Source organism: Pomacea canaliculata, linkage group LG4, assembly GCF_003073045.1.
Source record: "Pomacea canaliculata isolate SZHN2017 linkage group LG4, ASM307304v1, whole genome shotgun sequence".
NCBI classification, from domain to species: Eukaryota; Metazoa; Mollusca; class Gastropoda; order Architaenioglossa; family Ampullariidae; genus Pomacea; species Pomacea canaliculata.
The window spans coordinates 25,176,828-25,240,642 of record NC_037593.1 but is presented as its reverse complement, the minus strand read 5'-3'; the positions used below and the strand labels follow the sequence as shown (position 1 = coordinate 25,240,642).

The 63,815-nt window shown below is 38.9% G+C and overlaps 3 protein-coding genes across 3 annotated transcripts; all 3 read left to right on the top strand.

Moving 5' to 3' along the window:
• The first annotated feature begins 18,639 nt into the window (after window positions 1-18,639).
• LOC112562476 lies at window positions 18,640-38,599 on the top strand. Its single transcript, XM_025235757.1, has 5 exons — window positions 18,640-19,272; window positions 19,514-19,708; window positions 28,722-28,955; window positions 37,388-37,443; window positions 38,206-38,599. Exons 1-5 carry the CDS (start codon window positions 19,138-19,140, stop codon window positions 38,597-38,599), a joined length of 1,014 nt encoding a protein of 337 aa, XP_025091542.1. The 5' UTR covers window positions 18,640-19,137.
• LOC112562753 lies at window positions 23,964-28,201 on the top strand. Its single transcript, XM_025236224.1, has 5 exons — window positions 23,964-24,117; window positions 25,951-26,122; window positions 26,341-26,855; window positions 27,198-27,917; window positions 28,160-28,201. The coding sequence occupies exons 3-5, from the start codon at window positions 26,835-26,837 to the stop codon at window positions 28,187-28,189; spliced, it is 771 nt and encodes a 256-aa protein (XP_025092009.1). The 5' UTR covers window positions 23,964-24,117; window positions 25,951-26,122; window positions 26,341-26,834; the 3' UTR covers window positions 28,190-28,201.
• A 1,355-nt stretch (window positions 38,600-39,954) lies between the features above and the next one.
• LOC112562475 lies at window positions 39,955-45,832 on the top strand. The gene is made up of 8 exons (XM_025235756.1): window positions 39,955-40,078; window positions 41,428-41,599; window positions 42,332-42,366; window positions 42,723-43,448; window positions 43,680-43,874; window positions 44,241-44,474; window positions 44,856-44,911; window positions 45,445-45,832. Exons 1-8 carry the CDS (start codon window positions 40,025-40,027, stop codon window positions 45,830-45,832), a joined length of 1,860 nt encoding a protein of 619 aa, XP_025091541.1. The 5' UTR covers window positions 39,955-40,024.
• Window positions 45,833-63,815: the final 17,983 nt, after the last annotated feature.

Genomic DNA, 63,815 nt, shown 5'->3' with positions numbered 1-63,815 from the left:
AAAACACCATCAGCCAACGAAGAGGACTCCAACCGTAAGAAGTCCGAAACGAAGTAACCATCACCACGCAGGTTCAGACGAAAGTCGTTGCGGCGATGGTGGGATCATGTGCTCCGAAAGCCAGCAGACAGTATAGACCTCTCCAGAGTCGCCCTACATGGACTCAGCGGCGAAGAAACGAGGCCGCCCAAAGAAACTTGGGAGCAAGAACAGTGGAAGGAGATTGAAGAGAAAGGGCTGGACATGGGGTCACCTAGAGCGGGTTTCAGGCGATCGACATCGGTGGCGGACTCTGCGTTGAGGCCTTCTGGCAACCTGAGCGACGACAGAGGATAGATAGATAGATTGTTACTACAACACAAAAGACACAAAGAACAAGTATTCATACGTCTCTACAAACTCACATAAACAAAAGGCAAAACATCAAGAATTGCCCTGGCAGACAGCGGAGTCGCAGTAAAACGTGAACAAAGCACACCCAGGTCGCACGCACTGGGAAGGTGAACAGGTCAAGTGTCGTTCAGGAGTGTTGCTGGCCACGGACAACAGCACAATCGCCGACACGCGACAATATATATTAAATTTATTGCTTCTCTACTATACTGACATTAATTCATGGTCAAGGAAGCCGTTTGCCATGTTGGGGAAGGTGCACGACCACCCGGTCTCTACCGGCGAGTGCAGTGTTGGGTCGGAGACCTGATGCCACTAGTTGCTGTAAGTTTGATGTCCCAGAAGTCTAAACTGAAAAGTTGATGTACACGTGATCTTTTCATTTTCTTTAGCATTCTGTTGTTGTTGTGACAAAATTTTCTTTGACAGACTGACCCTCCCCAGTCTCTCAATGGACCACTGTTTTATAAGGAATTTTTCTGCTTTTTATGTATGTCTTTGCAATACATGTGGAGAATAAATGTGCTGCTGTGTGAGTGTTTGTGTGATTGCTTTGAGTTCTTGTGTGCTTTTTTCAATTAATAGAGAAAAGAATCAGAACGATCAATGTGAAGCCCTTGTAGGTTATAAGCATGTATTAAATATAAACAGCAGGAAGAATATAATTACTAGAGTGGTTGTCTTCTATTATTTTTCAGCTGATGAAAACCATTGTGAGCATAAAAAGAATAATATATGTGTGTGTGAGTGTGCACTTTAATTATACAGTAAAACGGAATTCGTACAGAACCTCTATTTGACAGGAAATATAATTGTTGTGACATTTGCTTTTTAGGTTTCTGTTTCGATTAATGTCAATGCGCTCCTCCAGTGCGATGATGACAAGCAAGTCTAATTTATTCTGTAATTTAAAATATATCTTAGAAAAAAAATTGTGTAGAAAAAATCATTTTTCACGTAACTCTTTACACCAAAGCTTATATAAGTTTACCGAGGTGTACCTTGTAAAAGTTAGCATGGTCAATATATATTACAACATGTGTTCTAAATCTTCGCGTTGTTCATTACAATCCATGTAAAGGTTTGAAGATTTTGAGAAAGGATGATGATGCTAAAGGAAGAGGACACGATCGACTCTTTATTGACTCCTCTTGGGGGAGAAAACAATTCTAGCGGCCATGTTACCCGAAATGTATTTTCCGTGTCGCAATCTGATGAAAGTGGAGATTTTGCCTCAGTCAGGAGGACAGAATTTCTCATCTGTCAAGCTGAAGCGCAGCATCTTTATTCCTGTCCTTTTTGTATCTTTTTGGAGGTCCAGGCAATATTAGCGAGTATAATAGTCTTTTATTAACTTGACTCAGAGATCGTGTTAATCTGTGTTTGTTCACTCTCTCTGTTGTTGACTTCATCTACTTGACTTTCTTTTTCTTAATGTATTCTGAGCAGATGTTTTATATTCAAGTCTGACACAACGTATGGCCCAGTCTTTGCGTTTTTTATGAACAACATGATGCTAGTCTTCTACAACTTCATCAACAGCTCGGTGTTCATGACTGCAGTCATCGCAGTGGAGAGGTGCATCTGTGTGTTGTTTCCTCTACGAGCTAAGGTTTTATTGACGACAAGGAAGATGGCCGTGTTCCTTGGAATCAGCGCTCCTCTGATTGGCTTTCTGCGACTTGTTGTGACTGCAAAGCATGTTGTCGTCTGCGCTCTCGACATTAAAACAAACTTGACATTTATGACTGTGTCCATAACAGAACATGGAATCCAAAATAAAGTGCTTTTAGATGTTTTAGACGGTGTGTTGTATGGCTTCGGCATTTCAATTGGATGTCCTTTTGTCGTGTTATAGCTCACTAGCAACATCCTGTAACTTTGGCAAACAGTTACCTGGAGAAAACTCACCTCAACGCTGATTCAGGAAGGAAATGGTTGTCACCAAAATGCTCGTAGTTCTTTCTATTGAGTTCTTAATTTTCTCTCTTCCATCAGTTTTGTTACCATTCTTCTCTCTTTGATGCTGGATTTAGCACCAACGGAAAATATCCGCATTCTTGATGTCGCCTGTATAAGCTTTGCTGAAATAAGCTTAAACGCAGGGTCGTCTTTTAATTTTCTCGTGTATTATTTTATTGGTTCGAGGTACAGAAAGACTTTTCATTCTCTATTCTCGTGGATGAAAGTATCTACTAAATAGTTGAGGAAATCCAGTAAATTGTGTGAAGATGTAGGTGGCGAAACGACGTCAGCAGTATGTGCAGACATGCACTCAACACACCACTAAGAAGCACAATTTAAAAAAAAAACTCAGGGTAAGACAATCATGCAAGTAGCTAGGTGCTCACCACACACACACACATATATATAAATACATTATCCTCAAAACACACTCTCACACATATAGCACACGGCCTTCTGAAATCGCCTCCTAAAAACGCGTCCACAGACTGAAACCAGAACTGCTGAAAATGTTATCAATGTCAGACAGTACGGTATACTCAGTTTTACAGTTTATTAATATCAGACACTATGCTATAGTCAACTCCCAATCACCCCAGGCAAATCGAAGGCAACATGTCGTCCCTTGTCGTTTCCTTAGATCCTCACAATGGAGGATGGAGGCAATCACGTGACTGCAAAAACTACAGAAACCTTTTTTTGTACTGATTATTTCGTTTCATAAAGAATATATGTTTGTAACACTGCAGTTTTGAACTACTAGTCACAAACAATTTTCCCGTCCTGACAGAATATTACAGATATTTTTTGAAAAGGGGGAAAAAAGAGTCGACTCTTCTTAGAAAATGTGTACAGATCGAATTAAAACCATGCTTCCCTCTAGATTGTCAAATAATCGTTTTCCACTCGTAGAAGCTTTTTTCTGAGCTCGTCTAAAACAAAAAAAAAGGTAGTTCAACCACCTTTCGATTAACTAAGTCTAATATAAGTGTATTTATGTCAGGGAAAATGTACTTTATACAATTACATACGAAAATATAATTTTTAGAACATTTCATAAATATCACTTCGAGATCGAAGTCACTTTCTAACAGCAGATGCTGTTTTAGTGTATGTACCACATGTAACATCGTAGAAGACAAATCTTAGAGCAGCCATTACTCCTTCATCCTTATAGTCAAAGCCCGCGCTACATTCTTTTACAGAAATTCGCGTGTAACATTGCCCTTACATTGCCTAACATTGCCCTCATATTGCCCTCACATTGCCCTCGCATTGCCCTTACATAACATTGCTCTTCTTGCACTTACCTCCTGCAAGCTGAAGCAAAAAAAGAATTATGAGTATACAGCAAACCTTGATGAAAAGATCCTTTCTGTACCCTCGGCTGCTACCTCAGTCCTTTAACCAAAAGAAACAGAAAAAATAGAAAGAGGTTGTGAGTGAGGCAATGAATAGCAGAAAAAACTGTATACGCGCCTATGCCATCCATTCGAAAAATACATCTTCAAAGAATCTGTAGAGTGCAGCCTTTTTCCTAGGGTATTCCATAAATGTTTTGATGGACTTTTCAAAATGTTCAGGGCTGATGTCGATCACCAGTAACTCTATTGTCAAGTGCACGAGAAGTTTCAGTAAATTCTTCAGCGTTATCTCTACTTAGTCGTGGTGAATATTCATGAATAAATGGCATGTGATAATTGTAAGTGGGACGTAAAATCAGCCATAATTAATTAATCTGGAGTTGTTGAAAAGATTGAGATAAATCACATAATGAAAGGGAGGTGTATGGACTGGTTTACAGAGGTGTTATGTTTGTGTAAACGGTCTTTAAGGGAAACACAAGGTTCTGGGTTCTGACGACTGTGCACAAATGTTTGAAAAGAAGACTAGACTACGGTTGAATTTTAACGAGAAGACCCTAGAAAAGAGAATAAATATTTATTTAACTTAACCTAATAATACTTGTCAGCACCACCCCGATTGTTGATGAATATAAAAAGAACATGATTTCCCCTTCAACCACCATGACGAGGTAGCTGCTCACACCGCTCTGGGCATCTTTCAGCTCCTGACTGAGAAGAACATCATATTTGAACAACTACCTTGTTCACCTGAATCTTTCTCCATGTGAATGTGTTCTTTTTTCCAAGGCTCGATGGGGATCGTCAAGTGAACCAGGTGTGGAGGACATCAAGAGGGGCGTAACGATGGAGCTGAAAGGCATCCATGAAGAATCCTCACAACGATGCATGGAGGAATGGCAGAGAAAGATGGACAAGTGCATTAGACTCGAGAAGGAGTACTTTGAAGGGGTTATATGTAGTGTGGTGCTTGAAACTGAAATAAAATGTTTGTCACACCTTTCAGACACACGTCGCCCATTTGGTCATTTGTGTGCGCGAGCGTGTGTGGGGAGAGAGAAAGAACTGTGAATCCCACTGAAAAAGAAGGAGCGAATAATAAGGCCGTATTAGAGTTTTCTTTGCTCTTATCACCGAAAATGATATAATATACTCAAAACTGTAAAATTTACTCCGCTCCATCAACTCCAACTAACTGTACTTTATAATAATGGCGAGGTGCGCAGGCAGGAAATGCGTCATTTTCTCTGTTAAAGAGTAAAATGTAAAGGTCGTCCCTTAACTTTTTCAGGTCATTGGGGAGGGAGAAAGGTGTTAGAGACCTCAAAGTTCTCGGGACCAGATTCACATGAGGGCGGTGCCCATCTCCTCTCCCTCGCTCCCTTACCTTCCCAACCTTCTGGTGAGTCAGGTAGCCACTCTCTGTTAAATAAAATAAAAAAAATTGTCAAATGCCCGTTACATATCCTTCAGTAAGCATTTAAGCTCGTGTCACATAAACTGTCAATGTGATGAAAGATAAAACACTTTCCAAGTGCAGTGTGCGTCAGAAACAGAAATAAAATCTTAACTAATACAACTTTATTTATCTCTATCGATGTTGAATTTTTGCCTTAGCCCCTCGTGCCAGAGTCTGTCAAATGTCTTTTTAAGTTGTGGTAAAGGTCCCGCTGATCCTGAAGATGCTTTTCTATTGAAGATCTGCTCAAGTGTGCTTCTGCGTGGTCTGAGTCCAGCCTTAGTCCAGGTCCTTGCAGTTCTCCGTCCATCACACAGGAAGGAAACTGAGAGCACTTCCCTTTTAAACTTTATCCAAGATGATTTCCATCCGTGTGAAGCTATCGTCTGCTATTTTAAATTTTCGTAATGTACAGAATTGACAATGAACAAGCATTACAATAAGATGCTTCTGAGATGAGTATTTTAAACAGACGTAGTACACAATCATTACAAGTACTTGTAAAGCTTCTGATGGTAAACAAGAAACAAATCAAGGGTGGTATACCAGACATAAGAAAAATCCCCAAAATATATTCCAGCTAATTTTGTATGCTCATGAAACCCTAAATCAAGATTATTTGTAGCACTGTCATTTTAATTGTGCTTCCCCAAAACGATCTGTGTGTGTGTGTGCGTGTGTGTGTGTGTGCGTGCGTGTATGTGTGTATGTGTGTGTGTGCGTCTTAATTATTTTGCTATTAGTCTATTAGTTTTTGTCTACTTTTGCCTTCATGTAGGTGTGTAAGCCGGTTTCTTGAGCGGAAAATGCAATGCTCAGTATGGAACGTTCTCAAGAACTATTTCCATTTAAAAAATGCGATACATTAAAGACAAAAGGCTAATTAGGCAATAAAAAATATTTACTTTGCTCATTAGTACAAATTAAATGTTGAATTCAAAAGCTATGTCTCCTAATTTTTTTCTTAAATAATGACGCTATAGATCCTGAATTCCAAAGAGTAACATTTAAAGTCAATACAAGTTTTATTCAATATAATAAACACATTTTTACAGATGTGGAGAATTTGAAATTCGAAAGCATTTTTTGTTTTTTTTTTGTGTTTTGTTTTTCTTTTTGTGTTTTGTTTTTTGTTTTGTTTTGTTTTTGTTTGTTTGTTTTGTTTTGTTTTGTTTTGGTTTGTTTTGTTTTGTTTTGTTTTGTTTTTTTGAAAATTATCGTATCGATGCTGTAAAAAGGTGAAATACGTGTCTGTGGGGATGTGTGTTCTTGCATCTGCAAAGAAAATCGACAAAGACCAAGTACTATAAAGTACCGTGTCTCAACTCTTCCATTGGCATTTTCTTAATTAGTATCTGATCTCCGACAAACTATGCTGAGAGTATAAGCAAGTAACCACTTAATGTTTGTATCAGTCTTCATATTGTTCTTAAATTCGTAGCAACCTATGTTCAGTGGAAACGGTCTTAACGAAAAAATTAATCTAACGGCTCTCTTTTTTGTGAATTTTTATTAATTTTATTTCAAAAAAGGGAAACTTTGACAAATCTGCTTAATTAAAGTATGCCTTTTCTCTGATTTACAAAAACATTTTCAGGTTGTGTTAAACTATGGCTGAACCATAGAGCAAGGAAGTTGTTGTTGACATTCTGCGACACAACAAGTATGGAGACAACAATAACTGACAACGCCACAGGAGCTGGTGACGTCACAATATGGGGGGTTGACGGCAACGACACTGATGACCACAAGCTCTGTTTGCCGTTTCCAGCTGCTGGTGGAGGTGGGGAGCTGATAAGTCGAGAGATTGAATACCTTGTCACCAAAGTCCTCTCTGCTGTCTACGTACCCACCATCTTTCTCTTTGGCGGCCTGACTAATGTGGCGAACATCGTCGTCTTCTACAAACACGGCCTCCACGATCGTATCAACCTCTGCTTCTTTAGTCTTTCCATCGTCGACTTACTCAGCATCTCTGTCTATTGCCTGCTTTTCTCTGAGCAGATGTTCTTGTTTCATTCCAGGGATTACTTTGGTCCTGTGTACACCTTTCTGGTAAACAACAATTTGTGGTTGTTTTATAATTTCATGTATTCTTCGACCTTTCTGACAACTATCATCAGTCTAGAACGCTGTTTGTTTGTGTTGTTTCCTCTCCGATCCAACTTGTTCCTGAGCACTAAAAATATGGCGGCGTTGATCGTCGTCAGCGTCGTTGTCATCGGTTTCATGAGGTTAAGTGTTACAGCCAAGTATGCCATCATGTGCTTCTTTGACGACGAGAAGAAAGTACAATACAACGATGTTTACATCACAAACTACGAGTCTGATAACAGATTGATGCTGTTTATTGTCGACGGAATAGTATATGGTTATATCCTGTCGCTGGGATGTCCTATAGTCATTTTAATTGCTACTGCTATCACATCAACACAGCTTTGGCAAGTAGTTTCGTGGAAAAAACAAGTTTCATCTGCTGCCTCGACCAAAGAAATAACGGTGACAAAAATGCTGATTGTTTTGTCGGTGAAATATCTGCTGATAAGTTTACCAAGAATTTTAGTAAGAATCGTTCCATGGTTTTCTTATCATTTCAGTATACAAGGTAAATACAGAAGCTGTTACATGGTTTGTATTAGGCTTGGCGAGGCTCTCATTTATTTAGGAGTCTTTCTTAATTTTATCGTGTACTATTTTGGCGGTTCCAAGTTTAGAGCAACCCTTCATAGTTTGATGCCAGGGAGACGAATTTTAAGAACGCAATCATCTATAAAACACACTCTTGAGACCACAGTAGATGTGTATCAAAGGAATATTAAGAGATGAAAATGAAAGAGCTAGCTTTTCTGTTCGTTTTGTAGAGTCAAAAATGTTAATACAAAATACATCAAACTTACAATTAAGAAGGTGACCGCTCCATAGAATCACTCCACAGATAATGGTAATCAACCAGTCGTGCCTGGTAGCTCCTTACAACCCTACTCCAACAAAAATTTCCAAGTCATTAAAATTTTTTTAGTTAAAATAGTTCATTGAGCTATGTTGCCATGAAGACAGAACCCAAAAAGAGCGAAGAAAACCGAAGAAACGAGTCTGGTTATCACGACAGTCCCTTGTGATGACACTAATGGAGATAAAGACATGACACGTGTCTGATACAAAATCGAAATAATCAAACTAGAAATCGAAGACAAGGCGTTCGTTGTGTTTAGCTATGGACTAAAGTATCTGGGATCTTTTTTTCCAAACTGTCAATTTTCCACATAATAAAGTTGCCCTAACATGAATAGGGAACCCTGCTGGTTAGTATTGCAAGCAAACGGAATCCCAACTGAGGAGATGGCTACTTAACCACCAAGCATGGCAGGAACTAAGGAATGAAGATGAGACCTGTGTCATTTTATCAATGTCGCAAGTGTGACTCAATAACGAGAAACATGAAAATATTTTTAAGCAACGAAGTAGTTGAGGTAAGTGTCATTTATTCAGACTAAATCCTCCAAACAATATAAGACAAAAGACTTTTTTGGAAATGGAATTTTAAAACGTTCTTACTAAACTATTCTTTAGCATCTTCAGTTTCTTTTTAATTTTTTTAAAAGTGTGTTTGCTTAATTTAGAACAGTGTGTCTACTCTTATCCAAGCCAAAATATATTTTAGACCAGCTTATCGCCATGGTCTCCATACGATGAACCACTCGAAAGAAAGATTTTACTAGGCGGTATTCAACTCTACTGTTCGGGTAGCAGACTGTTTCAACTTGATTAGAATACCCCGGTAACTAAAAGTAATTTACGAAAACCAACTGTTTCCTATCGGTTTGTAGAATGCTCACAATGGCAGCAGATGACGAAGTCCACAGTGAATTTTCCTGAGCAATGGCTACAAGTAAGTGTTGTCATGTACCTTCCATCTGCTGCTTTAAATTCACAAACTTCTTACTTTGTGAAATCTTCAGAGTCCCTAGAGAACTGTCTTGTGAGTCTCGTGGTCAAACCAGAAACTTCTTCACCGTCATGCTGTTGGTAGAACATGTGAGATGCCTACTACAAACATTTGTTTTGCAAATTTGTTGATCGTGTGATCCCAGGTAACAAACACAGAGTTTATATTTCTCAGGAAAAAGATCTAGAAAACATGAGTTGTTTTTTTATTCATTAGCAAGCAAAAGACCAGATATTGCATGTATACAGCAGAACTAAGAAGAACTTTTACAGTCCATACTTGGTAGCAAACCTGATGGTATTGGTGTATCAAACCCTCATCAGCCTCCTAGTTGGCTGGTGAGTAATACCTGGATGTTGTTCCAGTCTTTGATGACTTCAATGAGGCTTTTTTTCCCTGTTAAATGCTCATGCCAAAACCACAACCTTTCGTACAAGACTAATACAAATACAACAATGGAAGAGATCGCTCTGATGATGTCTGGTTTTCGTGATTAAGTCTAAATGCTTAATTGTTTCAAAATTATTTCCTAAAAACTTATCGGCAAGGGTCTATCTGCAGTTTGTACTGAAGTTTTTCACATTCTTTTCTTAGTAATTTATTTTAATATCTGATAAAACTCGCTTGCTCAAAACGGTTTTGGTTAATTACATTAGGGGACGAAAAATTTTGTATAAAGGATTCTAAAATTAGCTTTGACTAATGCATGGTGAGTGAGATGTAAGAGGCAGCAGGTAAAAAGTTATAAACAAACCGTACACAGGGGGCTTTCATGTCTCTGTCTCAGCTCCACTTTCCCCTTGTTGTAAATAGGTTTAGTATCTGGTAGCATCTAAATTACAAAGAGCACAATGTTATTGTTCTTTTCTACTCAGTTCATGTAGGATTTGTCCGACTGCTTTTCATTTGAAACACTCGACTTTTTAACTGTCAGATTCCCATATTCCTTATTACTGCTTTTTACAACTTGAATTGCGCCTTTGTAATTATGTACATAGGTTGGCAGAGGGACAAAAGGGAAAGTAAATGTCAGTGAATCATAATAAACTGAGTCAAATTGATTAGCCTTTTTTTTTTTTTTTTTGGCATTGCAGGCGAGAATATTACAGGCAGCCAGAGTACTAGGTCCATATGACATAGTATGATAAATAATGTTATTTACTATTTTACATTATCTGCTGCTTCAAAGTCAACATATTTTATCTTACAATGAAATTTCAAAGCAATTTTTGCTAGCAGTGTGCTTATTGTTGCCGAAGTAAGTTGGGTTTTTCATCTTTGGAGACTCACTTGCCGGAATTCAGACAATTTAAAAAATGGCCAACGTCAGAAACATTCCCCAAGAAGGGTGGAAACATTAAATGAAATGACAAACTGTGATCTAGTAAAGTCCAACGTGTATTTCTTTGTCAATCGGAAAAAAAACATAAGTTTTAAGAACAAATGTCTTAGAAATATAAAAAATACAATAATTGTATTAATAAATAATTAAGCAAGCAAAATAAAAAGGTGTGTGTGTTACTAAAACTCATTTAATGTAATACCTTATAGGTAATGTTCTCATAGTAAATTGTTAGTTTGTGTAGCAAACAAATGTTTTATTTTTTTTTTAGGACACGTGCTGGTGGCTGACATGGGTTGACATCGAAAGACGCTATATAAATCTTTATTATTATGATTATTATTATGATTATTATTATTATTGCCAAAACGTAGTTCAGCAACCTTAGGCGCTTCTCTCCCTTCGAATAGTCAAGCTTTAAAATTAAAAACAATCTGTACCTAAACTGTAACATGGTAGACGAAAAAGATGTATCTGAGAGGATAATTCCACCAACTTGCCAAAAGATTAGTTCAAAGGTCGTTTACGTCAATGACTAGAAACCTTTCTAGACTACACCTCTGTATGGAAGTGGGGATGATGAGATGCTGTTAATGAAGATGATTCTGGCTGTTGTCATTGGTGCATGTCTTAGTCGAGTATTGTACCAGTAAACCAATTCGAATTTTTATGAACTTGTTAACACTCTTTTATAAATAAAATGATAATAATGACTGGCTTGTTTGTTTGGTTTGCTCGATTTCCCACTTGAAATGGCAATAGACTTAGTCAATCAAAATAAATTTTATTTCGAGACCGGAAAACGTGTGTCCACCCTGCAGCTAACGTCCATCTGGTCTTTCACATGAAATAAAAGTGGGTGAAGACGTTTAAGTCAAGTAAAATTTCTGCACCTGGCCCCTGCATGTAATCAAATGAGGACAACTCCGTTTACCTGCTACTCGAGACCTAGACGCGTTTAGGGTCTGTTGGGATTCCGCATGCACAGAGCGCTGGTCGGCCTCCAGTGGCTTCCCGCGACTGGCATCGGGCACCCGTTGCTATTTTTGAAGCGGCGAAAACCGAAGTGTCAGTGGAGGCAAAGGAAGGCTATAGTATACTTCCTATCGTCACCTCGTTTATTCTTTTCATCGGACAGTAATCCGAAGAAGATACTGAAACATGCAATTTTTTTGGAAAAACAATCCTTGAATCTTTTTTTTTAATTGTGGTGATGAATAAGGGGAGATTACCAACTGTCTGCCATTTGATGTTGATGTGGGCCAGATGGCCTTCTAAAAAAAAACTGAATACAATTACTATTATTATTATTGTTATTATCTGCATATATATATATATAATTCCCCTTACACACTTACTCATATTTGAATATTATAGAATGTCCCCCGACACACACGCACCTACTCGTATCCGCATACATAAATAATCCACACACAAACATCTGCTTATGAAAACATGTATAAACCCCACCCACTCACACATTTAGAGCCTTATATCTGCTTATATGTATATACCCCCCCCCCCACTCACATACACTCATCTCTGCTTTCATATATCTAGTACATGTAACCTCCCTTACTCATATCTGCTCATATATATTTATCTAATAACCCTGACACACACACACACACCTACTCACTCATACGTGCATATATATAAATAATCCACCAACAAACACACACAGTCTTTTATCTTGTTATGTATATGTATGTAAATCCCCACACACACACACACATCTGCTTATATATATTTATCTAATACCCTCGACACACACATACTCATATCTGCTTATATATATAATCTCCGCCCGCACACACCCTTACTCATATTTGCTATTTGCAGATATATAATTCCCCCCTTCTGCTTTTTTTTACATGTGTAACACCCCCACCACCACACATAGCAGCTCATATCTTCGCTTATATCATAAACTCCCCCAACCACACACCTAGTCACTCATATCTGCTTATGTATATATGTATAACGTTCCACCCCAACACACACACTCATATCTACTTATATATATGTAACCCCCCACCACATCACACATAATCTTGCATATACATATTTATCTATTACCCCCCCGACACACACATACTCACATCTGCCTATAGATATAATCCCCCACACACATAATTATATCTGTATATATATGTATATGAAATACCTTGTGACACACGCTTCCCCCTACTCACTCATATTTGCATATTTATAAATCTAAAATTCCACCACCCCTCATGCACCCTTGTGTCTGCTTATGTATACATGTGAATTCACCACCACCACACACACACATTCATATATATACCTATCTAATACCCCCCAACTCTGCTTATATATGTAAATCTTCTCATATACACATATTTACTTACAGATATACTACCCCCACCCATACATGCATATATTCATATATATATGTAAACCTCCCCCCTCCACACACATATATAAATTCTCTTAATTCTTCTAGATTACCATCCTAAGTAATAACAAACTGAGCTGATCTAATAAAGTTCTTTTTATTTATTGATGTCAATAAAGAATGGAACTTTTAGGCATTAGGATTGTGAGTATAGTAAGGTGATAAATTATTTGTACGTTGGTCAGCAAATTTTTTAGAGTTGAATAGATAATGGAATTCATCCCTTACAAGTATGTAGAGCCTTTCATTTTGTCTACATGTTTCTTGCATACATGTACTTGACTGTAGTTTTGTTTTGCAATCCTTCATGTGTGGTGCATTGAGCACACATCTACATATGTACAAGAGCCTTCCAAATTAAATTATTTATATTTTATATATAATTTTACTTTATTCTCCATTGGAGTCTGAATTTGAATCAAGTTGCTGTTGATAAATCCAACTACTTTTTGGAAATTCACAGAGACGATGTGTCTGCATTTTTGACTTTTTAGCACAACCTTGATCCGCATTCAAAATTCATGGCTCACCACTTCAGAGACGAATTGCATCGCATCAAATGTTTACAGATAGCATTTTTACGTTTAGAATTTCTTTCTCTTATTTATTCAGAGAAAATTTTAAGGAAATGTGAACAAGTACTACCTCAGTTGTGCTTTTTGTGTCTGTTGTTGAGAGTTTTTGTTGATGAACTTTAGCAATAAAACATAGAAACTTTGCATATTCTTATTAATATTGCACAAGCTAAATAAAGTTATGTGTGTGTGTTTTCGGTCTATATTTTTGTTTTTTCGCGTCAGTAGCAACATTGTGTGGTATGTGTGTGTTACGAATTTAATGTTTTGCCTGTGCGAGGCCTCCGGCGAATGTCTGTGACCTTGGCGGAAATAGCGATAATGACGTCAGGCACATTACGTCATTTTCTTTTTACCTTAGCATCTAGAGCAGACCTGGGCAAAGGCCGGCCCGCGGGCCGGATCCGGCCCGCATCCTGTCGCTGACCGGCCCGCCCGCTGGCCCGCCCACCAGTATATCTACTATATATACAGTATTGGGTAAAACTGAGTTAACTATATTAGTCCGGCCCTCTAAAACCATCCCAATTTCTCATGCGGCCCCTTGGCAAAATTAATTGCCCACCCCTGATCTAGAGGAATCCATGGAAACAAGAGTGGAGGTCCGATGTTTCTGGAAGAGTGGTGTAACGTACACAGATGAGTGAACGTTGACGTGACAGTGGTCAAATATTTGGGGAATTTAGTACTCTTCGTGAGTTGGAAGTACGAAGCAGTAGTAGGCCTGTGTGGTCGAATATTCGGGAATTTAGTACTTTTCGTGAGTGGGAAATACGAAGTTGAAGTTAGCCTGTGTGGCTGTCAGCCTGTTAATGTTGTTTCCGCGTTTGAGTAGTCAAAACTTTGACACAACTCGTAGTGTATATTACAGTGTGAACTGCTGTATGAAGTATTGAAGTATTAAATAAAGTTTCTGTTCCTGTTCACACGGTGATTGGAGTGACTTTGCTACCGGATATATGACATCGCAGATTCTAGACTTTTAACGAGTCAAGTTACCGACAGACGGAGATCGGGGAAATAGAAATCTTCAACTAACCTATTCTCTTCCTCATATGTCATCAATTTAACCGTCACAGTCGTAACAGTGTGTTTCCCCATTTTTCACCATTTATTTCCGTATGAGTAAAGTATCATTAGCTATCTAAACAGTAAAAAATAAAATGTATCTGTTAAAAGGTACAATTTAATGCCATTTTCATTTAACTCGGGGTATGTTTTAAATCTGTTTTACTTGCCTGCAATGGATATATAATAAACTTGTCTTGTTATTGCAGCTTTGCATTTGTTGGGAGTCATAGGAAAGAACAGCTAGGTCATGTCTTTTAGTTAAACATGTTAAATATTTTAGCCTGCCTCTATTTTCATGGTTGCACAGTAACAAATATTTACCACCACCAAATATCTATTTTCTTTTTTTTTTACTGACCAGCTTACTAAATCCCTGGCGTGTAATGACTCTGTACGTCACTTAATGGACTCATCCCCCCCCCCAACCACCTGTATGCTTGGTAATCAGGGAACATAATAAATATTTAGCAGATATGAACCACACAAAAAAATTAATGTGATTATTCTGGTAATAGGGGCAAACACTTGAAAATGGAAAATACAGAATTATGCATCGAACAAATCTGAATGACTAGATGCTGTTGAAAAACTCTTGTTCATGAATTAGTCTCTCATTTTAAACCACACTCTGATACAGGTTGTTCTCTGTGTGTACATGTAATCTTTTGTAATCTTTTTCTAATACTCAGAGAGCAGAGGACATTTGATTAGGATGGGAATAATGCACACCAGGGGCACGTATGCTAATTTTAGTTTATATGAAAACAGGGATTTTTTGCAGCACTTCCCACAAACGCTAATACACAAGACAGTGTAGGAAGTATTATGACCACACTTCCACAAAAAGAAATTATGATTAGACTTCCTCTTCCTGCTTATGCTTTCCAGCTGCCTCCTGTTCTGGTCATCCGTTCTGATGGACTAGCTCTCTATCTCTCCATCTCTCGGGGATAAAATGTTCATCATGAAGATAACTGTCTTGGGAGGAATTTATTTCATTGTTTCTGTAGGGCTTTGTGAGGTAGGTGGAAAATATTGTTTCAGCAACTGCGGTAACCCGTTACGGCCAGGTAGACGCAGAGGCGAGTTCCCGCGTATGAAACTTCTACCGCTATTTTTAAAAAATGTATTACTCTACAATAAAAACAACTTTCTGTGATACTCCGTTTTAAAGAGAATTTAAAATACATTTACGTGGTGTAAATTTTAACAAATGTACGTTTTGTTTTCTTGTAGTAAAATCAACTGAAAGACTAACTGTATAGGACAGAGAATTCAGAAATCGGAAAGTAGGTCAATAGTGCGACTTTAAGAAAAAATATTTATAAAATATATACACACAAAAAGTGAAAAACAGGCATATATTTTATTAGAATATACATTTGAATATAAATATTACTTACTGTTTTCTTCTCATTTTCGGTTGAATACAAATCCACGTCGAATTGAATAACCAGCAACGACTGAAACAAGCCACTTGATCAATCAAAAACAAAATTTCGCAGGGTTTCAAACATACAATACCTGATTGGTTGATTTTTGTTAGCCTTTAAAGGGAGATAATCGAAAGAGGAACAATTCCTAAAGGTTCCCGTGTTTTCTCCCTTGTGTATTCATTCATTTTCCCACAGAATTGCAAACTCCGACTCTACTGCGGTGACAACAATGTACCGCCTACCTGTGCCATAATGTATTATACGCAAACCAGCGGCGGCATGTAAAGATAAACAGATCTGAGAATAGAAGGTGCATTGAGAAGTGTCACACTTCTAGCCATGAAAGCACAAACATCCATCAACAGCACGATACCCTAAGTCTCGATCTCCATAGCGTAGGCCACAGAGTTCACTTTTTTAAAAGTTTCGTAATTTCATCGAAATATCGAGGAAACTACACTCAAAATACAAAGCGCTGTAATCATATTATTGAGAGTAACACATCTATGTTAGTATATTATTTTGGTAGACCAAGTAAACTATTGTAGAAATGAGCTCTTTAATAAAGAGCACATTTTACACCCGAGTTGTCTCCCACACCCCGTGTGTGTGCGTGTGTTAGTATATAGTGCGTCCGTGCGTTTTTGTGGTGGGTATGTGAGGGTAGTGTGTGTGTGTATTACGAGTATGTGTCTGGTGTGTGTGTGGTGTATGTGTGTACACTCGTGCGCGTGGTGTGCGTGGGTCTTTGATGTTTCTGTACGGTGTGCTTAGTATTTGTATTTATGATTACATGGTGTTTGTATGAGTAGTGTCTGCGTTTGGGTGTGTGTTGTCTGTGAGTTTTGAGTTGGACTACAAAATTTAAGTGAGTGTTTTTAAATTTATTAAGCATTCACTGACAAAAAGAGTTCTAAGAAATACACATAGAAATATCAATGATTTTAATATTCGTTGTTTTTCGTAGTCGCGATGGGCAAACCTAGTTTCGTTGGATGCATGTGGAGAATGTAACCCATGCAAAGTCGGGCAGGATGCTTTGATCATTCTTGCCTACTTAAACCCTGTATCTTAATGAGCACATCGAAATTCGTCTACTGTCATTTTATTGTGAGAAAACTGTCGAAATCGTCATTTCTAAAAAAATTCCTTTGAGATAACTCTTTCACAATATTTAACTTCAGGTCGTTGCGGTCTACCCGATGTGTGGTCAAACGACGAGCAACATGCCGGGTTGCTGCATGTTGTCAGAAGGGTCACTGAGATGTACTGAGGTCAGGTGTCCAAGAAGATATTACAAAGTCGTCAGCAGTTCCATGTGTAGCAACTCTGAGACTTCACTAGAAGACAATGAAGGTAGCATGCTGGCTATAATCAAATCCACTGTGTATTTTCCTTCATAAATAATATGTAATAAGATGATGCATTCCCTCGTTCACCTTATTGATTCTTGAATTTATCGAAGATGGTCTGCTTATGTCCTAATATCTGTGAACATGCATAAAAGACGGATTTATATATATGTGTGTGTGTGTGTAAAATATCTGTAAAATAGAATGACTTTGGTTCTATATCAAGACCTTACATTAGAAGGACTTGATTAAGAAGATTGTAGATCATGGCGTAAAATTTTCCATTAAAAGCTAGTACAGCAAAACAAATATTTATTTCAATTTTTTGTTATTTGTTATGAGGAATTCTCTTTTTGGATTATCTACACTCGACTGATTTTGGAATGTTTGTTATGAATACAGTCCCTGCACAAAAGGAAACCCCAGTGCCTCATCAAGGATCAAGTGATACACTGGCCCCATCATTAAGTACAACTACACCTCAGTCAGTTTCGGGTGAATCAAAGGATGATGTGTCGGCCAATCAGTCAGATTTAGATGCAGCCTCTTTTAAACCTCTTACTTCTGAAGCCCCAGGACATCTCTTAGAAAATACATCCCAAAAGGCTCCTCCATCCCCTTTAATGGCCGAAGACAACTCAAACGTTCAGACTTTTCTAGCTTCATCTGTGACATCACCTCATGTGTTTTGCTGCAAGTGTCACGTGTCATCTCTCACATGCCCAGACGAGGAACATGAGCACTGCGCTCCTCTTGCCCCAGACTTTGATGATGTCAACCCCTCAAAACCTGAAAATATCACTTTGCAGATCATTGCAGTTACTCTACCTCTACTTATTATTTTGATTTTAGTCATCATATACCACCGGAGATGGATGGTAAGAGACGATTTCATTTTATATGTACAAACTATTACTACTTTTGTATATTTTTATTGCCCATTTTTATCCATTTTTGTTGCTTCTCCCATTTCTCATTATAGTTAGTTTATATAAACTCTTTTTTTCATAAAACCTACACAGCTGTCTCTTAATAAGGCCTATTCCCATTTTTATGTGTTAACTTTCAGATTTTACGACTAGAAAGAAAGAACGGAAAAATTAATCCTTGCCAACGTTTGTCTTTATTTCAGAGTTACATTTAACTAGCATTAAAACAAATATAAAGCTAATGCACAGTTATTTACTTTAAAAATCACTTTGTTTTTTAACAAAGTCTGTTTCTTGTTCTGTTCAAGCGTAAGTCAAGGAATACAGAATTTTGTAAATATGAGTTGCTGCTAACTGAGTCACAAATATCCTGGAAGACAGGTTATCTCTCCCTTCTCCAGTTATCAGTCCCCAGTGGCAAATCTCAGAAGATTTTTCCTGGAGTGGAGGAGTTTTGAAAGCCACCAGCTATAGTGTTTGTCTGGAAATAGGAGAAGGTGCTGTTGACATTACAGACAAAGTCACTATTCGTGGCGCAGTGTCAACAGATCTCACCTACGCCTATGACGTGCTTCCCTTGCCTGAAGACGAGGTCATCGTCAGTCCAGTCGCTGAGTTCTTCGCAGGGCTTTACTTTCGGTTTAAAAAACCGGTGCGAATAGTGCTGCCACACTTTCTGTCATCTGATCTCCCAGGTGACCTCGTTCGCGTGTACGAATTTCATTCTGAAAACGGACGAATACAGTGCTGTCGGCTTCAGGTGATCAACACGGAAGATGAGAACCCTGCAACAACTGGATATTTGTTTTGTGGAAGTAAGAGAGAGATTCATGTCTTCACCAACCATTTCAGCGGGTATGTCTGTACAGTGTGTGAGGAAGCGTGCATGGGTTACTACAAGCCTCCAGAAGTGACTCTACAAGCTCTGGCCAAATACGTCCTCAGATGTGATGAGAAGAGAGAAGTGATCGTGCGACTTGATTTGTGGGATAGTCGCTTCTTCTCTCCGGATATTCAACGGGTACGACACTAGTCATTGCTCCCTGTGAAAATGTGTTTGGATGACGGCCTGACTGTGGTGACTTCTGTCATATGGTATCACTAGTTACTGTCCCTCATACACCGCAATGAGCTCGCCTACGTATAGAAAAATGTACTATATACATCCTGTTGCAATTATTATTATTTTATAAAATTTAAATAAAAATAAAATGTTTGAGCTGATTACTAAAGGAATGTAATTCTCCAAACACATTCTGCAGAGGCGTCAGAGGACAGAAGTCAGCACTGAAGATCGTCAGATGGTGTTGGTGGCGGAGAGGAAGCTGAAGTCGCTTGATGATAGTCCTGATGTTGGAAACGCCTTCATCGGAGCTCGCTTCCAGCCTTCTGAAGACCAAACAACATGTTGGAGCCACGTCAGGACTGGTGGTGTGAATGTTTGTCCAATCGAGCAGGTCCGTCCCCAACATATTTTAACTGTATAAAACAACTTGAACACTCTATTTATATAACTAGGGTCTACCTATCCCTATAGCCCTAAATGATTAGTTGCTTACAAATCGAATGGCGAAATCCTTTTTTTTTTATTTTGTGTCTTAGAATTCTTTATTTCTTTATTTAGATTCATTAAACGGATACAAGTACACTGTGAAAGAAAGATGAATTTCTCTCCTCAGCCCGAACAACTTATCATAGCCAATTAAATTTGTCAAGAAAGGATTATATTACACTCATGTATTACAAAATAATTAAGGATTATGTTTATATGCCTTATTCATAAGTATATTTACCTTTTGACTCTTCTTGCTTACAGATACTGCGTGTCAAAGAATTGTACCCTTGCAGGTATAAAGGCCCCACAATTCCATGAAGTGGATGCTTCGTAACGCAAAGAAAATCGATCTAAAAGTATTTGAATGTTTTATATTTGTTGGCTACATTGACAGTCAGACTCCTATCGCTGGAAGCAGTTTTGGCAGTGACCAACAAACGGTCATCTTCATGGAATATCCACAGTCTCTGATCATACCCATCACATGCACTATGGTATGAGCATGATTCTTGCATTTTCTAATCAATAAAATAATCAAGATTTGTAAAGGTAGAGGAAGGCAGATGTGTTTAGACGAAAACAAGAAAAAAGAGCTAGTAACGTGGACAACCCTGTGATTCAGAAAACCTTGAAACAGTAGCCCCTAGTTAGAACTGAGTATGACGAGTGGCAGTAACACGATGTTTTCAGTTCACATTGTGACTGTAACTGTGTCACTAATGAATCTTTTCTTTTTGCCGACTGCGGGAACAGAAGATCGATGAAGACCATCCAGATTCTATAAGAACTATTGAACAAACAGCACACGGGTAAGGGAGACGAGTTATGTATTTGAGAAATATTCTTTTATATTACATTCTTAATTCTAAAACATTTTCAAATATTTGATTTTAAGTATGATTAAAATATTAAATTCAGAATTCAGGTTATGTGCAGAGCTGTGTCCCTATATTTCTATGTCGGAGTTAGGAAGGCTTTGCACTGCAAGTGCACTTGCAATATGAATAGTTGTGTATTTGTGCATGAGAATGAGGGAATGACTGAATATGCGTGTATTTATGTGTGCATAAATGTATTCACTTGTATCTGTGCAAGTCTGTCTTTATGGTATGTATGTTTTGCTATCCATTTTGGTCAGGATTAGACTTGGAAGAAAAGTTATAATTAATTCCCTATTTATATCACATTATGCTAACGAGCGAAAAGGAAAATGTGTAATGTTGAAGTTTCCAAAATTAAATAAGTGAGCAATAATATGGATATAGTAAGTATTTTTCTAAGTATTTAGTAAAGGCTCCAAACACTAAACTACAAAAGATCGGCGAGCTAGTACTTTGCTGTGACAAATGCACGTCATATGGAATGTGGAGTTTATCTTTTATTTATTTTTTTTTATTGATATTATTTTTGTTTTTTTTTTTTTTTTTTGTTTTTTTTTGTTTTTTTTTTTTTTTTTTTTTTGCAGCGGCTTTTGCCTTCTCTGATAAATCAGTTCTGATTTCCAGTTTTTTAGGCCTTCTGTTCTGTAGCTGAAATCACCGAATACAAGTCTACGGTTCACGAACTTAGACACGAGTAATTTCAGAACCTGAAAAACTAAATAATTGTAACCCTCCACGACGAAATGAGTCCTAAGTCGTGCAAGAGGCCCCGAAAGTTGATAGGGGTCAATTTTGTGCAGTTTGACTTTTCTTTTAAAATTGATTCCTTGGTTACTAAACTATCAGGAAAATACACAGGTATGTTAAAATAAAAGTTAGAAATCGACTTAAAATAATGTTTTAATCGAGGTACCCTACTGCGATCCGTACGTCTGTCAGACGAAATTTAAACGCTGTTTCTCTACTGTTTCCCTGTCGTAACCCCATCGTGTTATACCTTGCCAGAAAGCCCGGAATCTGAATGTTCATCTTCAAAGAACGATTCAAATATTAACCAATCAAAAGATTTGTCTGCAAAAGTTTAGGAGTAAACAGACCCGGTCGGCCATCTTGACGCTAATCTATGAACCCGCTTTTCTCAAAATGGCCGCCATTGTACTTTCACAATTCAAACGTTTATAACTCACTCAATGTTAAGACTAGAAGATCAACTTTTTGCATCAAAAGAAAGTACAGAACCTGTACTTTTTAAAAATATGCAATTTGGCAAAGCTGAAATTGGCGACTTAAGACTCATTTCGTCGTGGAGGATTACAATTGCTTTTCGTGAAATTTTCAGTTGCCTGGAGGAAGCAAGACCTAGACAAAACACAGACAGCGAAAACACAAGGGTTAAGAACAGCGCTTCACTGTTGGAATCCTCATGCTTGGATTCTCAGACATCGTCTGTAAATAACAGCCAAGGACGCAGCATGCTAAGACACGAGAGCCACAGTGGACATGTTAAAGAATTGTCTGACACGCCGACGCCAAACCCTTTCTCCATCCAACACGTCCAGAGCATCAACAATCTCCAGCTTTATGTATACAGCAGTACCCCATCCGCAAGGGACGAAGCCCTCGGAGACCTCGCCTGGGGAGGCGAATCTGGTGACACCCATGAGCGACATTCGTCCTTAAGAAACTCTGTCAACCACAACATAACCTACCCGACACCAGCCTCAGACCAGTGACAAGGGTGGTCTTTGCCTACAGAGACATGTCTACATCATTGTCACCATCGTCTCATAATCACGAGCACAGAATGTAATGAGAGACATTGTGACCAAACTGCTCAAGTCCTCTAAATGTTGGTCTTTGTGTCCTGTGGCTGTTAGCACGTGTGTCCTTACATGAGAGAAAACGAACGATGAAAAGTTAACGGTTACAATGAAAGCAGAGTGGCGATGATTGGCCAGTAGAACTCGTATGTGTAAATACTATTTACCTTAAGCCCTGTATTCACAAGGCAAACTTCCAGGACCGATGTAAGTGAACCTCTAAGTCAAACAACTGTGTGTGTGTTCGCGTGTGTGCGTGCTCATCTAATAAAGGTCTTTTTATTTGTTGATTTCAATAAAGAATGGAACGTTTAGGCATTATGGTTGTGAGTAAGGTGAAAAATTATTTGTACGTTGGTCAGCAAATTTTTTAGAGTTGAATAGATAATGGAATTCATCCCTTACAAAGTATGTAGAGCCTTTCATTTTGTCTACATGTTTCTTGCATACATGCATATGGCTGTAGGTTTGCTTTGCAATCCTTCGTGTGTGGTGCATTGAGCACACATCTACATATGTACAAGCGCCTTCCAAATTCAATTATTAATATTTTATACATAATTTACTCTATTCTCCATTGGAGTCTGAATTGTAATGAAGTTGCTATCGATGAATCCAACTGCTTTTGGAAATTCGCAGGCACGATGTGTCTGTATCATTGTCTTCTCAGCACAACTTTGATCCGGTCGAGTTTATGAGTGTTTTCTCATTCTTCACCATTTATTTCCATTTGAGTGAAGTATCATTAGCTACACAAACAGTGAAAAATCAAACGTATCTGTTAAAAGCTACAGTTAATGCCATTTTATTACAAGTCATATCGGTCTGTTTTAAATCTGTTTTACTTGCCTGCAAGGCATATATATATAATAAACTTGCCTTGTTGTTGCAGCTTTGCATTTGTTGTGATTCGTGATGACACTAAAGAAGGGTTCGGTGAATGTGCAAATGAAACTTGTGGGTTCAGTACCTCAAACAAGGTTAAGAACCACTGTACTAGATGCTGTTGAAAAACTCTTGTTCATGAATTAATCTCTCATTTTAAACCACACTCTGATACAGCTTGTTTTCTGTGTGTACCTGTAATCCTTTGTAATCTTTTTCTAGGAGTCAGAGAGGAGAAGACATTTAATTAATATGGGAATAATACTCACAGTTTTGTATGTGTGTGTGCGCGGGCAGGTATGCTAATTTTAGTTTATATGAAAACGGGGATTTTTCGCAGTACCTCCTACAAACACTAACCGTGTTTAAACATTGTGAGAGTTTTAGCTATAGTCCCGTTAATGATATCTAGTATTGAGCTCTATACAATCAGTAGGCAACAAAATCCACCCCACTAGACCCTTTAAACGCTTTGATAACGGGTAGCACGGACCGTTACTCTATAAGTAACTGGGTGAGACTACACACAAGACAGAGTAGGATGTATTATGACTAGACTTCCGCTAAGGGAAGTTATGAGTAGACTTCCTCTTCCTAAATAAATGCTTTCGAGCTCCCTCTTGTTCTGACGGACCAGCTCTCTATCTCTCCGGAATAAAAAATTCATCATGAAGATAACTGTCTTGGGAGGAATTTATTTCATTGTTTCTTTAGGGCTTTGTGAGGTAGGTGGAAAATTCCGTGTGTGTGATACGATTTAATACGATATTTTTAACCATATTTGCATTATAATACACACGGTATAAATACAAACATGCATCAAACTATTACAATTTTGCATATGGACATATATATATATCGATGTGTATCACGCCACTAGTCACTAAAATTATGTATGAACACAAACATAACCCTGACAGCAAGAGCGAGAAAGTAAAAACGGAGGTGGGGGAAAATTGCTGTTTAAGGCCACGCCTGGGTTCAGTTCTCGTCTCGGGCTCGGTGTTCTTTCTCTGCATGTTGCAACTGTTTACATGGCTGGTTGCCTTGTCGTGATATACCGTAGTTTGCTGGAGTCATAGAGGGGTAAGCGAGATCAAACAGCAGGACAACCAGGTAGCCAGACAACAGATCTTGTGTCACATGACTAAAATGTTTTATTTTAGAAAGTGAGAAAGGAGAGACGGCAAGTGGAGGGACGCTGCGTAGATGAGAGTGGACGAGGTCGAAGGTCATCTGTTGTTCGTGGGCCGAGCCTGTAACACATGTCTCCGTCTTTTCACATCCTTGTTTAGACGAGTAGTATCCGAGAAGTTTCGTAACCTTTGTATTGTAGTGTACTGGTCCCTTCTCATCTACGCCGACAACACGGATGTTGTTTCTGTTTGGGCTTCGGATTTGTTAAGCTCATGTCCTACTTTGTTTAATTAGACACAATGTCTCTCTGTATATTGCCCCTTCAACTTCTGTATATCTCTCTTATTGTCTTGTACAGCCGTCGCCATTTCTTCTACACCAAAGGCGGCTTACACTTGTCGAGACAAAATTCAGTTTCCGTCAAAATCTTTCGTTATCCAGCTCTTCCTGAAAATTTTGAAGCAGTTCAGCGGACTCGGTATTTCTGTCAGGACCAGGGTTTGGCTCGACACATCCTCTCAATAAGTACAGCCATGATTATCTGTTACATCATAAACTAACGGCCAGAGCTACCTGAGAATAGTAGGTGCAATGAGAAGTGTCACACTTCTAGCCATGAAAGCCGCGCAGGTAAACAAACATCCATCAACACCACGACACCCTGAGACTCGATCCCCATGGCGCAGGCTGCAGAGTTCACTTTTGTAAAGTTTTGTAATTTCATCGAAATATCGAGGAAACTACACTCAGAATACAAAACTTTGTGATCCTCTTATTGAGAACAACACATCTATGTTAGTATATTATTTTGGTGGAATAAGTGAATTATTGTAGAAATTAGCTCTTACATGCGAGTTGTCCACCACTCCCCGTGTGTGTGTGAGAGAGAGAGTGTGTACGTGTGTGAGTATGTAGGGTGTCCCTGTGTTTTTGTGGTGTCTGTGTCTACGCTCGTGCGTGTGGTGTGCGTGTGTATTTAATATTTCTGTACCATGTGCTTAGTATTTGTGTCTATGGGTATGTAGTGTTTATATGAGTAGTGCATGCCTTTGTGTGTGTGTGTGTGCGCGCTTGTTGTGTCTTCGTGTTTATCTGCATCTGTGTGTGTGTTTTTAAATTTATTAAGCATTCACTGACAAAAAGAATTCTAAGAAATACACACAGAAATATCAATAATTTTAAAATTCGTTGTTTTTCGTAGTCGCGATGGACAAACCTAGTTTCGTTGAATGCATGTGGACGATGTAACCCATGCAAAGTCGGGCATGATCCCTTTATCATTCCTGCCTACTTAAACCCTGTATCTTAATGAGCACATCGAAATTTTTCTAATGTCATTTTATTGTGAAAAAACTTTCTAAATCATCGTCTCTAAAAAAAATATTCCTTTGAGATAACTCTTTAACCATATTTAACTTCAGCTCGTTGCGGAGTACCCGATGTGTCATGAAGCGTCGAGCAACATGTCTCGTTGCTGCATGTTGTCACCAGTGGCACTGCGATGTACTAAGGTCACGTGTCCAGTCAGATATTACCCTGTATTCAACAGTTCCACGAGTACCGACTTTAATACTTCACTAGATGACAATGAAGGTACCATGTCTAAAATGTCTGTAAAATAGCATGACTTTGGAAGTTCTATAATAGAAGGACTTGATTACGAAGAATGTTGACCAAGGCATTACATATTCTATTTAAAGCAAGTAAAACATAACAAATATTTATTTCATTTGTTTTTTGTTATTTGTTATGAGGAATTATCTTTTTGGATTATTTACACTCAACTTATTTTCGAATGTTTATGAATACAGTCCCTGCACAAAAGGAAACAACTGTTACATATCAAGAATCAAGTGGTACACTGGCCCCATCATTAAGTACAACTACACCTCAGTCAGTTTCCGATGAATCAAAGGAGGAAGTGTCGGCAAATCAGTCAAATTCAGATGCAGCCTCTTTTAGACCTCTTACTTCTGAAGCCCCAAGACATCTGGAAAATATATCTCAGAAGGCTCCTCCGCTCGCTTTGATGGCTGACGACAACTCGTCAGAAGTTCAGACTTTTCTTGATTCATCTGTGACATCGCCTCATGTCCTTTGCTTCTAGTGTCACGTGTCATGTCTCACGTGCTCAGACAAGGGTCCTGAGCACTGCATCTATTGTGCTCCAGGCTTTGTCTGGAGGTCAACAAAAAAAACAGAAGGATGCCAAACAGCTGAAAACAGCCTCTCAAAAGCTGAAAATGCCGCTCTGTACCTCATTGTAGCTTTTATACCTATACTTCTTATTTTGGGTTTATTCATCATGTACCACCGAAGATGGACGGTAAGAGACCATTTCATTTTACTATTACTACTTTTTATATCTTTATTACCCATTTTTATTCATTTTGGCTGATTCTTTCATTTCTCATTATAGTTAGTTTATATAAACTCTTTTTTATATATAAAACATACACAGCTATCTCTTATTAAGGCCTATTTTCATTTTTATGTGTTAACGCTGAGATTTTATGACTAAAAAGAAACAACAGAGAAAAATAATCCTTCCCAACATTGAACCTTATCTTAAGTGCTACATCTAACTAATGGCAAAACAAATAGGTACCAAAATCACAGCTATTTACTATCTAAATCAGTTTTTTAACAAACTCTGTTTCTTGCTCAGCTCAAGTGTCAGTCAAGGTATGAACAAGTTGGTAAATATGAACTGATACGATCTAAGTCACAAATATCCAGGAAAGACCCGTTATCTCTCCCTTCTCCTGTTATCAGTCCCCAGTGGCAAATCTCAGAACATTTTTCCTGGAGTGGAGGTGTTTTGAAAGTAGCCAGCTCTGGTGTTTGTCTGGAAGTAGGAGAAGGTGCTGTTAACATTTCAGATGTAGTCACTATTTGTGGCGCAGTGTCAACAGATCTCACCAACGCCTATGACGTGCTTCCCTTGCCTGAAGACGAGATCATCGTCAGTCCAATCGCTGAGTACTTCGCGGGGTTTCGATTCCAATTCGAAAAACCGGTGCGAATAGTGCTGCCACACTTTCTGTCATCTGATCTCCCAGGCGACTTCGTTCGTGTGTACGAATTTCATTCTGAAAACGGACGAATACAGTGCTGTCGGCTTCAGATGATCAACACGGAAGATGAGAACCCTGAAACAACTGGATATTTGTTTTGTGGAAGTAAGAGAGAGATTTATGTCTTCACCAACCATTTCAGCGGGTATGTTTGTACAGTGTGTGAGGAAGCGTGCGTGGGTTACTACAAGCCTCCAGAAGTGACACTACGAGCTCTGGCCAAATATGTCCTCAGATGTAATGGGAAGAGAGAAGTTATCGTGCGACTTGATTTGTGGGATAGTCGCTTCTTCTCTATGGATATTCAACAGGTACGAAACTAGTCATTGCTCGCTGTTCATATGTGTTTGTATGACGGCCTGACTGTGGTGACTTCTGTCATATGGTATCACTAGTTACTGTCCCTCATACAGCGCAATGAGCTCCCCTACGTGTAGAAAAATGTACTATATACATCCTGTTGTAATCATTATTATTTTACAAAATTTAGATAAAAATCAATGTTTCGAGCTGATTCCTAAAGAAATGCAAATTCTCCAAACACATTCTACAGAGTCGTCAGAGGACAGAACGTCAGCACTGAAGATCGTCAGATGCGTGTTGGGGCGGAAGGAAGCTGAGTCACTTGTTGATAGTCCTGAAGTTGGACGCCTTCATCGGAGCTCGCTTCCAGCCTTCTGAAGAACAAACAACATTTTGGAACCACATCAAGACTGGTGGTGTGAACGTTTGTCCAATCGAGCAGGTCCGTCCATAATATATATATAAACTGTATAAAACATCTCGAACACTTCATTTATATAACTAGGGTCTACCTATCCCTATAGCCCTAAATGATTAGTTGCTTACAAATCGAATGGCGAAATCCTGTTTTTTTCGTTTTGCTTTTTAGTGTTATTTATTTACTTATTAAGATTCATTAAGCGGATACAAGTAGACCATGAAAGAGAGAAAGATACATTTCTGTGTCCTCACACCGAACAACTTATCTCCATGGCCAATTAATTTTATCAAGACAATATTACACTACACTGTTACATTTGAAAATATTTAAGTATTATATTCATAAGCCTTATTCATTACTATTTTTACTTTTCGACTCTTCTTGTTTACAGAGACTGCATGTCAAAGAATTGTACCCTTGCAGGCATCAAAGGCCCCACAATTCCATGAAGTGGTTGCTTAGTGACGCGAAGACAAACGCTCCACAAGAATTTGAATGTTTTATATCTGTTGGCTACATTGAGAGTCAGACTCTTATCGCTGGAAGCAGTTTTGGCAATGACCAACAAACGATCATCTTCATGGAATATCCACAATCTGTGATCCTACCCATCAGACGAGCAATGGTATGAGCATGATTCTTGTATTTACTAAAGGGACCGCACTGGTTCTATCGAATCAGTAAACAATTACCTGTACAATACAGGTTAATATCAATTTGCTTCTCACAAGAACCTATTGATCAGCGCCAATCAATTGAGATAAATCAACCCTAACTCCCTAATCAGAGTGTAGAGTGATTAGGCAGATAGCATATTGGCGCAACAACACGAGAAAATGTAGTAAGTGGACCACACGCAGCGTGATCCGAAAACTCGTCAGACATGGGAGAAACCCGCAGCACGAGCAGCTGCCCACCAGTAGTCTCACGATGACGAATGGGTACACTAAGGTTTTCATCTTACATTGAGACTCCAACTGAACTTCTTTTTGCTGCTGCAAGAACAAGTTAAGCTCGAATGAGATCATCAGATTCTAGAAACTGTTGAACAATCGCATATAGCAAGTGCACGATTTGTGATTTGAACATAATTCTTTTCTTATATATACTTATCTAATAACATTTCAAACATCTTTTTAAATCACCATGAAATTGTTCACAATTCTTTTGGGGTATATGATCCCTATTTTCTATCTCGAAGTTGGAAGCTCACTGCAAGTTTCACTTGTAAATTGCTATAGTGTGGTGTGTTGTGACATGCATGTGAATGAATTGTCTACTATCTGTATTTATGTGTCCGTAAATGTCTTCACTTGTATATGTGCAAGTCTATCTTTATGGTTATATTATGCCGGTATGCTTTTCGCTCCATTTTGGTCAGGATTGGACTTGAGAGAAAAGTTCATTCCAAATCCATGTTACATTATGCTAACAAGAAAAAAATAAAATGTCGCATGTTGAAGTTTCCAAAATTAAATAAGAGAATAATATAATTGATTTTGTAAGTATTTTTCTAAGTATTTAGTAAGGGTTCCACACACTAAACTACAAAAGGTCGCTGAGCTAGTACTTTGCTGTGAACATAAAATAGATCGTGAGGCTCATCACCATTTTTTCTACGGCTTTTCCCTTCTCTGACAAATCAGTTCTGAGTTTCAGTTTTTTCTTCTAGTCTGTAGCTGAAAGCACCGAATACAAGGCTGCGGTTCACGGACCTGAATAACTAAACAATTGTTTTTCGTGAAATTTTCAGTTGCCTGGCCGAAGCCAAACCTAGACAAACCACACACAGCGAAAACACAAATGTTAAGAACCTGGCTTCACAGTTAGAATCATCGTCGTTGGATTCTCAGACATCGTCTGTAAATATCAGCCAAGGATGCAGCATGCTAAGACACGAGAGCCACAGTGGACATGTCAGAGAATTGTCTGACACCTCGTCGGCAAACCCTTTCTCCATCCAACACGTCCGGAGCCTTTATGTTAACTGCAGCACCCCATCCCCAAGGGACCAAGCCCTCGGAAACCTCGTCTTCGGAGCCGAATGTGTTGACACCCAGGAGAGAGATTCGTCTTTAAGAAACTCTGTCAACCACAACATGACCTACCCGACACCAGCCTCAGACCAGTGACACTGATGGTCTTAGCCTACAGACACATGTCTGCATCATTGTCACCAATAAATAATTATATACGTAGAAAACATTTTTCTAAAATTATTTCTGAAATAAATTCGAGCATTATTGTAATCTGAAGTATCTGCTTTACAAACATGACTTATTCCTAATGAAAAATAAACAGAGGTCGAGGATGAAAATACATGAAAATTAGTTTTGTTTGTATAAAACATGGAAGTAAACATGTTTTGATACAGTTCATATAGTTTATTACACGACAAAAGAAAATTTTTTCAATTTCTTTCTAAGCCAATATTAAGCAGTGGGCATGATAGTTATAGGATGTGGATAGCGACCGTTTGTAGGTGTTACAAAGGGAACTGATTATGATTTGCACACCTGTACCTGACTCACACGTTGTGTGTTACTGTGGCTGACAAGACGGACATAAGATTGCAAGAAATAGTTGTTTGCTAATAACATGGACAATGTCGATAAATTTCGCTATGTTGTCATTAGTGCCTCTTCTGTATTTTAAGGAAATTATGAGAACTAATATTTTCGAGTCAGTATAGACAGAAGTAAAAAAAAAAATATGTATGAATGAGTATATTTATCACTGTCAATGACTAGCAAAAGTATGTCATATTAAAATAATAAAGGCATATTTAAACTATTTGAAAATAAGGTTTTTATTAATGACATTCAACTGACAGTCCAGCCCCCTCAAATATATATATACACATATGATCATTTGACCGGCTTTCTGATCCAAACTAATGAGACCAATAAACTAATAAAAGATGTCTCGTTCATAAAATTTCTCTTTACTGATTCAGATTTTATATTTAATCAAGACACAATACGTTTTCTCGGAAATCCTTCCGTGGTGTTAGACGAGGATGGTTACCTCAGTGTTCTCTCTCTCTCTCACACACATACATGGACATCTTTGCTAGCAGGAGAAGAATGGAGCATAATCATTATTTCCTCCCATTATCGATACGTTTACATAATCAAACTATATTAAAGTAAGTACACAGCAGTAAAATTACAGAATAATAATTCATACCACACGAATAAAGCTAATCACTACACCAGAGAGGGTAGATATCGAGAGGCTGCACTCTGGCAGCATCGAGTTTCGAAGGGACACAACTTTTGTTAACAAGTAAGGACAAAGGAAGAGTGCAGTCCCTCTTTTATCTACCCTCTCTGACTACACCATTTCTCGCTACCTTATCAGAAACTGTGTCCATCTTGTTCTCCCATAAGCTAACATGTCGGTATTGTCCCACAGGTGGGTGGCGAGAGCACGTGATATCCTGTTAAAAGAACAGAGAGATATCAGCGCAGGGACTTGTCTTAATGCCGGACAGGACAGCACTAAACAAACATTAGATAAGAATCCACCCAATTAAACACCTTAGAGGCTTTCATGACGGGCACTGTCGTTGATTATCTGGGTTAGACGTGCACGCACAGTGCAGAAGTCTTATGACTAGACTTTCTTTTGCCAAGTAACGGTTTTCGACCGGCCTCACCTTCCAGTCTTCCGTTCTTACTGACTTCTTCAGGATTGAACGTTCGCCATGAAGACTGTCTTGGGAATACTGTACTTCTGTCTTTGTATAGGACCTTGTCAGGTAAGTGTAAAATAAACGTTCTAAGCTTTGTATGTGTGTGTGTGTGTGAGAGAGAGAGAGAAAGTAAATTTGGGTGTGTGTTAGTATGTAGTGTGTGTTTGCGTGTCTGCTAGAAGTATATATGTGTGTATAGTATGTGTATAGTATGTGACTGTGTACGATTGTGTGCGTGGGGTGCGCTTGTGGGGAGAGTAGTGTCTGTAATTGTGTATGCGTGTAATGTGTTTTTTGAATTTGTGTGGTGTGTATAGGGTTTATACTTGTCTGTGTGCCTCTTCTGTATGATATCTTTGTACAGTGTGTGTAGTATCTGTGTTTATGTTACGTGGTGTTTGTTTGTGTAGTGTATTCGTTTGTGTGAGTGCCTGTGCTGTCTTGATGTGAATCTGTATGCTATGTTTCTTGTCAGTCTCTCTCTCTCTGTGTTTGTGTGTGTAAGTGTAGAGTTTGACAAATGACATTAAGTGATTGCTTTTCAATTTTCTAAACATGTCATCTTTCTAGATGTATAACAAAAACAGTAAAAACAACACAGAAGCCTAAACCCTTTCCAAACTCCTTGTTCTTCATCCCTTCGCTGCTCAGTCGTAGTTTTGTGCATTTCACGTGGAGGCTGTAAACAAAGCACCTTTCTGATGTTGCACTGTACCGCACTTTGCGGGTCAATGTGCCCTCCTCCAAGGCCCTCGGTACTGTGTGCAAAGGTCGCTCAGAACCTTAAATCAAGGTTTGCGTGACATGACATGGTTCTACTTCCTGTAGGCACGACCTACATAGCATGGTTGTAGTCAAAAAGGTGAAAATGTGGAAGAGGTCTGAGGCGAAATGCTTCATATTAAAATTACTTAATGTATACTTAACCATGCCCTCATTCCCGCATGTACATTTATTTCTTATTCTCTCTCACTCGTTCTCTGATTCCTCTAGCAACTTTTCGCACACTGTGGCTGCCATTTTGCCCATTACCCATAATACTCTTACATGACGTCACCTTGCAAGCCATTCACCTTGATGCGCGAGAGCAGAGCGGCGTTGCAAAGTTACATTGCAAGTGAAATTTACATATGCAAACCTTGAAAGTATTACTCTTAACCCATGCAAAGTCGAGCAGCCTCGTTACAATATCCTTGCTTATTGAAATCTTTTATTTCTTAACAGAAACATCGACATTTTTCTACTGTCATTTTATTAAGAACAAACTTTCTAAATCATCATACATTCCTGTCAGTCAACTTTTACACGACCCCGCGCGAACACTTGTCACCTGGGGTAGTGTCACACAGCACATCGCGCTACGCATCATACATAAGGGAAGTAACTACTGGTAACTTTAGGAACTGTTCTATTAAAGATTACTTCCCTTAGAAAGCTGTAAAAGTCAACTTCAATTATTTTGTTATACACACGGAAGCAAAAAATTCAATTGAGCAAGCGCCATGTTTCAGTAGCTTGCCGGTTTCTCAATTTGACACGGATTTGTACTCAAGCAAAAGATTAGAAGAGAATAGAAAGAAACATTTAATGTTTCATGTATATTTTGATAAAATATGTGTTTATATGGCTCTTTATGTTTATATCTATATTGTGTAAATAATTTTTTGTAAACTTATAGTACGTGACCTTTTTCCCACACATGATGTCTCCGTTCCATACAGTTTCGTTTGAAATTAGAACAAGAAAATAACAACTGCATTTCTTAAAAATTACACAATGTAAATGTTTAAAATATGCTTTTTAAAATGATGCATCACATCATTTTCTTTATTGTAGATTTAAAGGTATAACTATTGAAACACTACCATTGAGCAACTGGCACATGAGTTTTCTGCCAGTAGCCGCTGTATACAATGAGTTAACATATTTATCTTCAGCTCGTTGCGGTCTTCCCGGTGTGTGGTCAACCGTCGAGCAACATGTCGGGTTGTTGCATGTTGTCACAAGGAGCACTGCGATGTACTGAGGTCACGTGTCTTCAGACGTTATTACAAACGTCGTCAGGCAGTTCCACGTGTAGCGACTCTGAGACTTCACTTAGAATGACAATGGAGGGTAGGATGCATGGCTATAATCAAATCCACTGTGTATTTTCCTTCTTCAGTAATATGTAATAACAGGATTCGTTTCTTTACTTTTACTAATATTCATCAATATTGAGACCTTGTTGCACCAGGAACATGTGAAACATAAAGCAAACATTTACATTAATTTTTTTGTTAATTGCTATGATCCTTCTCTTTAATTATACTTAACTGATTATACGATTGTACTATTAATACAGCCAGTTCACAAAAGGACACCCCAGTACCACATCAAGGATCAAGCGGTACACTGGCCCCATCATTAAGTACAACTACACCCCAGTCACTTTCGGGTTCATCAAAGGATGATGTGTCGGCCAATTGGTCAGATTCAGATGCAGCCTCTTTCAGACCTCTTACTTCTGAAGCACCAAGACATCTCCTGGACAATACATCCCAGACAGCTCCTCCGTTCTCTTTGATGGCTGACAACAACTCGTCAAACGTTCCGACTTCTCTCAGATCTTTAACATCTGTGACACCTGTGACATCACCTTCTTTCTTTTTCTGCCAGTGTCACGTGTCATGCCTCACGTGCTCAAACAAGGGTCCTGAGCACTGCCTGTCTTGTGCACCAGGCTTTCTCTGGAGGTCAACAAACACATCAGAGCGATGCGTCATAGCTAAGGACTTAAGTGAGGACAAACCCACTCGTCTGATCATTATCATTATTATAGCTATGACTATTATTTTGTGTTCAGTCATCATAGTCTTCATATACCTCCGAAGACGGATGGTAAGAGACCATTTCATTTTATGCATCCAAACTATTACTTCTTTTTTATATCTTTATTACCCATTTTTATTCATTTTTGCTGCTTTCCGCACTTCCCACCACAGTTAGTTTATATAAAATCTTTTTTCATAAAACCTACACAGCTGTCTATAAATAAGCCCTTTGCTCCTTTCTATGTGTTAACGTTGAGCTTTCATGACGAGAGAGAAAGAAAAAAAAATCATTGCCATCATTAACTAATCGCCAAACAAATATAAAGCAAATGCAAAGTTATTTACTTTTAAAATCACTTTGTTCTGTAACAAACTTTGTTTCTTGTTCTGTTCAAGCGTACATCAAAGAGACGAGCAAGTGTTGAATGTGATCAAAGCTTCATACTATCTGAGTCACACATATCCTTATCCTGGAGAGACACGTCATTTCTCCCTTGTCCTATTATCAGTCCCCAGTGGCAAATCTCAGAAGACTTTTCCTGCAGTGGAGGTGTTTTGAAAGCCACCAGCTCTGGTGTTTGTCTGGAAGTAGGAGAAGGTGCTGTTGACATTACAGATGTAGTCACTATTCGTGGCGCAGTGTCAACAGATCTCACCAACGCCTATGACGTGCTTCCTTTGCCTGAAGACGAGGTCATCGTCAGTCCAATCGCAGAGTTCTTCGCGGGGTTTTACTTCCGGTTTGAAAAACCCGTGCGAATAGTGCTGCCACACTTTCTGTCATCTGACCTCCCAGGCCACCTCGTTCGTGTGTACGAATTTCATTCTGAAAACGGACGAATACAATGCCTCCGACTTCAGATGATGAAGACGGAAGATGAGAACCCTGTAACAACTCGATATTTCTTTTCTGAAAGTAACAGAGAGATTCATGTCTTCACCAACCATTTCAGCGGGTATGTCTGTACAGTGTGTGAGGAAGCGTGCATGGGTTACTACAAGCCTCCAGAAGTGTCACTACGAGCTCTGGCCAAACACGTCCTCAGATGTAATGGGAAGAGAGAAGTGATCGTGCGACTTGATTTGTGGGATAGTCGCTTCGACTCTCCAGATATTCAACAGGTACAAAACTAGTCATTGCTCACTGTGCATATGTGTTTGTATGACGGCCTGACTGTGGTGACTTCTGTCATATGGTATCACTAGTTGCTGTCCCTCAAACAGCGCAGTGAGCTCGCCTACGTGTAGAAAAATGTACCATATACATCCTGTTGTAATCATTATTATTTTACAAAATTTAGATAAAAATCAATGTTTCAAGCTGATTCCTAAAGAAATGCAAATTCTCCAAACACATTCTACAGAGGCGTCAGAGGACAGAAGTCAGCACTGAAGATCGTCAGATGGTGTTGGTGACGGACAGGAAGCTGAAGTCACTTGTTGATAGTCCTGATGTTGGAAACGCCTTCATCGGAGCTAGCTTCCAGCCTTCTGAAGAACAAACAACATTTTGGAGCCACGTCAAGACTGGTGGTGTGAATGTTTGTCCAATCGAGCAGGTTCGTCCACAACATATTTTAACTGTCTAAAACAATTCACACACTCTACTTATATTTATCGGGGCTTATTAGCCTTATAGTTCTAAATTATTAGTCGCTTAAATGGAATAGCGAAATCCTATTTTTTCATTTTGTTTGTTAGTGTTATTTATTTTGTTATTTAGATTCATTAAGCGGGTACAAGTAGACTGTGAAAGATAGAAAGATACATTTCTGTGTCCTCAAACCGAACAACTTACCTGCATGGCCAATTAATTTTGTTAAGAAAGTATTATATAAACTCTTATATTACAATATAATTCAGGATTATATTCATATACCTTATTCATTAATATTGTACCTCTATTTTTACAGATACTGCATGTCAAAGAATTGTACCCGTGCAGGCATCAAAGGCCCCACAATTCCATGAAGTGGTTGCTTAGTGACGCGACGACAAACGCTCCACAAGAATTTGAATGTTTTATATTTGTTGGTTACATTGACAGTCAGACTCCTATCGCTGGAAGCAGTTTTGGCAATGACCAGCAAACGATCATCTTCATGAAATATCCACAGTCTCTGATCATACCCATCAGACGCGCTATGGTATGAGCATGATTCTTGCATTTCTTAAAGAGGACACGGCACTGTGTTCTTCCCGAACAGTTACATTATTGTCAATACAGGGTAATATTAATTTGGTTTTTAATACAAAATATCTGATCAAACACATGATCAAAAATAAAGTGGAAAACATCAATAAAATAATCAAGATTTGTAAAGGAATATAAAGGACGATGTATTTGGAAGAAAACACGAAACAATGTTAGTAAAGTGGACATCCCTGTGATTAAGAAAATTTTAGGAAATGTGAGAAAACAGCAAGACAGTAGCCCCTAGTTAGTACTGATGATGACGAGTGGCAGTAACAAGATGTTTTCAGTTCACAGTGTGACTGTTACTGTGTCACTAATGAATCTTTTCTTTTTGCCGGCTGCGGGAACAGAAGCTCGATGAAGAACATCCAGATTCTTTAAGACCTCTTGAACAAACAGCACATGGGTAAGAAAGACGATTTATGTATTTGAGAAATATTCATTTGTATTATATTCTTAAGTCTAAAACATTTTCAAACTTCTGATTTTCAGTATGATTAAATATTAAATTCACAATTCAGGTCATGTGTGATGATGCCTTTATAATACTTTTATCTCGGAAAACGAAGGTTTTCCCCTATGTTTACTTGTAAATATGCATAGGTGTCTCTGTGAGTGTGACTGCGTGAATGAATGTCTGAATATGAGTGTATTTCTCTGTTCATAAACGTATTCACTTGTATGTGCAATTCTGTCTTTATAGTTATATATTATGCTGGTATGCTTTTCTGTCCATTTTCTTCAGGATTCGATTTGAGAGAAAAGTTATAATTCATTCCCTATCCATATTACATTATGATAAAGAGCAAAAAGGAAAATGTCTAATCTTATAGCTTCCAAAATTAAATAAGTGAGCAATATAATGGATTTAGTAAGTATTTTTCTGTAAGTATTTAGTAAAGGTTGCACCCACTAAACTACAAAAGGTCGGAGAGCTTAAATTTTGCTGTTAAAATGCACATAATAATATGGAATATGGAGTTTATTCCTTTTTTTTTTTTGTAGCGGCTTTTCCCTTCTCTGATAAACCAGTTCTGAGTTTCAGTTTTTTCCGGGTCTTCTGTTCTGTAGCTGAAAGCACCGAATGCAAGTGTACGGTTCACGAACAAAGACACGAGTAATTTCAGAACCTGAATAACTAAATAATTGTTTTCCATGAAATTTTCAGTTGCCTGGCCGAAGCCAAACCTAGCCAAACCACACACAGCGAAAACACAAATGTCAAGAACCTGGCTTCATTGTTAGAATCATCGTCCTTGGCTTCTCAGACATCGTCTGTAAATAACAGCCAAAGGTGCATCATGCTGAGACAGGAGGTCCACAGTGGACATGTTAGAGAATTGTCTGACACGCCGACGGTAAACCCTGTCTCCATCCAACACGTTCAGAGCATCAACAATCTCAACCTTAATGTATACAGCAGCACCCCATCCGCAAGGGATGAAGCCCTCGGAGAGAGAGTCTTCGGAGCCGACTATGGTGACACCCAGGAGCGACATTCGTCCGTAAGAAACTCTGTCAACCACAACATAACCTACCCGACACCAGCCTCAGACCAGTGACACGGGTGGTCTCAGCCTACATTGACATGTCTTCATCATTGTCACAATCGTCTCATAATCACGAGCACAGAATGTAATGACAGACATTGTGACCAAGCTGCTCAAGTCCTCTAAATGTTGGTCTCTGTGTCCTGTGGCTGTTAGCACGTGTGTCTTTACATGGGAGCAAACGAAATGTGAAAAGTCAACGGTTATAATGAAAGCAGAGTGGTGATGAATAACCAGTAGAACTCGCAGGTGTGAATAGTATTTACATTGAGCACCAATAAATCGCTTGACTTATTCAGAAGGAAAACTGCCAGGACAGGTGTATGAGTCAAACAATTGTGTGTGTGTGTGTGTTTTTGTATTTAGACATGTAGAAAAAGTTGTTGTAAAATATTTTCTGAAATAAATTCCAGCATTATTATAATCGGAAGTAGTTGCTTTACAAACATTTCTTATTTCTAATGAAAAATAAAACAGCTGTCTTGGAGGACAATACATGAGAGAGTTTTGTTTGTATAAAACATCGACGTAAACTTGTTTTGATACAGTTCCTATAGTTATTGCACGGAACAAGAAAATCTGGTTTCAATTTTTTTTCTACGCGAGTATTAAGCATCGGGCATGATATTTATAGCAAGTGTATATATAGCGACCGTTTGCAGGTGGAACAAAGGGAACGGTTTATAATGTGCACACCCTTACCTGACTCAAACGTTGTGTGTTACTGTAGACTACTGTATACTGTAAATTATTTTAAAATAACAGTTTTATTAGTATGATTCAGCTGACAGACCAGACCATTCTAATATACACACACATATAATCATTTCAATGGCTTTCTGATCCACACTAATGAGACTAATAAACTAAACAAAGATGTCTCATTCATAATATTTCTCTTTCAGGAAAATTCGGAATTTATATAATTATAGTCAAGACCCAATACGTTTTCACGAAAATCCTTTGGTGGTGTTAGACGAGGATAGCTACATCAGTGTTCTCTCTCTCTCACACACACACACATACACACACATGGACATCTTTGTTAGCAGCAGAAGAGTGGAGAATAATCATTATTTCCTCTCATTATCAATACGTTTTACATACTAGTACTATATTAAAATACGTACACAGCAGTAAAATATTATTGAATAATAATAATTCCTACCACACGAGCAAAACTAATCACTACACCCTCTATTTCTCGCTACCTGATCAGAAACTGTATCCGTCTTGATCTCCCATACGCTGACATGTAGGTATTGTCCCACAGGTGGGTGTCGAGACCAAGTGATATGCATGAAAAAGCACATAGATAGATATCAGCGGATTAGGAGGTCTTATGACTAGACTTCCTTCTGCCAAGTAAAGATTTTCGAGCCACCTCACATTCCAGTCTTCGGTTCTTACCGACTTCTTCAGGATTGAACGTTCGCCATGAAGACTGTCTTGGGAATACTGTACTTCTGTCTTTGTATAGGACATTGTCAGGTAAGTGTAAAATAAACGTTCTAAACTTTGTATGTGTGTCTGTGTGTGTGAGAGAGAGAGACAAAGTAAATGTGCGAGTGTGTTAGTATGTAGTATGTGTTTGCGTGTCTGCTAGGAGTATATATGTGCATATAGTATGTTATAGTATGTGTATAGTATGTGTATAGTATGTGTATAGTATGTGTCTGTGTGTACAATTGTCTATGTGGGGTGGTGGTGTACATATGTATGCGTGTTATGTGTTTATATGAATTTATGTGGTGTGTGTGTGTGTGTCTGGGTTTTATATGTTGTCTGTGTGCGTCTGGTGTGTGATATATCTGTGTTTATGTGTACGTGGTTTTGGTATGTGTAGTGTATTCGTTTGTGTGAGTTCCTGAGTTGTCTTGACGCGTATTTGATAGATTTGTTGTCAGTGTGTGTGTGTGTGTGTGTTGAGCTTGACGAACGACATTAAGTGCTTGTTTTACAATTTTCTAAACATGACAGTTCGCGTGACATGACGTGGTTCTACTCATCGTTAAGTACGACCTACATACCATGGTTCTAGTCAATAGGAATTAAAAGATGAAAATGTTGTAGACGTCTGAGGCGAAATGTTTCGTGTTAAAATTAGTGGGAGAATGTATACTGAACAAAGCCCTCATTCCCACGTGTACATTTATTTCTTATTCTATCTCTCTCTCTCGTTCTCTGAATCCTCACGAAACCTTTCGCAGATGGTGGCTAGCATATTGCCCATTACCCATAATACTCTGACGGATGACGTCACCTTGCATGCCATATGCGAGTGGCATTGGTGTGTGAGAGCAGAGCGGCGTTGCAGAGTTACATTGCAAGTGAAAATTACATACTCAAACATTGAGAGCGGACTCGTTATTCTTGCTTATTGAAATCTTTTATTACATTTTATGCATCGAGATTTTTCTACTGTAATTTTATTGTCAACAAACTTTGTAAATCATTATAAATTCCTGTAAGTCAACGCTTTACACGACCCAGAGCAAACACTTGTCACCCGGGGTAGTTTCACACAGCACATCGTGCTACCCATCATACATAAGGGAAGTAACTACTGGTAACCTTAGGAATTGTTATATTAAAGATTACTTCCCTTAGAAAGCTGAAAAAGTCCATTTCAGGTAATACATTTTTGTTATGTTTAAATGGAAGCAAAAGATTTAATTGATCAAGCGCCATGTTTGAGCCGGTTGCCGAATGTGCCACTTATCATTCTCTCTACTGTAGATTAAAAGGTATACCTATTGAAACACTACCATTCAACAACTGGCACGTGAGCTTTCTGCCCGTCGCTGATGTATACAATGAGTTAACATATTTAACTTCAGGTCGTTGCGGTCTACCCGATGTGTGGTCAACCGTTGAGCAGCATGTCGGGTTGCTGCATGTTGTCACAAGGGTCACTGCGATGTACTGAGGTCACGTGTCCAGACGGATATTACAACGTCGTCAGCAGCTCCACGGGTAGCGACTCTGAGACTTCTTCAGAAGACAATGAAGGTAGCATACTGGATATAACCAAATCCACTGTGTATTTTCCTTCTTCAATAATACGTAATAAAATAATTCCTTTCTTTACTTATATTAATATTCATCAATATTGAGACCTTATGGCACTAAGAGCATGTGAAAGATAAGACAAACATTTATCTTAATTTTCTTGTCAATTGTTATGATCCCTCTCTTTTGGATTAATTATATTCAACTGATTATACGATTGTACTATTAATACAGTCCCTGCACAAAAGGACACCACAGTGCCACATCAAAGATCAAATGATACACTGGCCCCATCATTAAGCACAACTACACCCCAGTCAGTTTCGGATGAATCAAAGGATGATGTGTCGGCCAATCAGTCAGATTCAGATGCAGCTTCTTTTAAACCTCTTACTTCTGAAGCCCCAAGACATCTCCTGGAAAAGACATCCCAGAAGGCTCCTCCGTTTCCTTTGATGGCTAAAGACAACTCGTCAAAAGTTGCGACTTCTCTAAGTTCTGTGACACCTGTGACATCACCTCATGTCTTTTGCTGCCAGTGTCACGTGTCATGTCTCACGTGCTCAGACAAGGGTCCTGAGCACTGCCTGTCTTGTGCCCCAGGCTTTAACTGGTGGCCAACCAACACCACAGGACGATGCTTCATGCATCCAGCCATGGAATTAAGTGATATAAATTCCCATCCGTTGATCATTTTAATTATTATACCTATATCTATTTTTGTGTGTTCAGCCATCGTAGTCTTCATATACCTTCGAAGACGGACGGTAAGAGACCATTTCATTTTATACATACAAACTATTACTGTTACTAAATTTTGTATATCCTTATAACCCATTTTTATTCATTTTAGCTGCTTCTCCCATTTCTAATTATACTTTAAAATAAACTCTTTTTTCATGAAACCTTTACAGCTTTCTCTAAATAAGGCCTTTACTCCTTTTTATGTGTTAACGTTGAGCTTTTATGACGAGAGAGGAAGAAAAACATCATTGCCAACGCTTGACTTTATCTCCTGTGCTACATCTATTTATTCGCAAAACAAATATAAAGCAAATGCACAGTTATTTACTTTCAGAATCACTTTGTTCTTTAACAAACTTTGTTTCTTGTATTGTTCAAGCGTATGTCAAGGAAACAAGCAAGTGTTGAATGTGGTCAAAGCTTCATACTATCTGAGTCACAAATATCCTTATCCTGGAGAGAGACGTCATTTCTCCCTTCACCTATTATCAGTCCCCAGTGGCAAATCTCAGAAGACTTTCCCTGGAGTGGAGGAGTTTTGAAAGCCACCAGCTATGGTGTTTGTCTGGAAGTAGGACAAGGTGCTGTTGACATTACAGACACAGTCACTATTCGTGGCGCAGTGTCAACAGATCTCACCAACGCCTATGACGTGCTTCCCTTGCCTCCAGACGAGGTCATCGTCAGTCCAGTCGTAGAGTTCTTCGCGGGGTTTTACTTCCGGTTCGAAAAACAGGTGCGAATAGTGCTTCCACACTTTCTGTCATCTGATCTCCCAGGTGACCTCGTTCGTGTGTACGAATTTCATTCTGAAAACGGACGAATAAAGTGCTGTCGGCTTCAGGTGATCAACACGGAAGATGAGAACCCTGCAACAACTGGATATTTGTTTTGTGGAAGTAAGAGAGAGATTCATGTCTTCACCAACCATTTCAGCGGGTATGTTTGTACAGTGTGTGAGGAAGCGTGCGTGGGTTACTACAAGCCTCCAGAAGTGTCACTACGAGCTCTGGCAAAACATGTCCTCAGATGTAATGGGAAGAGAGAAGTCATGGTGCGACTTGATTTGTGGGATAGTCGCTTCTTCTCTCCGGATATTCAACAGGTAAGAAACTAGTCATTGCTCACTGTTCATATGTGTTTGTATGACGGCCTGACTGTGGTGACTTCTGTCATATGGTATCACTAGTTACTGTCCCTCATACAGCGCAATGAGCTCGCAAAAATGCACTATAGACATCTTATTGTTTTGTTCTTATTTTACAAAATTTAGATAAAAATCAAGTGTTTGACCTGATTCCTAAAAATATCCAAATTCTCCAAACACATTCGGCAGAATCGTCAGAGGACAGAAGTCAGCACTGAAGATCGTCAGATGGTGTTGGTGGCGGAGAGGAAACTGAAGTCGCTTGATGATAGTCCTGATGTTGGAAACACCTTCATCGGAGCTCGCTTCCAGCTCTCTGAAGAGCAAACAACATTTTGGAGCCACGTCAAGACTGGTGGTGTGAATGTTTGTCCAATGGAGCAGGTCCGTCTACAACATATTTTAACTGTATAAAACAACTCGAACACTCTTCTTATATTAATCGGGGCTTGTTAGCCTTATAGCTCTAAATGATTAGTTGCTTAGAAGTCGAATGGCGAAATCCTATTTTTTCGCTTTGTTTGTTAGTGTTATTTATTTAGTTATTTAGATTCATTAAGGGGATACAAGTAGACTGTGAAAGATAGAAAGATACATTTGTGTGTCCTCACACCGAACAACTTATCTGCATGGCCAATAAATTTTGTCAAAAATGTATTATATAAACTCTTATATTACAATATAATTCCGGATTATATTTATATGCCTTATTCGTTAATATTTTTACCGTTTGACTCTTCTTGTTTACAGAGACTGCATGTCAAAGAATTGTACCCTTGCAGGCATCAAAGGCCCCACAATTCCATGAAGTGGTTGCTTAGTGACGCGAAGACAAACGCTCCACAAGAATTTGAATGTTTTATATTTGTTGGCTACATTGATAGTGGGACTCCTATCGCTGGAAGTAGTTTTGGCAATGACCAACAAAAGATCATCTTCATGGAATATCCACAGTCTGTGATCCTACCAATCAGACGAGCAATGGTATGAGCATGATTCTTGCATTTCTTAAAGAGGACACTGCACTGTGTTCTTTCCGAACAGTAACATTATTGTCTCTACAGGGTAATATTTAGTTTAATTTTTGATGCAGAACATCTGATAAATCACTTAACCAAAAAAAGGGAAAACTCTCAATAAATTAATCAAGATTTGTAAAGGACGATGAAGGAAGATGTATGTGGACGAAAACACGAAAAAAGAGTTAGTAACGTGGACAACCACGTGATTCAAAAAACCTTAGGAAAGTAGCCCTTAGTTAGTACTGAGGAGGACGAGTGGTGGTAACACGATGTTTTCAGTTCACAGTGCGACTGTAACTGTGTCACTAATGAATCTTTTCTTTTTTGCCGGTTTCGGGAACAGAAGCTCGATGAAGACCATCCAGATTCTTTAAGACCTCTTGAACAAACAGGACATGGGTAAGAAAGACGAGATGTCGATTTGAGACATATTCTTTTGTATTATATTCTTAATTCTAAAACATTTTCAAACATCTGATCATAAGTAAAATTCAATATTGAATTCACAATTCAGGTTATGTGTAGAGATTTTGTCACTAAAATATTTCTATCTCGGAGTTACGAGGGATACACTGCAAGCTTATTTTTATAAATGTCAATAGGTGTGTGTGTGACTGAATGTCTGAATATGAGTGTATTTATGTGTGCATAAATATATTCACTTGTATCTGTGTAAGTCTATTTTTATGGTTATAATATGCAGGTATGATTTGCTATCCACTTGGTCATGATTGGACTTGGGAGAAAACTTATAATTCATGCCCTATTCTTATTACATTATGCTAACGAGCAAAAAGGATCGTCAGGACAGCTTTTGTCTCATGCTGAGCATGTCTTTTAGACAGCTATCTCTGTATACTCGGTATGATGTGAATCGGTGAGCAATTTCAGAAAATGAAAAATTAAACAATTGCTTTTCGTGAAATTTTCAGTGGCCTGGCCGAAGCCAAACCTAGCCAAACCACACACAGCGAAAACACAAATGTTAAGAACCTGGCTTCGCTGTTACAATCATCGTCATTGGATTCTCAGACATCGTCTGTAAATATCAGCCAAGGATGCAGCATGCTGAGACACGAGAGCCACAGTGGACATGTTAGAGAATTGTCTGACACGCCGACGCCAAACCCTGTCTCCATCCAACACGTCAACAGCATCAACAGTCTCAAGCTTTATGTATGCACCCCGCCCACAAGGGACGAAGCCCTCGGAGACCTCGTCTTCGGAGCTGACTGTGGTGACACCCAGGAGCGAGGTTCGTCCTTAAGAAACTCTGTCAACCGTAACATAACCTACCCGACACCAGCCTCAGACCAGTGACACGGGTGGTCTCAGCATCATTGTCACCATCATCTCATAATCACGAGCACAGAATGTAATGAGAGACATTGTGACCAAACTGCTCAAGTCCTCTAAATGTTGGTCACTGTGTCCTGTGGCTGTTAGCACGTGTGTCCTTACATGGGAGAAAACGAACGGTGAAAAGTTAACGGTTACAATGAAAGTAGAGTGGGGATGAATGACTAGTAGAACTCGCATGTGTAAATAGTATTTACACTGAGCGCCAATAAATCGCTTGAAGTATTTAGAAGTAAAACTGCCAGGATAGGTGTATGTGAACCTCTGAGTCAAACAACTGTGTGCGTGTGTGTGTGTGTCATTTTCCATTTATTTAATGAATGTAGAATTATATTTGCGTACCGGTAGTTGAATTTTTGTATTTAGACATGTAGAAAAAGTTGTTCTAAAATATTTTCTGAAATAAAATTGAGCGCTATTGTAATCGGAAGTAGTCGCTTAACAAACATTACTTATTTGTAATGAAAAATAAAACAGCGGTCTTCCAGGAAAATACATGAGAGAGTTTTGTTTGTATAAAACATCGACGTAAACTTGTTTTGATGCAATTCCTATAGTTTATTACACTATACTAGAAAATTAAATGTGAGAATTAATATTTTTAACTCAGTATAGACAGAAGTAAAAAAAAATTGTAAGAAAGAGCATATTTAAAAATTACAGTTAATGACTAGCAAAAGTATGGCATAAAATAAGTAAAAACATTACTTTGATTGTGTGTACCCGACTTTATTTCCCACACCAAACAGACGCAGAGCATTCCATAGTCCCTCGGGCTGTACTCTATCAAATGCCTTCCTGAAGTAAATAAAATTATGATTTACATCTTTGCCGTGTTGTAGGTGTTTTTGTGTTAAAGATATGATCAAGGTCTCCCGAATCGATGTTTTATTCTGAGACATCCTGGAGAACACTCGGGTCCATTTTTAATGGGGTAGCTGTACAACACCGCGCAGTATTCTGTCGATCGATCTAGGGTAGCTTTGCCACCCGAGAGTAGGTCGATTGCAGATGATTTCTTTTGTTTCTAATTGGTGATTGTCTGAGCAGTTGTACATCCTTCCTGTTATCGTCCCAGGCCTTCATCGATCCCTCCATCTCTCTCCATCTTGCGATACACCCCCTGCCTTGGGTTTCAGAAGCTTTTCACTCTTCAATGTTCATCGGCGGTCGGAAAGATAGAGAAGCTTCTTTTTGGTCTAGGACTATGATGTCAGAGAACCTTGTCCACTGAAGTCAAGAGCACCTGATATAGCCCTAGAGGGTTTTCCAGTTATCGTGTGTGTGTGTGTGTGTGTGTTACTGTATCTGTGTGTCTCTATTAGAGGCTCTGTATTTGAATTTCTGTACAACAAAAGATTTATTTATTTATTTATTTTGCTTTTTAGACAATATAAATTGAAGTTTTTCATTATGTCTTATGTGTCTTGAGGAGTTTCAAGAAAAACTCTACATTAAAAGTTGTATTCAGTCTCTTTTGTTGGGTGCATTAAATAAATGACAAAATTAATGTAATTTAATATAAAATTATAGTTTTTAAGACATAAACATCAACGTAATCTTTAGAAAGTGCAGAAAATAATTATCTATTAATTTTCAGTCTCTTTAGAAACATTTTATATGAAAAGAAAATAGAAATAAGAGAACAAATTAATATCGTGCAGGAAACTAATGAATTACTAAAACTCTTTCTGGTTTTTATCTTTCCTCCTGAATTTTTAGTTTCTGCATTTCATGATAAAATTGATACGTAGCGAAATTTGTAATTACTCATATATATATATCGGTTTGTGTGTGTGTCAGAAAGAGAAATCAAACTAGCATCATTATTAGTTCTTCCCCGTTAAAACAAAAGATGACAAAAGATCGTTAAAAGGTTATAAATACTTTCTTAAAGAATTGACTGCCAGCTGTCCCCCCACATTCACGGAGACTAGAATATTCTGAGGAGGTAGAGCTAAGCAAAGGTGAGGTTTCTCTCCAACATTCCACCTTTTCCAGGTTTGTTCTTTTCTAAAATATGCAGCAAGAGGCGATTCCTAGAAAAGTTGTATGGGGCCGGATGCATAGCAAGCCATTAGGATAGTGCTTGGAGCTCAATGAAACTCCTTGTATACATTCTATGTATGGTCTGAGAAATACATGACTGGTATTTAGCCAAATATCAAATTCGTGATGCTGATCCCAGCTGAATCTTAATGCGAGCCAGCTTTGTTTGAACGAGTCTGAAATCATTCTGAACGATTATAGTAATCTCATACATCTTCTTAATAAAGCAAGTATTACATTTCTTGAAATCTGCTAAAAACTTGATTGTGGTCTTTGAAGCAAGTCCATGAGAGCAAGACTGTTTACAGAAAATTATTGGAGTGAAATAAAAACTTTATATTCAATGCAGATGGTATTCCTATACAACATGTGAGAAAATAAACCCTTTGTCTACGGGATACAAGCCAAAAACTGGACGTGAATAGAGAGAAAGAAAAAAAAGAGAGACACTCAGATATGCACATATTTCTCGCAACAGCAAGGAATAGTGGGTGACCTTTGGACACTTGCAACAGAAAACAAAAATCTAGAATTAAAACTTAAAATGCAGCTATGTGAAAACGTTGAAGTTTAAAAATATTTACACTTTTTTTTACATTTACAGAATCCATCTGTAGAGATGACAAATAAATTCGTCTCCATGTCCACCGACTCAAGACTCCCGAAGTTAACAACGGAATTAACAGTTAACTTCACAATAGTTCAGGACAACAGTGTGAGCGACCTCTGCATCCCTGTTTCTTTATCTGACGGAGACAATGATCTGATCAGCAGACACACTGAGTTCCTCATCACTAAGTTTACAGCAGCCCTGTATGCACCCGCCATCTTCCTGCTGGGTGGACCTTCCAACATGGCCAACATCATTGTCTTTATCAAACATGGCTTACGAGACCGTGTCAACCTGTGTCTCTTCACTCTCTCAGTCGTCGACTTGATCAGTCTTTCCTTCTTCTCTCTACATGTTTCTGAGCAGATGTTCTTTTTCCAGTCACGTGACGTCTACGGACCATTTTTCAGTTTTCTCGTCAACCACAAGATCCTGTTGTTCTACAGCTTCCTGTATTGCTCCACCTTCCTCACCACAGTTATCGCCGTAGAACGATGTCTCTTCGTTCTCTTTCCTCTGCGAGCATCTTTGTTCTTATCAACAAAAAGCATGGCTGCCTTTCTTGTCATCGCTGTTTGTGTCATCGGATTCCTCAGACTCATAGTCACAGCCAAGTATGCCGTAGTGTGTTTCTTGGACATCAGAACCCACGTGACATTTAACGATCTCTATGTCACGGATTACGAGGTGAACAACCGACTGATGTTGTACATTGTAGACGGAATATTTTATGGGTTCATCCTCTCACTGGGATGTCCTATCGTAATTTTAATTGCCACAGCAATCACATCTTTCAAACTTTGGCAAAGTGTTGTATGGAAAGAACAAAACTCTTGCAATGGTCCGACAAAGGAGAAAACTGTGACTAAAATGTTGGTGATGCTGTCAGTGAAGTATATGATGATAACCTTACCCCGGATACTCATTAGAATTGTACCTTTGTTCTACGAAGATTTCAGTTTACGTGGTAGGTACAGGAACTTTCATCTGGTCAGTATTAGGTTTTCAGAGGCACTGGCTTACTTAGGAATCTCTCTTAATTTTGTTGTGTATTATTTTGTCGGCACAAAGTTTAGAGCAACCCTTTATAGTTTGTTGCCAGGAAGACAAACATTATGAAGGCAAACATTGTCAAGCTCATCATCGCGTCAACACAGTCCTTAAATTTTACAAAAAACATCTTTATAGCCCAATGGATATAACATATTAGTGTTGGAATTATTTCAGGCAGTCAATGTACTTCGTTCTATGTGTTGCTTACAGTGTGTCATTTCGAACTCTTGGATCCGTCTTTTTGTCTGGGTGAACAAAGTCCGTTTTACAGCTGTACTGGATGATGGGGATAATCAGGAACTTATTTGGTTTGTATTTGATTCAATCTGTCCATCGCCATAATGCCACAGCTGGAGAACTTTTGTTCTCGGTCCTGTGTGGACGTGTAGTTCTTCAACCACAGGGACGAGGCTGTTCTGGATCCCTTTAGCATAACTGATTATTTTTATGTTTTATAGGTCTGGCTCTGATGATTGTTGCACTTTTTCTGAAGGGGCATAACCAGTGATTGAATCTTTTTTGGGGGCCACTCTTTGTTTTTCCAGATTTTTCGACACAGAAAGTGCCTTCACTATCCCTCTCCGTCTCACTTCAGCATCTCCACCACTGACTTCCTTACCATTAAGCTACAAATAATCCATTCGACCTCTTTCTGTAGGCTGGAAGGTCTGCATTGTTAATGCTCGTTACCTAGTCGCCTTGGAGGAAGTTAGGGTCTGTCTCTAAAGGGAATTAGTACAGGTCGCTGCAGCATGCCGTCCATCAGTTTTGTACAGCAGTTTCTTGCCATGTTAGATGATGGACATCCTCTGCTACGGTGATTTAAAGACATTTTTAGGAGTTAATAGCATTTTTGTTGAACTTTCTCCCTCTGTCATCCTTTCGTCGAACTTGCAAAATGTCCCTTCAATCCAGCTTTCCTTTTATCCACTCCGAAGATCATTGTTCACTACCCTGTACGCAGAAAATTCTTCGGAGCTGCTGTTTCATTCTTTCTTTATGGCCTGCTTTTGGTCTGAAAAGTTGATAACCTTATTTGCATTCTCCCCACGTGTGTGCTGAATACCGATTCGGTTTGTTGCTGGCATCGAGCGCGAGAGTAACTGTCGTGCGTATGTGTGTGAGCGAATCCTGCAGCGTTCAACTACATATATATATAGTATGTATATGTATATCGAGCGAATCTTCCAGTGGTTACTTTCCAGTTCTCTCTACAGGTTTATGCGTCTCTTCAACTTCTCGTCGTTTCATGTTTCAAGAGGCTGGCCTACAGGCCGGGTTGTCTGCCGCTAGTGGAATGCGGATGCCATTTATCTCCCCTGCCTCGCACTTCAGGAAACTGGCAAAGCGGGTATGTCAGGGCTTGCGGCCTTTGCCATTGTGCCGTTAGTCATCCCCGTCTTCCAGGGTTCGACTCTGTGAATTTTATAAAAAGTTTGCAGAAGGGGGCTCCCCTCGCCCCCGTGGGGCACCTCACTCTCGTGTTTCACTGCAAGAGTTTAGTTGCAAGTCAGATGGTTGTTTTGCTCTCTGGGAGAGTTAAGACTTGTGAAAGAAATTCATATAGTAGTAGCCTCGTAGGATGTAAAATAGTAAAGGAAAACAAACAAAAGTGTGGGAGGAGAGAGACCGTTGGGGAAACTGTATGGCTGCTGCGATTAGAGATTATGTATTAGAAAATGAGAGTGAAATGTGTGTGGAGCCACTTCCTTCTCAACTTATGTAGTAAAGTGCTCTGGGCTTTTACTGATATAGAACATTTTACATTCAGATTGGGCTTCCACTGCACATCTTATATGTCGCACTAAATATTCCCAGTATTTGTCTTTTAAAAGAGAAACTAAAATTATTGTTGTTGTTGATGTTATAATTATTGACAAGTAAAGTGTTATTTAATTTTATCAAATAAAGTAGACTCGCGGTACATTTGTGAGAACTATAGTAAGCGACTGTGTTTTGTCATATTTCACTGCTGAATAATTGTCTCCATTAAAAAGACAAATAATGGACTTCAGGCAGGATAAACTGGGATTGCAGCAGGGGTATCCCCAGTCGCGGAGTTTTACTTTCACGTAATGTTTAATCAGATGATTGGTTTGATGGAGTATCGGCCTTCACTATTACTAATTGAAGCCAATATTGTGCAGCGGACAGTTATTAACACAACGTGGTTAACGAGCTATTTCTATGTGAGACAGCAAGAATGACATATACTGTGCAATATAAACGCTGCGATACAGTGATACAGGGGTACAGTGGCTGTAAACAGGTAAATGTATAACATTACAAAAATGAAAAAGAATCAAACTTCTAATTCGAGTTGTATTTAATATCAGCAAAGCCACCACCTGGCAGGCACTAACCGGGAGAGTAGAGGAAATTTGATCACATCCCACATTCCATGTACCTCGTGCCTTACTGACCACTTTGCCACATGACATTATAGTCACTCTAACCTTGTTAACTTTTGTAACTTTCCGGTTTGCATCGCGTCCAGGTGTAAACACACCTTTGCCACACAAAATATATTTTTGACCAACAAAGACCACCATAGCCCTGGGTTGCGCTTGAAGACCAAAGGCTGGACCAAAGACCATTGGATCCTACAGATCGGCTTGTGTGGCCATTAGAATGTTTCTTTTCGATGAAATAGTTTATTTTTAACTGTGAACTTAGTGAATTTTATCTCTTTTCTTCATAGGCATATTTATATTTTATCAGCATAATTGCTGCTCACGTGTCACGAACACAAGGAGACAATATGTTGTGTTTAATTTTTTTGAACCCTAATACTTTCATAAATAAATTACGAAATGTGTTTAAGAATACGCTATTTAATCATTCACTTTTATCCTCAAGTAATTAGCTGAGGCATTGGTGTATTTCGAAAGAAACAAATCACATAAATTGTTAAATATTGTGCTCATTCCTCAGATGAGGTTCAAGGGAAATAACTGTGACTTAAACAAATTGTAACAAAATGTTACATCTAGTTGAAATGAATCATAATTAAGTGAATAGAATCATTTTCAAAGTACATAAGCTTCTTTATTGACAGAAACGAGCTTTTGCATAATTAACATTTGTGTGTGTGTGTGTGTGTTATACATGTGCCTTGTGTGAGTGTGTGTTTTAGGACAATGAAGCTTCTGTTCTAAAGTTTTAGCAGCTCATGTACTCATGAAAATATAGATGAGCGTTTGTAAACATAATGACGATTTCTGTAGGCAGAGAAACGGAACAGATTGTTTGATAAGCAAGTGAATAAAGGTTTATCTCTAGAATTTTCTGCCATTGTGTTATTTATTAATAAACGAGACACAGCGTGAGTAACAAACTATAGTTTTGAGATGTGTATAATTGTCATTACATAAGGTTTGATTGTCAGCAGTTGGGATGCTCGCGCATGCGTAGAACAGATCAGTAGTCGCGGCCGGGGACCATTGTGAGGAAGATGCACGTTCCCGCCATGTCTGAGTGAGTTTTTCTCCTTCTGTTTATTTTTAATTTTATTTTTATTTTTATTTTTATTTTTTAGATGTTTGGGGACGTTCTGTGACCAGAAATAAAGTGATTTATATTGTCTTAAAGTTTTCATCAACACCGGCATCTTTAAGTAAGAACGAACAGGATGTGACAAACTTTAGAACAAACGTCTGTCGTGAACCTCTGGGAATTTTTCATTTATATTACGCTTAAGAGTTGCTATTCAATTCAATGTATATTGAATTCAATATATATACAATTCAATTCCATAGCTATAAAGTGCATTCTATCTATACAATTTATATACATATAAGTATTCTATAATTGTAAAAGGGATTTTACAGCTAGAAGGTGAAAATTGTTTTTAAAATCCCCCTCTTGGCGCTCATACACCCGTACTCCCTAGTTTAATTCACACACACACACAGCCACACACACGCCTGCACATATAACCTCCCCCTAACACCCCTCCACCACCGCCCAAACCACCCGGTACTTGAGCTCAAAAGACCTGAGATTTGTATAGAAATCGCGCCGTTCTGCTGGTGGTAGCCACGTGGAGGCCAGACACACGCCATGTTTTCCCAGCCACCCGCGCGCGGGACACTTGCAACGCCAGCGGCCGCCGAGGGTGAGGTTCGGCGGAAGCAGTCAACTGGAACGGGAGGCGATATTGGAGAAGATGGAACAACGCGAGGGGTCTGGAACCGTGCGTGGTGGGGTGGTTTCTCGCTCAGTGGTGTCAGCCTGAATTTTCGTTGTCACAGCGTAGCCTGTTGGTGTCACGCATGCGTGAGCGTGGGTGTGTGTGTGTAGGTTGGGGGAGGGGTTGGGGTGGTTCAGAGGTTTAGTGTGCGTGTGTGTGTGTTTGTGTGGTGTGTGTGTGCGTGAGTGCGTGTGTGTTTGTGTGTGTGCTTCGATGACTCATTCAGTCGTTGGTTATTTAGCCTTATTGTGGCATTTTAATACTGATTTTGATTATGTTATAGTGCTTCACTGTATTCAAATACCACTCAATAAATGTGATAGTACGTGTTTAAAGTTATAAATAACATACAGTGGACAACACACACACACACCTATTGCGCAGGCACTTAGGTGTACGCATTCTTCTGAAATGCATAGAAGGGACCAAGGAAATTTCCATGGGAGACAAGCATGCCATAGCGTTACAACCTTTTGAAGAAATACAGAGTAGTTTCCCGTAGAGCGACGGCTGCGAAGCTCTAGCCGTCGCATTCCTCTTTCAATGCGATGTGATAATATTCAAATATTGAGAAGAAAAGCACGACCCCTTACTCCCACACACACACGAGTAAAGCTCTTTCTCATATTGTCAAGTAATAACCTTCTTTCGTAAATATTATGATAAAACCAAAATGGATTCCGCCCCCTTTCCCTGTCTGCACTTCTACATGTATCCTCAATTCTCTCTTCTTCTTCCTCTACCCTCATGCTAATGTCTAATTATCATTCTAACTGCGGATTACTACCAGCTTTCAATAAAAACTCTTTGTCACGCCAGCTTGCTAGGCCTGGTTGTCACACCAGACTGTCATGCTGGTTGGTCACTACAAACCGTCACGCCTGTTTGTCACGTCTGTTTGTCACGTCTGTTTGTCACGCCAGATTGTCACGCACGTTTGTCAACCAAGGCTGACACGTCTGTTTTTCACCCCCAAGAGACGAAGAGAAAGGTAACATTTATTCCAACATGCATGTGCATGGCTCATTGTGTGCATGAATTATCACGTGCACATCTGTATGTATGTTTGCGTTACTGCTATCACAAAACATAAATAAATATTATTTCTTCTTTCTTTGTGTCTGATAAATAACTTTTTAAACGATACAGTTTGTTATCAATCGACAACTGAATGTTCACACTTGCTAATAAACTGATAGCAAAATGACTAGAGGGTTGGGGAGGTGAACACAGTCGGCGCTAGACGACATTTAACAAACCTCTACACAGAGAGGCAGTTAACACTCTCGCGCCTTCACACGCCACCAAACCAAGCGTGACTGAGGCTGGCACCCTCGTGCGGTAAAAACCGCGAGTGGCTCATTAACTAAGTCAAGGCTGCATGGTTAATTGGGTCAGACGTGCATGGTGACGGCACGAGAAGGAGGAACACATGTCGACGGCTGATGGCAATGTCAGAGCCGTGAGTGTGCTAGTTCGAAACCAGTAAGGGTCTCAATGTGGAAGTGTCTGAACATTATCAGATATTTTTCTCCAGCGATTCATCTAGGGGACAAAGCTCACACCATCTGACTTCTAAATTTAATTAGATAATTATTTGTTGAATTTTTTTTCTTTCTTACATTTTTCCTTTTATGCTGCTTTCTTTTTTCTTTATCTCTTTCTTCTCTTTCTATCTGTATTTCTCTCTTTCTCCGCCTCCCCTCCTGTAATTTCACAAGTGTTGATCAACATATTTCCCAGATCAAGGAAGAAAAACTGTAGAAAAGAATGAAGGAAAATGAAGGAAAATTATACATTTACATTCATCGAATGTTTGAAATGAACGTTATACCCCAAAACCCAGATGTATTATTTATCAAAAAAATGTCGATATAAATATTAAATTAAATAATAAGTTAATTTGTATAGTTCAGTATTTCAGCCAAAAGGCAAGATCGTTGTGCTGAACAGTATCCACGAAATAGTCACAAAGATGGAAAACGAAGAACAATGTGAAGACTCGCTGCTTTCCGCCAAGAAAGGGCGAAGACTTATGACCCCTCTAGAAAACAAAGGTTAGTGATATCTAGAGAGGATTGAGAATATAGTTGACATCTTGAGAACATGGAGAAATATTTGCATATTAAACAGAGAAAATGTGACCAACACTTCAGTTGATTGACTACAACTCGAGGTCGCTGCCGAAGCGAGAGAAGCAGGTCAGAGGGCAATCCACCCAATACACCCGATCAATCTAATATACAATCCAATATACAATCCAGGCTGATTACTTACAAATATTCTTTGTCTTTTTCCTTTTGCAGTTGTTTTAAAATTGTATCGTGATAATTTGTTTAGCTTTTGCTTCGAGTTATTTTTTATTATTATTTAGAAGTAGAGTTTTTGTCGTAATTGGATTAAAATAGTATATAATTATTCAGTTCAAGACATATAAACTTTAAATATATTAATGTATAGAAATTACATGGACAATTCTCTGACAAAACCTTTAAGATGTATGGTCCTTTTTCCTGCGAAATGCACGTGTGACCTGATCATGAAAGGTCACCGGGTCCAGGTTCTGAAAACCGTCCGGTGCCCTTGACCTGCGGGTCGTCTCCGGAGGATTACTGTTAATCTAAGGTGCTCGCAGTTGTCGTGTGTGTAGTAAAATAAACAAAGTGTCAGGGTTAATGTGACATTTACAAGCAGGAAGGTATCATTGGTGTCTTTCAGATGTAATAGTTGTTAAAGAGGGACATTAGTTGCACGTAATGGGTATTTTTTTTTCTTGGGTGTCTGATTTTAATAAAATCTTTAAAAATTAGAGATGTTACAATTATGCTCCAGCTATGTACAAACTAGGTATCTATTCTCGAAAAAGAATCAATAAATAGATCATGCTTTAAATGATATGTAACAAACAGAATTCAAAGTCTTGCATCTCTAGACATCCTAAACCATTAATATAAACACTTTTTTTAACACTTCCCCACACCTACCCCACAAACTGTCACCCATCAATCCTGTGTTCATAGGTCCGCGCTGGTGCGTGGGAGAATCTACACTCGCTGACCCTTTATAAGAGCTGATTATGGGGCCAATAATTGTGGAGGTACAGATGAGAAAGTTGAGAAGGAGGACGTTGAAGTGCAGTGCGTACAGGTGGTACTTTTTAAGTGGAGGACGCTGGGAGGGCGCGAGGCCAGAAGCGAGAGGTGAGGTCCCTAGGAATGTTGCTGGAAAATGTCAGCGAGACACGAGGCTCAACAAGCACTCCACCCGAGTACACCCCGGGGATCGGGCTGGGGGTTTGGGTAGGTCGTGAGTTTCTACCAAAACCTCAGCAGCACTCGGATGGGCGTTGTTTGTGGCAAGTCTTTGGCTTACTGCCCAAGATGCGACACAGCAGGACATCATTGGAGGGGTAATTCTGGTATTAAGTTGCAGGAAAGTCTTCATTTTTCTTTTTAAACCACAAGCTGAGAGAGGACTTGACACGATTCGCCCCCAGAAAGTAGTTGTCATGAGATGTATAACATTAACAAGTGCCTCTGAAACAAATAAGAGCACCTGCAACAAAAATGTATTAGTTCGAGTACACACACACACACACACAAGTATTACATCATGAATAATGACCACATAATCATCGATCATCATCTGTCTATATTTTCAATCATCAGTCATAAATCTTTATCATCATCAGCTTCTTGTTCTTCCTTCCGTTTGGCGTATCTGAAAATGGATGTAAACAGCCACTGACGAGTTCTTTAGAGACAATTTTACAAGTGTCCACCCTCTGCACAATTATAAATAAAATAACACACCCTGGGTCCCTGACGATTAACTCCTTCAGTGTTCTCCTCCATTTGACTAGAGAGCTCTAGCGGGTGTCTCGACTTCAATCAGCCAGGTAAGAAACATTTTATCAAGCTGTGGTTTCTCAAAACGTTCTCTTTTCCTTATAAAAATAATCTCTCCTCCCATTCATGTTACAAAATTTTGCGGCAAACGCGCTGATAATTATTTTACGGGCCATGCAAGCAAGCGCGCATTCATGTCCGCCAGTTATCTCCCCTCGCACGTGCTACATCCCTAGTACGTTGGCAGGCCGGTATCTACTCATGATATTTATGCTCGCTGTGAACAAGATACGTTACGCATGACCTTTCTCATCTAGCCTAAAACGTATCTCGCACTGCGGGATAAGAGGCTACGAGGGTTACACGCGTAACACCATCTCTCTTTCTATCTCCCTCTCTCACTCCCTCACTCTCTGTCTGTAACTTCCTCCTCACACCTTCATCTTGTCCAAACTGAGACAATAAATATCTATCTGTCTCTCTTAAGCATTGTTCTTGCTAACCGTCTACATATTTGTTTACCAGACCTTAAACTTATAAATAATGCAATGTAGATGCTATCCACAAATTGCGAAGTCAGTGGATGGACAGGGTTAGAGAATGTGTGAGGAATAAAATTTTAACAAAATCGTGACACACCACAGACACACCACAAACACATCAAACACACACATACACAAGGCATACACACACACAACACTGCGCTTTGAGGGATCATGACAATAATTATTTTTTTGACTTTATGACAACCGAACAAGTGCGAAAGAAGACAACAAGCACAATTGAAATTTCATCTCCTTGACTTTTATACTTTATATGTTATTAATAAACCTTGTTCTAGCACTTCCACGTCTTTACTATCACATCCATTTCACACAACACAGCAGCATTATGATCATCCTAATACTAAAGAACATATGCACAAGTGTCAGAAAGCGATCACAGACCGTTCTCGACACGAGAATGGCCGAGCTCGACCTAATTAGACTTTTCAGTGTATAATCACCTTCAGACAGCAATGGAGGGTTTGTCTGTCGGTGGAATTGCTAAAACCTAACATCAGACAGGGCTGTGGCCCAACACGTATTCATAGTTTATCACGTGGGAGGGAAGACGGGTGAGTGAAGAACATAAATTTGTTTGCCCATCGGTATTTCTGGGGAAGAATTCTCCGCTATCGTCAAGTTTGTTGTAATAAAAAGATTTGTCTATGTGACCTTATGTTTGAATGATTACTGTCCCAATTTTTTTTAAAGTATTGCCTGTTATTTGTTAAGCAATAAGTTACTAGTTGCGAAAAAGGATAAATCTCAATCAACAGTCAAATCCTCTATGGGGATTTCTTTCTTTCTTTCGTTAAAAAAACAGACCTATTCCAATATGCCTTCGTTCTTCAATATGTCTCTGACTTCCTCTAGTGAAGTAATAGACGAGAATGAGAAATAAGAAATGGACACAGCGAACGCAGACCTACATACAGCCAGATGCATACACACAAACACACACGCAACCAATTCATTTGTCTCTTCTCTCACAGGAGACGGAGTAGCAATTAACGCTGTAAATATAGAAGAATGCTGTTTAATCTACTGGCGATGGTCATCTGTTTTTAATCTCCGGAATTATGAACACTGGTCTTTCCTGCAGCCCTGAGACCACCGCAACCCTAACCGTGCCTGTAACATCTCAGTCGAGGACAGTCAGACACCCGAGCGAGCCAAAAGGGACCTGTGTAGAGGCGCGGGTTGCATGAAACTTCTCTCCCGTTGAGAGATATCATGCGAGATAATCGTTGACCATCAACCCCCCATCTATCCCACCCTTTACCCCACCTACCCACCCAAACTTCACCGACTCAAAGAAGCTCGAGGTCTTCCTGCACACGGGGGATCCGTATGACCGAGCGCTGGTTCGCCTCCGCAATCTGTTATCTGCCATTACCAGCAGTCGACCCGAGCATCCTTTGTCCTACCTCCGCCCGCAGATGTGCACGGGAGAGATCACCCACCCAGGCAGGACCCCGAGAGAGTTTTCCGCCTCGTTTCCGCCGTCTGCCCGTGCACCTTGACCGTAATTAGCAGGAAATGCCGATCGGGCGGGGCCGGCCAGGGTGTTTTTCTCCCACCCTTGTAATCGCCGTTCATCATCAGTGCTGGGAAGAATGCAGTCTCTTCGGAATCATGGCGGTGGCACGACTTATGCCCTTGTCTGCCGTCAACCGAGAAGGCGACCTCCGCATTTTCGGAGAAGCACGCTGGATGTCGTGTTGTGCTCTGCACGTGCAGGGAAGAAAAAGAAATGCCGATTCCAGTTTTGTTGCATCCTTCTGTTAGATCTCATTTCTGATCCTTAATAAAATATATAATTGGTTCTTTGACAATTAAAAATAAAACAAACTGATATTTAACAACCTTATCTATCCTCGACTTTAATCATGGTATTATACTGAATTAGAAATTTATATTTTATTTTATTAATTAAATAATTTTGTATGGAAATAATATTACTAAATAAGATTTCATTATTATTTTTTTTATTTATCTGTAATCTAGTTTTCCAAATGGCAGTATTTTGAACACGAATATATTTATCCTCTTTGTGAAACACAGAATGTCAAAGAGTGACTCAAATGTTGTAATGCCGGAATTATCAGGAAATGTTTTATAATGCTGTTATTGTGAATAACACCTCGGCAACTCTATGCACTTGCTGAAGGTAACCGAGTATCTAGACAGAACCTTCTTTCATTCGGTGTATCTTTAATCCCACTATAATTTACGACACATGAAGCTGTGTAACGGTTAGTGATCATGAAAAAGTAGTGTTTGACTAACATTCAGATGTGTTTTTTTAAACTGTTGTGTGTGGTTGGTTCCTTCTTCGCTTCCAGTCTCCGTCATTCTTTCTCTAGCGCTAGCGCATAGCATCTATGTAACATTATTTAAAGATTTTTCTCAAGCATACGAATAAAAGTGTCGTTCCTAAGAACACAGCACAAGCAACACGACGCTAGTGTATGTTTTCCTTCGCGGATGTCCACACGAAATGTATCCAATCGTAGTGATAATATCTCGCCATCCATCCCACAGCCAGAACCAGTTCAGCTGAAGACACAAACTCCATACTTGCGTAATCTCCCACTAATCATGAATCCATTTACTCTCTCTCTTTACCTTTCACCTTCCTTCCGTTCTTTCAGCCTTTTGCATTCCTCCCTCTCCCTTTCTCCTTCTCTGCTTTTGGAACTACGAGCAGGATAATGTTTGCAGCTCGCTATTATTCTCCTTCGTTAATATTTGCTCACCATGTGTTCCAGATGTCTTGCAAACAGGATTCGCTTTCCTGGCGCAAAGACTGACTATAGAGGCCGAAGTCGACTATTGACGACTATAGAACACTTTAATCTATTTTCTCATCGGGCCCGGCTGCACATGGCGTTCAGCCCGAGACAACGGAATCTGTTCTATTTCATGAAATGGATTATGCAGTCAGAAGGTAGGAAGATTGGCTGTATGATTGAGGATAGAATGATGTGTGTTGTGGAGATGTGTGGTAGGGGACTGTATACAAGTACTAAAATGAGAATGCGGCGAGGCTTTCTACTTAACCAGACGGATTATTTTAAATCATTATAAACCTGTATGTCCTTGAAGAAATAAGTATTACACAGGAATTCACAAGCGTAATGTTATGTTCTCAAAATATAACTGAACCGAATTAAATGACCAAAGGAATAATTATCTAAAAATATGTTACTAAAAGATACTTTAAAATAACATGATTCATTAAACATTCCCACTAGTTGAAAAGAGAAATTTATAACATACTATCTATTGTACAACATCTTTGTATTTACCAACCAAAGATCCATTGCCCTGACTTCATGACAAATTTTATAAAGTTATGTTTATTTGCAAAATTGTACATTTCTTAAATATTTAGTTAGCAATACAGAGTTTTAAACACAACGAAGTGTTAACCAGGCATCTGCTCTCTTCTAAACCATGGGATTGAGTTCATCTGAGACATTAAGACCCTTACAAACTAGCATTTTTAATGACTCACTAATTCATGACAGATTTTTTTTTTTTTATTTGGTATTCATATTTTATTTTTTATTTTATGCTCCAGTGGGTAAGGTAAGCCTTCATGTTTTCGCATGCTATACCTGTCACCTGTACCTGTGACGAAGATGGACTGTGTGGAATTCTTTGTGTGATGTCAGAGTCGTTTAAGCGGACATCTGCAGTTATAAAACAGCACTTAGGTTCAATCCTTTCTAGGTGGCCGCTTCCCTCCTTCTGTTATATATATTCCGCTCCTTTCTCTCTAATCTCTTCTTTCTCTTCATTTTGTTTATAATGGTCAAACTCTTACTTCTTGGTAGAGATGAATTTTATCCTTACAAATAATCAACTTAGCAAATTTTTCAACAATATACATGGAAAACATTTAAGTTACAATATCTTATTGTTCTTATTACTTATTATTAATATTTTTCGCTCCTTTTGTTTTCTGTATCTTTTGTCTTGTTGTCGTCTGCTTTCTGTCTTTCTTCTTTCTGGTGCATTATAAGGACTCGTTTGGGATGTGTCCTCTTCTGCTAACGCCATCTAATGTGTGGTATTTGTCGATTATGTGGCTAACATTCCCCGATAAATGTGTTCTTTCTACATATCCTTACTCATCATAGTTGAACGAGACTATTCTTAATTCTTTTTTTTTACATTTGGTTGGTTTTTTTTTTGTTCTTTCTTTTATCGTTTCGTTCATTCTACTTAACCTCAAGTGACTCTGTTTTTACAGTAGTCAGGCTTATTTCACATGTGACAATCGCAGAGAGATAACACAGAATGGTAATTCTAAGGAAGTGGAGCTTCAAACATGCCCAACGGTTTATTAAACCAAAGTTTAATGTTATACTTTGGCAGCCCAACTCCATTATGTCAGTAACTATATTATCTCTGTAACAATGCTCTGCATCTTGTAACTTAATACGAGTCTCAGATGCGATCGAAAACTAGCATAATTTAGTAAGCAAAAAAATAATATAATATAATAAAATAAAATAAAGACAAAAAATTTCAGAATTACCATATAACCTCCTCATCATCTTGACGAGTCAAGAAACAACTATTTAGCTCTATAATAAACTTTATTCACCATGATTAATAAATAATCTGTATGTTTTGTCTAATCAAAACAAAATAAAATACAGTCATTTAATGTTTTCTTGCTTTAATTTAACAGATTTTGGAAATTACCAGATGTTGTGAACTTCCAATCTTAAAACTGTGTTCGCAAATTGAATTTTCAATCTAATTTCTCGGCGTAACACTCCCTCGGTAGCCCAGTCCGTTTATGTAGTGTAAATCAATTGTATGTTTATGTTCCGTGATTTCAAATGATAATCTGACTGTTCAGTAGCAGCCACCACCATTGACCAAAGATAAAATGCAGGGAGTTAACGCGACAGAAGTATCTCCTTATTCCCTTGAATACCATTTCGACAGTTTAGCCATAGGAGCAACACATCATTCGACCATCGTTTCCACCACTCATAACAAACAATAGAAGAGATTTCTCTACAGGACGGAAGGAGGTAGGTGGGAGGTATGTGTCAGATTTTACCTGTTCGTTTACATTAAGTTATCTTTGACAGTCTTTTGGTTTGGTGATTTCTCAGTTTAATCCAATGGAGTTGGAATAGTGGAGTGTCTGTCTCTTCCAGAATTTGTTAGCAACTTCAGAAATCACAGTGAGCAGTTTCCGCCTTCTCTTGCTAGATATCTTCGGCTCGCTCTCTCAGCCAACAGCGCCGAAGCAAGTTCAGACTCGGATTACAGCCTGAGTGCACACGTATAAAATTGCTCCACACAATCTCAACCCACCACATCATCAAGAGATGAAGGAAAGGTAGAGAGAGATCCCCTATCCTAACGCAAAAAAAGGGACGGGAGCAGCGGCTGAACTCCGGAGGTAAAAAATAAATCAAATGAAAGTCTTTAGATAATCTAGTCATACAGCAGCCGATTGAGCATGTAGGGAAATGTATCTGTAGGCGTCATTTAGCGTAATTATATAAGTTACTGACTAAATATGAAACTACCAAAAACAAGTAAAGTGTCTAACCAAAATAAGGATCTTACATGTAGTTGAATTTTAAAGAAACTATATCTCATCTCTCTCTTT

Excerpts from the sequence above, each read along its gene's own strand:
- LOC112562476 (XM_025235757.1), top strand. The coding sequence starts at position 19,138 with ATGGGTTACTACAAGCCTCCAGAAGTGACTCTACAAGCTCTGGCCAAA. Across the intron at positions 19,709-28,721 it reads ATGTTTGTCCAATCGAGCAG|AGACTGCATGTCAAAGAATT; the intron begins GTCCGTCCCCAA and ends TCTTGTTTACAG. Across the intron at positions 37,444-38,205 it reads CTTGAACAAACAGCACATGG|TTGCCTGGCCGAAGCCAAAC; the intron begins GTAAGAAAGACG and ends TGAAATTTTCAG.
- LOC112562753 (XM_025236224.1), top strand. The coding sequence starts at position 26,835 with ATGTACCACCGAAGATGGACG. Across the intron at positions 26,856-27,197 it reads TGTACCACCGAAGATGGACG|CTCAAGTGTCAGTCAAGGTA; the intron begins GTAAGAGACCAT and ends TTTCTTGCTCAG. Across the intron at positions 27,918-28,159 it reads TCTCTATGGATATTCAACAG|AGTCGTCAGAGGACAGAACG; the intron begins GTACGAAACTAG and ends CACATTCTACAG.
- LOC112562475 (XM_025235756.1), top strand. The coding sequence starts at position 40,025 with ATGAAGACTGTCTTGGGAATACTGTACTTCTGTCTTTGTATAGGACAT. Across the intron at positions 41,600-42,331 it reads TTCTTCAGAAGACAATGAAG|CCATCGTAGTCTTCATATAC; the intron begins GTAGCATACTGG and ends TTGTGTGTTCAG. Across the intron at positions 42,367-42,722 it reads TATACCTTCGAAGACGGACG|CGTATGTCAAGGAAACAAGC; the intron begins GTAAGAGACCAT and ends GTATTGTTCAAG.